General features: G+C 37.7%; 1 protein-coding gene across 1 annotated transcript; it reads right to left on the reverse strand.

Annotated features, from left to right (window-relative positions):
* Positions 1 to 32,580: 32,580 nt before the first annotated feature.
* On the reverse strand, positions 32,581 to 40,584 carry CDX4 (caudal type homeobox 4). The gene is made up of 3 exons (XM_060088082.1): positions 40,086 to 40,584; positions 33,948 to 34,093; positions 32,581 to 32,787 (listed from the first exon to the last, which is right to left on the reverse strand). The coding sequence occupies exons 1-3, from the start codon at positions 40,582 to 40,584 to the stop codon at positions 32,581 to 32,583; spliced, it is 852 nt and encodes a 283-aa protein (XP_059944065.1).
* Between the last annotated feature and the right edge of the window lie 31,505 nt (positions 40,585 to 72,089).

The raw sequence follows: 72,089 nt of genomic DNA on the forward strand, positions 1-72,089 counted from the left end.
AATTTTAATGTCTCCATCAAATCTGAATGAGATCCTTGCTGGGTAGAGGAATCTTGGTTGTAGGTTTTTCTCCTTCATCACTTTAATTATGTCCTGCCACTCCCTTCTGGCTTGCAGAATTTCTGCTGAAAGGTCAGCTGTTAACTTATGGAGATTCCCTTTTGTCACTGCTTACTTTTACATTGTGAAGGTTGGCTCTAGCCTTGAACCGATGAAACCAGCCATGGCTGGCATTAAAAGGTGAGCCCTCTGATTCTTCACCGTGTTTCTTCTTCAAGTCTTCATAATGGCTTTTAGCTTTCTCTTGAATCAGTATTAAGCTGAGGGGGACTCGATGCTGATGCTGATCCTGCATCCACACACTGAGACGTTTCTTCATCTCCTCCATCACTTTTCCATGCTTCTTCAATATTATTGTCGACATCATCGGCACAACAGACTTCACATGTTCCATGATCTTGTCCTTCTTGTTTAGAATCATGCTGGTGGTTGAGTGATTCATGTTATATGAGTGAGCGATATCTACCATCTTTTCACCTTGCTTCACTCTATCAATTATTTTCACTTTTGTTTCCATCATTATCACTTGGCACTTCTTAGCAGTATCAGTTATGTCACTGCTGCTTTTACGCTTGCTTCCAGATATCCTGGCCTTAAGATAAAGATACTGTACTACTGTACTCTATACAGTACTGTACAGTAAAGTACACAAAAGCACAACCACTTGTAGAGGATGCATGCACGTGACAGTGTACACCAGACACACAAACTAACTTACCGTGATTAGACATGCAAGCACATGTTTGCATCTTTGAAAGTTCGCAACTGGAAGGTTCATATGTAGGGGAATTACTGTAGATTCATTTGTATTATTTTTTAGATTACACATGTAAGTTATATCATATAGTGTTTGTCTTTCCCTGTCTGACTTACTTCACTAAGTATATTTTCTAGCTTTATCCATGTTGCTGCCAATGGCAATATTTTATTTTTTTTAAGTATAGTTGATTTTCAATACTGTGTTTCAGGTTCACAGCAAAATGATTTGGATATATCTATAGATCGATAGATCAATAGATTGATAGATAGATAGACAGATTTGTCTTTCTCTGTCTGACTTACTTCACTAAGTATAATATCCTCTAGGTCCATCCATGTTGCTGCAAATGGAAATATTTCAACCTTTTTTATGATTAAGTAATATTCCATTGTATACATATACAATATCTTCTTAAGCCCATAATCTATTGATGGGCACGAGGGTTGTTTCCATGTCTTGCTTTTTGTAAATAGTGCTGCTATGAACATTGCGGTGCATGTATTTTTTCAAATTACAGTTTTCATCTTTTCCAGATATATGCCCAGGAGTGGAATTGCAAGATCATATGGTAGCTCTATTTTTAGTTTTTAAGGAAACTCCATAGTGCTTTCCAAAGTGGCTGCACCAATTTACATTCCCATCAACAGTGTCAGTGGTTTCCTTTTTCTCCACACCCTCTCCAGCATTTATTAATTGTATATTTTTTGATGATAGCCATTCTGACTGTTGTGAGATGATACTTCATTGTAGTTTTGATTTGCATTTCTCTAATAATTAGTGATATTTAGCATCTTTTCATGTGCCTGTAGGCCATCTGTATGTCTTCTTTGGAGAAATGTCTATTTCGGTCTTCTGCCCATTCTTTGATCAGATTGTTTTTTGATATTGTGTTGTATGAGATTTTTTATATTTTGGATAATAACCCCTTGTCATTTGCATTGTTTGTGAATATTTTCTCCCATTTCATAGGTTTTTTGTTTTGTTGATGGTTTACTTTGCTGTGCAAAAACTTTTAAGTTTGATTATGTCTGAATTGTTTATTTTTGCTTTTATTTCTTTCACTTTTGGAGACCGATCTAAGAAAATATTGCTACTGTTTATGTCAAAGAATGTTTTGCCTACGTTCTCTTCTAGGAGTTTTATGGTTCATGTCTTATATTTAGGTCTTTACCATTTTGAGGTAATTCTTGTATATGATGTGAGGGAGTATTCTAATTTTATTGATTTACATGCAGTTGTCCAGCTTTCCCAGCACCACTTGTTGAAGAGACTGTCTTTTCTCCATTGTATATTCTTGCTGCCTTTGTCATAGATAAATTGACTGTAGGTGTGTGGGTTTATTTCTGGGCTCTTTATTCTGTTACATTGATCTATATGTCTATTTTTTGCCAATACCACATTGTTTAGATTACTACAGCTTTGTAGAATAGGCTGAAGAGTGGAAGGGTTATACCTCCAACTTTGTTTTTTTTCCTCAGCATTGCTTGGTGTATTGAGGGACTTGTTGTACCATATAAATTTTAGGATTATTTTTTCCAATTCTGTGAAAAATGTCCTGGGTATTTTGATAGGGTTTGCATTAAATCTATTGATTGCTTTGGGTAGTATGGCCATTTTAACAATATTAATTCTTCCAATAGAAGAGCACAGGGTATATTTCCATCTCTTTGAATCATCTTCAATTTCCTTTATTAATATTTTATAGTTTTCAGCACATATGTCTTTCACATCCTTGTTTAAGTTTATTCCTATGTATTTTTTTTTGATGATTTTAGACAGGATAGTTTTTTTTTTTTACTTTCCCTTTCTGATATTTCATTATTAGTGTGAAGAAATGCAATAGATTTCTGTATATTAATTTTGTATCCTGCTACCTTTCTCGGTTCATTTATTAGCTCTAAGAACTTTTTGGGTGGGGATTTTAGGGTCTGTATATAAATTATCATGTCATCTGCAAATAGTGACAATTTTACCTCTTTTTTTCCAACTTGAATACATTTTATTTGTTTTTCTTGTCTGACTGCTGTGGCTAGGATTTCCAATACTATGTTGAATAAAGGTGGTGAAGAGTGGGCATCCTTATCTTGTTCCTGAATTTAGTAAGTAGGCTTTCCATTTTTCACCATTGGGTATGCTTTTGGCTGTGGGTTTGAAGTAAATGGCATTATGTTGTGATATGCTCCCTCTAGACCCACTTTGATGAGAATTTTGATCATGAATGGATGTTAAATTTTCTTTGAATGCTTTTTCTGTGTCTATTGAGATGATCATGTGTTTTTGTTGCTGTTGTTGTTAATGTGGTATATCACATTGATTGAAATGCTTATGGTGAACCATCCTTGTGACCCTGGAGTGAATCCCACTTGATCATGGTGCATGATTCTTTTTTTATAAATATTTATTTATTTATTTGGCTGTGCCAGGTCTTAGTTGTGTCACAAGGGATCTTCATTGTGGCATGTGAGATCTTTAGTTGCAGCATGTGGGATCTTTAGCTGCAGCATGTGAACTCTTAGTTGCAGCATGTGGGATCTGGTTCCCTGACCAGGGATCAAATCTGGGCCCCCTGCATTGGGAGAGTGGAGTCCCAGCTACTGGACCACCAGGGAAGTCCCATGATTCTTTTTATGTATTGTTGGATTTGGTTTGCTAATATTTTATTGAGGATTTTTGCATCTATATTCATCAAATATACTGGCCTGTCATTTTTTTTATAGTGTCTTTGTCTGGTTTAGGTATCAGGATGCTGGTGGCTTCATAGCATGGCTTTGGGAATATTTCCTCCTCTTCAATCTTTTGTGATGGTTTCAGAAGGATAGGTATAAATTATTCTTTGTGTATTTGCTTGAATTCCCCAGTGAAGCCATCAGGTCCTGAACTTTTGTTTGCAGGGAGTTTTTTGTTTGTTTGTTTTTTTTACAGATTCTATTTCACTTCTAGTGATTGATCTTTTCAAATTGTCTGTTTCTTCTTGGCTCAGTTTTGACAGTCTATGTTTCTAGAAACTTCTAGGTTTTTCAGTTTGTTGGCACATAATTTCATATTATTGTCTTATGATTTTTCTTTGTACTTGGGTGGTATCAGTTATTTCTCCTCTTTCATTTCTTATTTTTTTGGGGTCCTCACTCTGTTTTACTTGGTGAGCCTGGCTAGAGGTTTGTTGACTTGTTTTTCTTTTAAAAAAAACAGCTCTTGGTTTTATTGATCTTTTCCACGTTTTAAAAATCTCTATTTTCTTTATTTCCTCTCTGATCTTTATTATTTATTTCCTTCTGTTGCCTTTGGGTTTTGTTTGTTCTTCTTTTTCTAATTCTTTTAGGTAGTAGGCCTTTGTTTTATACTAAGTTTTGTCTGATATGAGTTTTTGTTACTCCTGCTTTCTGGTTGTTTCCATCTGCATGAAATATTTTTTGTCATTCCCTCACCTTCAATCTGTTTGTGTCTTTTACCCTGAAGTGGGTCTCTTGTAGGCAGCATATTGCAGGTTCTTGTTTTTTAATCCAGTCTGCTACTCTATGTCTTTTGATTGATCCATTGGCTTTTAAAGTAATTATTGTTAGCTTTGTATTTATTACATTTAATCCTTGTTTTCCAGTAGTTTTTGTAGTTCTTCTTTGTTCATTTCTTCTTTTTTTTCCTTTTGTAGTTTGATGATTTTTTTTGGTAGCTTGCTTCAGTCCTTTCCTATTTGATTTTTGTGAATCTATTGTATATTTTTGATTTGTGGTTACGATAGAGTTTATGTATGTTGACCCATAACTATATATACTTGCTTTTATCTGATAGTCATTCAAGTTCAAACGCTTTCTAAAAGATCTGCATTTTTATACTCTCCTCCCCCACATTTTGTGATTTTGATGTTTTGTTTTATGTGCTCATGCTTATTCTTCTGCTGTTAATTGTAGTTATAATAGTTTTTACAAAAAAATTTTATTGTTTTTAAATCTATGTACTGGCTTATTTAATGGTCATCAATCCTTTTATATATTTACCTTTCCTATTGTGGTTTTCCCTTTCCTATAGATTCTTGCTTTTTTCTATTTAGAGAAGACCTTTAAATATTTCTTTTAAGATACCTTTAGTACTGCTGGATTCTTTTAGTTTTTGCTTGTCTGAGAAATTCTTTATCCCTCCTTCTATTCTAAGTTATCATCTTGCTGCGTAGAGTATCATAGGTTGTAGGTTTTTCCCTTTCAGGACTTTGAATATATCATGTCACTCCCTTCTGGGAGTTCTCTGCAAAGTTTCTGCAGAGGTATCAACTGATAGCCTTATGGGCATCCCCTTGTAATTGACTGTTTTTCTCTTGCTGTTTTAGAATCCTGTAACTTTTGTCCTGTACTTGCATATCTTTTTCCTTCTTTGGTTTTAGGAAATTTTCAGCCATAATATCTTCAAATACATTTTCGATCCTCTTTCATCTCTCTTCTCCTTCTGGAATCCCTATTATGCATAGGTTGGCATGTTTTATTTCATACCATAGGTCTTGTATGTTGCTTTCATTTTTTTTTCATTTTCTTTTTGTCTGCTATTCTGATTGGGTGATTTCCATTATTCTACCTTCCAGATCACTTTTTCATTCTTCTGTGTCATCTAGTCTTCTATCATTGCTTCTAGATTGGTTTTTATCTTGGCAATTGAATTGTCTATTTTTGATTAGTTCATCTTAATAATTTTTTAGTTCCTTGTTACAGTGATCTGCATTTCTATCAATAATATTTCTTAATTTGACTAACATTTTTCTTATCATCTTTTAGAACTTAGGATCTAGTAGACTGGTGAGCTCTGTTTTATTATTTATTCTTTCAGGGGATCTGTCTTGTTCTTTTAATTGGCAGTAGTTCCTCCACCTTTCCATTTTACTTAACTTTCTCTGTCTCTATGAATGTAGGGGAAACAATTATGTACTATGGTCTTGAAGGGATGTATTTATGTGGGAGCATCCCTGTGTAGACTGTGTGTATTGAATTGTGTTTGGTGCAAGGACTGGTTTTGGCATGGATCCTAGCCATGTCTTTCCTCATAGTGTGCTGGCCGTTATCCCCTTAATAGGGGGTGTTGTTGTTGTTGCAGTACCTAGAGCCTGTGAAGGTTGTGAGGCAGAGCTTTCTCTGTACTCCATGGCTGTCACTGCCCTGTCAGGGGTGTGGTCTGCTCCCCAGTTGTTAGAGTATAAGCCTTGAGAGTTGGGTTCGATCAGCCTCCATTGCCCTTGAGTGTTTACCCTGCCCCAAAGGAGGTGATTGCTGAAGTAAGTGAAGCCTGTGTGGTCACAGAGGACCTATGTATCACTATGTATATGTTCATGGTTCTGCTCAAAAGTAGCCCAAGTTTGCATCATTTTCACTGTTGTGTTCATCTCCAATCTAGTGTGATGCTGTGGTGTGGAGTAGGCTGGGACTGGGGATTGGGGTGTTGTGGCTGTAGGAATTGAGTTGGTTGCATTGCTGACTGAGATCTGGACTGTCTCTGTGGCAGTCTTCTCCCAGTATCTGTCTGCCCCAGATGTAGTGTTAAGTTGTGGAGTGGAGTGGGCAGAGCTGGGGTGCTCTCAGTGGGAGAGGAACCACTGTGTGCTCCTGCATGCACTGACAGTGTCTGCTGCTGCCCCACCCAGACCATACCCAGGCCCTTCAGGCTGTCTCTGCATTGTTAGATGAGTCCTCTCCCAGGGACTGTCTGCCCAAGATTCAGCTCAGACCCTGCACGGTCTTGTGGCATTGCCCCATGCATTTGCTGAAAAAGGCCACCACAATGCCACCTGCCACCTTGTGCGTGCACTGACAATGGCCTCCATGGCTCCACCCAGATCATAGCCAAGGCACACTGGCCTGTTTCTGCACAGCTAGGCTGAGACTTTGTGCAGATCTTGTACCAGGCTGTGGTGTGGAGTGAGTGGGCCCAGGCTATTCATCCCTTTCGATTGGGGAGTGTGGCTAGGCTGTAGCTGCCAGCGCAAGGCTCCCTGTCCTGATTGTTGGCAAGCCAGCGCTCACTCTTCCTTGTGAGTGGAGTCTAGGATTCTCTAGCTCTTCTGTCTGTCCTAGTAGATTTCCCACCAGGACCTGGGGACTTGTCTCCTCTGTGCAGGATCCCTGGACTGGGATGCCCAGATTGTGGCTTGGCCTGCTACTTGCCAGGGCAAGGGTCTGCCCACGTGGACCTTCTCTTCCTCATATATCCTTCCCAAGGGTGCAGGTCCTGACTCAATGCCTTTTTTTCTGTCCTGCCTGGTTATGTGGAGATCTTTCTTGCAGCTTTGGTTGTATAGGAGTTCTTCTGCCAGTTTCCAGTTAGTTTTCCATGAGAATTGTTAACATGTAGATTTTTTTTTTTTTTTTTTTTTTTTTTTTTTTTGCGGTATGTGGGCCTCTCTCTGTTGTGGCCTCTCCTGTTGCGGAGCACAGGCTCCGGACGTGCAGACTCAGTGGCCATGGCTCACGGGCCCAGCCGCTCCGCGGCATGTGGGATCTTCCCAGACAGGGGCATGAACCCGTGTCCCCTGCATCGGCAGGCAGACTCTCAACCATTGCGCCACCAGGGAAGTGCCATGTAGATGTATTTTTGATGAGTTTGTAGGGAAAAGTGGGTTCCACATCCTCCTACTCTGACATTTTGATCCCAGCCTCTGCCCTATCCTGAGTTTTGACTAGAGAGATTAAGCTTTCTTTAAGGGCTTTTAAAATCTGCCCCTGTGGAATTTCCAGGTTGCTGGGCTTTTCAGCTCTAACTCTGAAATACCTGAGGAAGAGAGAAAACTTAGTGAAATTATCATCCTGTTGCTACTAATGTGCCTTTTCTCATCACATGTAAGAATCTTCTTATATTTATGTAAAATATCCAGGGTATTTTGTAGTTAATGGGAGGATTAGGGAAAAGTATGTTTACTTTTACTTCCCATAAATGAAAGTCCTCTGGCTTTCTTTTTGAAAGATATTGATAATTTTAGGTCAAAATTTTTTTTCTTCCTTTTTCTACTTTTACAAAGTTTTCTACTGTCTTCCTTGCAATATTTTTCTTTAACATATTTATTGGAATATAATTGCTTTACAATGTTGTGTTGGTTTCTGCTTGTATAACAAATTGAATCAGCTGTACATATAAATATATCCCCATATACCCTCCCTCTTGTGTCTCCCTCCCACCCTCCCTATCCCACCCCTCTAGGTGGTCACAAAGCACCAAGCTGATCTCCCAGTGCTATGTGGCTGCTTCCCACTAGCTATCTGTTTTACATTTGATAGTGTATATATGTCAATGCTACTCTCTCACATCGTCCCAGCTTACCCTTCCCCCTCCCTGTGTCCTCAAGTCCATTCTCTACATCTGTGTTTTTTTTTTTTTCAGTACACGGGCCTCTCACTGTTGTGGCCTCTCCCGTTGCAGAGCACAGGCTCTGGACACGCAGGCTCAGCGGCCATGGCTCATGGGCCCAGCCACTCTGTGGCATGTGGGATCATCCTGGACCGGGGCATGAACCCACGTCCCCTGCATTGGCAGGCAGACTCTCAACCACTGCGCCACCAGGGAAGCCCCTACATCTGTGTCTTTATTCCTGTCCTGCCCCTAGGTTCAGCAGAACCCTTTTTTTCCTTTTTTTTTTAGATTCCATATATATGTGTTAGCATACAGTATTTGTTTTTCTCTTTCTGAATTACTTCACTCTGTATGACAGACTCTAGTTCCATCCACCTCACTACAAATAACTCAATTTCATTTCTTTTTATGGCTGAGTAATATTCCATTGTATATATGTGCCACATCTTCTTTATCCATTCATCTGCCAATGGACACTTAGGTTGGTTCCATGTCCTGGCTATTGTAAATAGCTTGCAATACTTTGAACGAAAAATCTCTTGTCATCCTTTTCCTTTTGTTGTTTTTCCTCTGTACATAAATTGTGCATTATTTCTGGTTGATTTTAATGTACTCTTTTTTATTATTGATTTTGAAGAATTTGATTATTATGTGACTTGTTTGATGGTTCTTGTGTCTGAGGTTTCTTTATCATATTGGATTTACGAGTTTATATCTTTTATTATATTTGGAAAAATTTTTAGCCATAGTTTTTTTTTAAAATTGAGATATAATTAAAACACTACAAAATTCACACCTTTAATGCATACAATTCTGTGGTTGTTAGTATATGCATAACTATGTAACTGTCACCACTATCTAATTTCAAAGTATTATTATCAACCTAAAAAGACATCCCATACCAATTAGCAGTCGCTCCTTTATTTCCCTTCTTCCAGTCCCTGTCAATCATTAATCTACTTTATATCCTATTGATTTGTCTATTTGGGAATTTTATATAAATGGAATAATAAAATATGTAATGTTTTGTGACTAGGTCTTTTTTTATTTTTCAGATTTTTATTTTATGCTTATACTTTTTGATTGAAAGCATTTATAAACTAATATGGCATATATATATATATATATATATATATTAATGTGTAGTTCCTTTTAAGCAAGCAGGAAGCTGTATAAGGACCATATATATTCTTGTATCAAATCTAAAAATTCTCTATATCTCCGTAGCCCCATTCTCCCTAATCCTATCCCCAACACGCATGCATATACACACACTTCTCCTGAACAAGAAGATAGGAACTGCAGGTGTTTGTAAGTCTTTCTTGTTTGTGGGCATATTTCTAGCAGGAGGACATCAGGTTAAGAGATCTCAGTCTTCCATACCTCTTTTTTCAGACATAATCATCTCTCACTGCATTACTCTTCCCAGCAAAATCCAGCATGATAACCATGTGATGTGATGATATCAATATATGTTTACACTCCAAATAAACAGCAAAACAGGACCAGCCCAGGCATTTTCTTATCAGCAAATCTTGAATAATCTATCAAAAGCATGAGACATTATAAGATTGTGACTAGGTCTTTAACTTAGCATAATATTTCCAAGATTCAGCCATGTGTTAGCATGTATCAGTACTTCATTTTATGGCAAAATAGTATTCCATTATATAGATATGTCACATTTTGTTCATTCACTCATCAGTTGATGGATATTTGGGTTATTTCTGCCTTTTGGCTATAATGCATAATGCTGTTATGAACATATGTATACGAATCGTTTTGTGGACATATGTTTCATTTCATGTGGGTATATACATTGAAGTAGAATTTCTGGGCCAAAAGGTAACTGTAACTTTTTGAGGAACTGCAAGACTACTTTCAAAACTGCTGCACTATTTTATCTTCCCACCAATAGTGTATGAAGGTTCAGATTTCTTCACCTTTTAATCACTTGTTATTAACCATCTGTTTTGAATATAGCCATCCTGGAAAGTGTAAAGTTGCATTTCATTGTGCTTTTCATTACCTGTGTTTTAAAATTATATCCATCTAATGATATTAAGCGGTATTTTATTATAAAATCAATTTGCATTTCCCTAATTCCTGATGATTTGAGCATTTTTTTGTGAACGTATTAGCCATTTGTTTATCTTCTTTAGAGAAATATCTATTCAAATTCATGCCTAATTTTATTTTATTTTATTTTATTTTATTTTACTTTATTTATTTTATATATTTTTGTTTTCCGTATGTGGGCCTCTCACTGTTGTGGCCTCTCCCGTTGCAGAGCACAGGCTCAGCAGCCATGGCTCACGGGCCCAGCCACTCCGCAGCAACTGGGATCTTCCCAGACCGGGGCACGAACCCATGTCCCCTGCATCGGCAGGCAGATTCTCAACCACTGCACCATGAGGGAAGCCCCATGCCTAATTTTAAATTGATATATTTGTGTTTTTTATTGAGCTGTGAATATTCTATATATATTCTGGATACAGCTCACTTATGAGACATGATTGCAAATATTTTCTCTCATCCTGTGAATATTCTTTTCCTTTTCTTGATAGTATCATTTGAATTACAAAACAAATATTCCTGTGTCAAAAACCACACTCTTTGTTTACTACAGCTTTGTAGTAACATTTGAAATCAGGAATTGTATGTCCTCCAAATATGTTATTTTTAAAGATTGTTTTGCTATTCAATGTACCTTGAGATTCCATATGAATTTTAAGATGGATTTTTCTATTTGTGCAAAAGACATAATTAGAGTTTTGGCAGGAATTGCATTGAATCTGTAGATCATTTTATGTAGTATTGCCATGTTAACAACATTAAATCTTCTGATCCATGTGTTTGAGGTGCACTTACATTTTTTCCAGCTTTACTGAGATACAATTGACATATTGTATAAGTTTAAGGTGTACAAAGTGATGATTTGACACACATATATATTATGTAATGTTTACCAAAATAAGGTTACTTAACATATCCTTCACTTCATATAATTACCATTTAGTTGTTGTTGTTATGGTGAGAACCTTTAAGATATAATCTCTTATTTATCCATCCATCCGATGATGGACACTTAGGTTGTTTCCATCTCCGGGCTATTGTAAATAGGGCTGCTATGAACATTTTGGTACATGTCTCTTTTTGAATTATGGTTTTCTCAGGGTATATGCCCAGTAGTGGGATTGCTGGGTCATATGGTAGTTCTATTTGTAGTTTTTTAAGGAACCTCCATACCGTTCTCCATAGTGGCTGTACCAATTCACATTCCCACCAGCAGTGCAAGAGTGTTCCCTTTTTTCCACACCCTTTCCAGCATTTATTGTTTCTACATTTTTTGATGATGGCCATTCTGACTGGTGTGAGGTGATATCTCATTGTAGTTTTGATTTGCATTTCTCTAATGAGTAAAGATGTTGAGCATCCTTTCATGTGTTTGTTGGCAGTCTGTATATCTTCTGTGGAGAAATGTCTATTCAGGTCTTCTGCCCATTTTTGGATTGGGTTGTTTGTTTTTTCGTTATTGAGCTGCATGAGCTGCTTATAAATTTTGGAGATTAATCCTTTGTTGGTTGCTTCATTTGCAAATATTTTCTCCCATTCTGAGGGTTGTCTTTTCGTCTTGTTTATGGTTTCCTTTGCTGTGCAAAAGCTTTTAAGTTTCATTAGGTCCCATGTGTTTATTTTTGTCTTTATTTCCATTTCTCTAGGAGGTGGGTCAAAAAGGATCTTGCTGTGATTTACGTCATAGAGTGTTCTGCCTATGTTTTCCTCTAAGAGTTTGATAGTGTCTGGCCTTACATTTAGGTCTTTAATCCATTTTGAGCTTATTTTTGTGTATGGTGTTAGGGAGGGATCTAATCTCATACTTTTACATGTCCCTATCCAGTTTTCCCAGCACCACTTATTGAAGAGACTGTCCTTTCTCCACTGTACATTCCTGCCTCCTTTATCAAAGATAAGGTGACCATATGTCCGTGGGTTTAACTCTGGGCTTTCTATCCTGTTCCATTGATCTATCTTTCTGTTTTTGTGCCAGTACCATACTGTCTTGATTACTGTAGCTTTGTAGTATAGTCTGAAGTCAGGGAGCCTGATTCCTCCAGCTCCATTTTTCGTTCTCAAGATTGCTTTGGCTATTCGGGGTCTTTTGTGTTTCCATACAAATTGTGAAATTTTTTGTTCTAGTTCTGTGAAAAATGCCAGTGGTAGTTTGATAGGGATTGCATTGAATCTGTAGATTGCTTTGGGTAGTAGAGTCATTTTCACAATGTTGATTCTTCCAATCCAAGAACATGGTACATCTCTCCATCTATTTGTATCATCTTTAATTTCTTTCATCAGTGTCTTATAATTTTCTGCATACAGGTCTTTTGTCTCCTTAGGTAGGTTTATTCCTAGATATTTTATTTTTTTTGTTGCAATGGTAAATGGGAGTGTTTCCTTGATTTCACTTTCAGATTTTTCATCATTAGTATATAGGAATGCCAGAGATTTCTGTGCATTAATTTTGTATCCTGCAACTTTACCAAATTCATTGATTAACTCTAGTAGTTTTCTGGTAGCATCTTTAGGATTCTCTATGTATAGTATCATGTCATCTGCAAACAGTGACAGCTTTACTTCTTCTTTTCCGATTTGGATTCCTTTTATTTCCTTTTCTTCTCAGATTGCTGTGGCTAAAACTTCCAAAACTATGTTGACTAAGAGTGGTGAGAGTGGGCAACCTTGTCTTGTTCCTGATCTTAGTGGAAATGGTTTCAGTTTTTCACCATTGAGGACGATGCTGGCTGTGGGTTTGTCATATATGGCCTTTATTATGTTGAGGAAAGTTCCCTCTATGCCTACTTTCTGCAGGGTTTTTTTTATCATAAATGGGTGTTGAATTTTGTCAAAAGCTTTCTCTGCATCTATTGAGAAGATCATATGGTTTTTCTCCTTCAATTTGTTAATATGGTGTATCATGTTGATTGATTTGCATATATTGAATAATCCTTGCATTCCTGGAATAAACCCCACTTGATCATGGTGTATGATCCTTTTAATGTGCTGTTGGATTCTGTTTGCTAGTATTTTGTTGAGGATTTTTGCATCTATGTTCATCAGTGATATTGGCCTGTAGTTTTCTTTCTTTGTGACAGCCTTGTCTGGTTTTGGTATCAAGGTGATGGTGGCCTCGTAGAATGAGTTTGGGAGTGTTCCCCCCTCTGCTATATTTTGGAAGAGTTTGAGAAGGATAGGTATTAGCTCTTCTCTAACTGCTTGATAGAATTCACCTGTGAAGCCATCTGGTCCTGGGCTTTTGTTTGTTGGAAGATTTTTTATCACTGATTCAATTTCAGTGCTTGTGATTGGTCTGTTCATATTTTCTATTTCTTCCTGATTCACTCTTGGCAGGTTGTGCATTTCTAAGAATTGGTCAATTTCTTCCAGGTTGTCCATTTTATTGGCATAGAGTTGCTTGTAGTAATCTCTCATGATCTTTTTTATTTCTGCAGTGTCAGTTGTTACTTGTTTTTCATTTCTACTTCTATTGATTTGAGTCTTCTCCCTTTTTTTCTTGATGAGTCTGGCTAATGGTTTATCAATTTTGTTTATTTTCTCAAAGAACCAGCTTTTAATTTTATTGATCTTTGCTATCGTTTCCTTCATTTCTTTTTCATTTATTTCTGATCCGATTTTTATGATTTCTTTCCTTCTGCTAACTTTGGGGTGTTTTTGTTCTTCTTTCTCTAATTGCTTTAGGTGCAAGGTTAGGTTGTTTATTCGAGATGTTTCCTGTTTCTTAAGGTGGGATTGTATTGCTTTAAACTTCCCTCTTAGAACTGCTTTTGCTGCATCCCATAGGTTTTGGGTCATCGTGTCTCCATTGTCATTTGTTTCTAGGTATTTTTTAATTTCCTCTTTGATTTCTTCAGTTATCAGTTCATTATTAAGTAGTGTATTGTTTAGCCTCCATGTGTTTGTATTTTTTACATCTCTTTTCCTGTAATTGATATCTAGTCTCATAGCATTGTGGTCAGAAAAGATACTTGATACAATTTCAATTTTCTTAAATTTACCAAGGCTTGATTTGTGACCCAAGATATGATCTATCCTGGAGAATGTTCCATGAGCACTTGAGAAAAATGTGTATTCTGTTGGTTTTGGATGGAATGTCCTATAAATATCAATTAAGTCTATCTTTTTTAATGTATCATTTAAAGCTGTGTTTCCTTATTTATTTTCATTTTGGATGATCTGTCCATTGGTGAAAGTGGGGTGTTAAAGTCCCCTACTATGATTCTGTTGCTGTTGATTTCCCCTTTTATGGCTGTTAGTATTTGCCTTATGTATTGAGGTGCTCCTATGTTGGGTGCATAAATATTTACAATTGTTATATCTTCTTCTTGGATCCTTCCCTTGATCATTATGTAGTGTCCTTCTTTGTCTCTTCTAGTAGTCTTTATTTTAAAGTCTATTTTGTCTGATATGAGAATTGCTACTCCAGCTTTCTTTTGGTTTCCATTTGCATGGAATATCTTTTTCCATCCCCTTACTTTCAGTCTGTATGTGTCTCTAGGTCTGAAGTGGTTCTCTTGTAGACAGCATATATATGGGTCTTGTTTTTGTATCTATTCAGCCAATCTGTGTCTTTTGGTGGGAGCATTTAGTCCATTTACATTTAAGGTAATTATTGATATGTATGTTCCTATTCCCATTTTCCTAATTGTTTTGGGTTCGTTATTGTAGGTCTTTTCCTTCTGTTGTGTTTCTTGCCTAGAGAAGTTCCTTTAGCATTTGTTTTAAAGCTGGTTTGGTGGTGCTGAACTCTCTCAGCTTTTGCTTGTCTGTAAACGTTTTAATTTCTCCATCAAATCTGAATGAGATCCTTGCTGGGTAGAGTAATCTTGGTTGCAGGTTTTTCTCCTTCATCACTTTAATTATGTCCTGCCACTCCCTTCTGGCTTGTAGAGTTTCTGCTGAGAGATCAGCTCTTAACCTGATGGGGATTCCCTTGTGTGTTATTTGTTGTTTTTCCCTTGGTGCTTTTAATATGATTTCTTTGTGTTTAATTTTTGACAGTTTGATTAATATGTGTCTTGGCGTATTTCTCCTTGGATTTATTCTGTATGGGACTCTCTGTGCCTCCTGGACTTGATTAACTACTTCCTTTCCCATATTAGGGAAGTTTTCAACTATAATCTCTTCAAATATTTTCTCAGTCCCTTTCTTTTTCTCTTCTTCTTCTGGAACCCCTATAATTCGGATGTTGGTGCGTTTAATGTTGTCCCAGAGGTCTCTGAGACTGTCCTCTGTTCTTTTCATTCTTTTTTCTTTATTTTGCTCTGCAGCAGTTATTTCCACTATTTTATCTTCCACCTCACTTATCCGTTCTTCTGCCACAGTTATTCTGCTATTGATCCCATCTAGAGTATTTTTTATTTCATTTATTGTGTTTTTAATCGATGCTTGATTCATCTTTAGTTCTTCTAGGTCCTTGTTAACTGTTTCTTGCATTTTGTCTATTCTATTTCCAAGATTTTGGATCTTGGAAATAGAATCTTGGATCATCTTTACCATCATTATTCTGAATTCTTTTTCAGGTAGACTGCCTATTACCTCTTCATTTGTTAGGTCTGGTGGGTTTTTATCTTGCTCCTTCTCCTGCTGTGTGTTTTTCTGTCTTCTCATTTTGCTTATGTTACTGTGTTTGGGGTCTCCTTTTTGCAGGCTGCAGGTTCGTAGTTCCCGTTGTTTTTGGTGTCTGTCCCCAGTGGCTAAGGTTGGTTTAGTGGGTTGTGTAAGCTTCCTGGTGGAGGGGACTAGTGCCTGTGTTCTGATGGATGAGGCTGGATCTTGTCTTTCTGGTGGGCTGGTCCACGTCTGGTGGTGTGTTTTGGGGTGTCTGCGGACTTTTTATGATTTTAGGCCACCTCTCTGCTAATGGGTAGCGTTGTGTTCCTGTCTTGCTAGTTGTTTGGCATAGGGTGTCCAGCACTGTAGCTTGCTGGTCGTTGAGTGAAGCTGGGTGCTGGTGTTGAGATGGAGATCTCTGGAAGATTTTCGCCGTTTGATATTATGTGGAGCTGGGAGGTCTCTTGTGGACCAGTGTCCTGAAGTTGGCTCTCCCAACTCAGAGGCACAGCACTGACTCCTGGCTCCTCAATTTGGGATGATTCGTTGTCTATTCATGTATTCCACAGATGCAGGGTACATCAAGTTGATGGTGGAGCTTTAATCCACTGCTTCTGAGGCTGCTGGGAGAGGTTTCCCTTTCTCTTCTTTGTTCTCACAGCTCCTGGGTCTCAGCTTTGGATTTGGCCCCGCCTCTGCGTGTAGGTCGCCGGATGGCGTCTGTTCTTCGCTCTGACAGGTCAGGGCTAAAGGAGCAGCCTCTTCGGGGACTCTTGCTCACTCAGGCCGGGCGGGAGGGAGGGGCACGGAGTGCGGGGCGAGCCTGCAGCGGCAGAGGTTGGCGTGACGTTGCACCAGCCCGAGGCGCCCCGTGCTTTCTCCCAGGGAAGCCGCCCCTGGATCCCGGGACCCCGGCAGTGGCGGGCTGCACAGGCTCCCGGAAGGGCGGTGTGGACAGTGACCTGCGCTCGCACACAGGCCTCCCGGCGGTGGCAGCAGCAGCCCCAGCATCCCACGCCTGTCACTGGGCTCCGTGCTTTCAGTCGTGACTCGCGCCCATCTGTGGAGCCCCTTTAATCAGCACTCTTAATCCCCTCTCCTCGCGCACCAGGAAACCAAGAGGGAAGAAAAAGTCTCTTGCCTCTTCGGCAGCTCCAGAGTTTTCCCGGACTCCCTCCCGGCTAGCTGTGGCACACCAGCCCCCTTCAGGCTGAGTTCTCGCCGCCAGCCCCAGTCCTCTCCCTGCGCTCCAACCGAAGCCCGAGCCTCAGCTTCCAGTGCCGCCTGCCCCGGCGGGCGAGCAGACAAGCCTCTCGGGCTGGTGAATGCCACTTGGCACCGATCCTCTGTGCGGGAATCTCTCCGCTTTGCCCTACCCAGGTACGTGGGTAGTTTCTTGCCTTTTGGGAGGTCTGGGGTCTTCTGCCAGCATTCAGCAGGTGTTCTGTAGGAGTTGTTCCACGTGTAGCTGTATTTCTTGTGTATCCGTGGGGAGGAAGGTGATCTCCACGTCTTACTCTTCCGCCATCTTACCCGGAAGTCTCCTTCAGTTCTTTTGTCTATGTTTTTCTTTAGCTTTTTGGGCATGTTTTGGAAAGTTATTTTAAAGTACTTGTCTAGTAAGTCTGATGTCTCCTCAGTGATAGTTTCTTCCACTTAAATATTCTTGCTTTGTGTGGGCCATGTTTTTCTGCTTCTTTGTATGTATTGCAAAATTTTTGTTGAAATTCAGGTATTTGAAATACCCAAATACCCGAATTTCCAGCCTTGTATACTGATCTGTGCCTCAGATGCCCTTCACTAATTAAGAACATGTGTTCTGAGTCCTGGAATCAGCATGAGCAGAAAGCTGAAGGTCTTCTCAGGTCTTTTCTGAGCATGCATTTGCTCTACTCTCCCCAGTTCAGGCGAGGGAATTGGCGACTCTGATGACACCTGCTCCAGAGCAAGACCATACCATGCTGGGGATGGAGTGGGGCAAGGACAGGAAGAAACACCATGAAATTTCCTTACCTTTTCAACTCTGTCTTTTTCTTCCCTGGCTATTTTCTTGGCAGCTGCAGATTTTTGACTTTTTCAGAGTTCCCACAAGATCACTTTAGCCAGGTTTTGGTTCCTTTTCTATATCTCCATGGGGAATGGTCTTGGAGTTTTCTTGTCCACCATTTTGCTGATATTACATCTCAACAATTTAAAAATTTCTCTTGAAACTTTATATTTGAACCATGTATTATTTAGAAATGTATAGTCTCATTTCCAAGTGTTGGAGGTTTTCCTGTTATCCTTCTGTTATTGATTTGTAGCTTGACTCAATTGTGTTTGTACAACACTCACTATATGATTTCAAATAGTTTAAATATATTGAGGTTGTTTTGACCAAAAATATGGTCTACCTTGGTGCATGTTCCTTGAGCATTTGAAAAACTGTGCATTTTCTTATTGGTGGGATGTGGTGTAAATTTTAATTTGACCATGTTGAATGATGTTTACTTTCTCTGTATCATTGCTGATTTTTTGTCATTTCTCAGCTGTTGAGAGAGGGCTCTTGAAATGTCTAACTATAACTGTGCATTTGCATTTTCTACCTACAGTTCAATCAGTTTTTGTTTCAAATACTTTGCAATTTTATTATTTGGTGCGTACTTATTTAGAATAAGTATTTATTCTGGGAACCTAAGAAAAGGTTCCACATGAATGGAATACAGAAAGTATGGGGATGGAAGTTGGGACATCATGTAGAAAAGGAACAGAAAACCAGTACTGAAGTTTTTTCATACTACAATTAACATTTTGGAATTACTCATATTTGTGATATAAAATGGTGAAATGCGAAAATCACCTCTATGGTGGAACTTTCTAATGTTGCTTTGGTGGTTGATATATAGCTTAATTTCACAACATACTTAGTATGTTTTCATTTTTTAGAAATGTGTTGAGACGGATGGTATAGTCTGGCATATGGTAAATTTGGGTAAAGTTTTCAAGTGCACATTTGGCATATGGTAATTTGGGGTATATGTTCCATGTGCACATATAAAGAACACTACACCTACTAACTTCAGTTCCTACATGCTTGGAGATTGATGGATGCATTTGCATTTTGATTTCAATTGTGTTGAATTAGTAGATCAAAATGGACAAAATTAACGTCTGTTCAATATTGAGCCTGTTCAGCCATGAACATGGTTGGTTTATCCCTCCAGTATTTCAGTGTTCTTTTATTTTTCTAAATGCTGTTCTATCAATTTATGGACAGACGTATTTCAAAACTTTCATTAGATTTATTTCTAGGTATTTCATACCTAGAAATTTTATTTTTAAAGTTTAAATATTGAAGGTCCTATGACTGGTAGATAGAAATAAAAATCTGTCTATTAAACTTGAAAAAAATGATCTCTTCCAATTGTTTGGTTTTGTTATAAATTCTAACTACTGCTATTAGAGGATATGTTTTTATTCTGGAAAAAAGTTTTATAAAGGTTATTGAAGTACTTATGATAGAACATCTGTAATCTCTTTGGGATTATTCATTATTCCCAGCATTATGCATGATTCTTTCATTATGGATGCTTGTCTAGGTATCCATGCCATTAGAGAAGTTTAAAGACTTCTCTGTTCACTGGTGCAATTACAAAGAATGGCCAAATATGTATGTATGTATTTGTAGATTATTTTGCTTCCCTGAAAAGCAAAGCATGCTGCCAGCATAGCACCCACTCATTCATTCTGAAATTCTTAGGAGAATACTGTATATGCTAGACACAGTGTCATAATTTGTGAGAAACATCTGAGTCACTTCAACATTGGACCCAGAGGAGGTCACAGATGGATAAGAAAGCCTTGATATGAATCAAGCCCTCTAAATGGGTACTGTGAGGTTCTGTCATATGTAAAGTTAGGCTCAGAGTCAGCAGGAGGCTAAGGTCAGATCCCAGCACCTTGAAATTGGTTCTGAGGATCCATTTATGATATAATCAGTCTATTGCTCCCAAAGAGCTCACAACCTGCTTCACCAGGCCCAGATCCTGCTTCTTAGATGAGTTTCTTAGTGGTACAAGAGCACTTTCTGGCCAGAGAACTAGTGCCAACTTAATATCTGACTAGAGAAGAACTCAATGAAAATCAGAGTTTCTCACTGACTTCAGGGGTCTTATCTGAGTTTCTAAATGCTTTTTATTCATTCCTACTTTTCCCCTCATAGTTCTCTAGTGATGGATTGATCTTTCAACTTTACTCCCTTTAAAGCTGTGAGTCCTTTGTAAACAAAAATGAAATTTGGAAGAAGCAGCAGTGCCTTACTCTCTCAACACATCGTACAACTTCCTACTTGTTTCAGTCTTGTTGGTGGTCCTTCCCAGCCATTATGTAGTTTCTAAGGCAGAATTACCTCTTCGAAAAATATTAATTATCTGTTGTACAGAAAAAAAATATAGGTGGAGCCCATGTGGATTTGCACACTCTTTCTGTTACATTAGTAGTCAGTCAGCTATAGCTCATGGGCCAATCCAGCCCATGAGCTAGGACTGGTTTTTACAAGTGAATATTTTGATAATGAGAAACACTAATATTGAACCTAAATTAAGTAAAATGTTATCCCCACCTAAAGAAAGAATTCCATTCTTCAAACAAATTTTTGAGATATAATTGACATACAGCACTGTATAAGTTTAAGATGTACAGCATAATAATTTGACTTACATATATTGTGAAATGATTGCCACAATAAATTTAGTTAAAACTCCTAGAAGACAACATAGGAGAAAACCTAGATGATCATGGGTCAATGACATTTTAGCCAGAACATCAAAGGCACGATCCATGAAAGAAAATAATTAATAAACTGGACTTCATTATAATTAAAAACTTTGGCTCTATGAATGACAATGTCCAGAGAGTTAGAAGGCAAGCCACAGACTTAGAGAAAATATTTGCAGAAGACACATCTGATAAAAAACTGTTATTCAAAATATACAAAGAATTCTTGAAACCCAACAGTAAGAAAAAAAAAAAACAACCTTGATTTAAAAATGGCTTAAGACCTGAACAGACACCTCATCAAAGAAGATATACAAATGGTAGACAATCATATGAAAATATGCTCCAATCATATGGATCCCCTGCATATCAGGGAAATGCAAATTAAAACAACAAGATACCACTGCACACCTATGAGAATAGCCAAAATTCAAAACATTGATGACACCTAATGCTGACAAAAATGTGGAACAACAGGAACTCTCATTCAGTGTTGGTGGGAATACAAAATGATGCAGCCACATTGAAAGACAGTTTGGGAGTTTTTTACAAAAGTAAACGTACTCTTGCCATAAGGTCTAGCAAATTTATGTCCACACAAAAACCTTCACATGCATGTTTAATGTGAACTTTATTCATAATTACCAAAACTTGGAAGCAATTAAGATGTCCTTCAGCAGGTGAAATGTATATAACTGTGTTACAACCAGACAGTGGAAAATCCAGACAGTGCTCAAATAAAATGAGCTACCCAGCCATGAAAAGACATGGAGCATCCTTAAATGCACATTACTAAGTGAAAGAAGGAAATATAAAAAGGCTACACACTGTGTGATTCCAACTTTATGACATTCAGGAAAAGGCAAAACTATGGGGACAATAAAAATATCATGGAAGTCCAGTCTTCAGAACTGTGAGAGATAAATTTCTGTTATTTATAAGCCACCCAGTCTGTGGTATTTTTTTTTATAGCAGGCCAAACCAACTACGATATGTTAGAAATCTCCCTCTACCTGTATCTTGTAAAGAAACATCTGGTTGCATTTAGGGTCTACCCAGATAATTCAGGGTAAGATTTTCCTCTGAAGTTCACTAACCTAATTTTTTGTCATATAAGAAAATATTCACTCTTTTGCTCTATAAGGTATTATTATTCAGAAGTTTTTAGGATTAAGAAGTGGATATATCTTTTGAGGGGCCACCATTCAACCTATTCTGGGCTCCATTTTTCTTCTACTTTTCTTTCTTCAGGTTGGCCAAGAGCCAGGAGAGGCTATGCTAGGAGCAGAGAGGGGAGATTTTTTTTTCTTTTCCCCAGAAGGCATTTGACTTGCTACTTCCCTTACCCATAGGGGAAAATGAGAAATGTGTGCACAAGTACAACTGAAGGCAAACTAATAAAGTCCAAGTAATTTGTGTTTATTATTCTGTGGTATACTTCTCCTGTTTTAGGGGATTCATTCCTGTTTTAGGGAGTCATTTCCATGTGCTTCATTTTTAGCTGTCCTTTCTAAGTCTTTTCTGCTTGGAAAGAGTTTAGAGAAATGAATAATAGCACGTTAAGTGCCTTCCTATTCCAGTGATATTTGCATTTTAATTAGAGATTCGCAGACCTAGAATTTTAGAGATTGGCAAGATTAAGCTCTAAATCCACATTTTATACATGGAGACATGGAGACTCTGAAAGAGGAAGTCCCATGGTAAACACTGGAAGACAGAAAAGTCTTTGAGTCCAAAGGATTGAATCTAGCATCAGTAGAACTTTAGTCCCTGAGAACAAAGAGAAGGGGTGTGTGTGTGTGTGTGTGTGTGTGTGTACGCACATGCTCACATGAATATTTTATTTTGTGTGAGTAGTGGGGAAGGGTGAAAGCATATGGGGTCTTCCCAGGATGTCATATAGAAACTAGAGCTGGAATAAACTCATAACGCCAAGTCAAAACCCTAGACTATAGAAATGAAATGACTGACCCTTATTAGTGAAGTGACTTGACCAAAAATTACACAGCTATTTAGTTGCAGAGTTAGGTAAAATTAGAACTTCAGGTCTCATTTTCCAATTTGGTGCTTCCTTTTTAAAGTTTTTATTTATTTGTTTGTTTGTTTGTTTGTTATAATGACATATAGTTGCCTCACAATATTGGTTTCAGTTGTGCAACATAGTGATTTGATATTTTTATGGATTATACTCTGTGTAAAGTTATTATAAAATGTTGGCTATAGTCCCAATGCTGTACATTACAACCTTGTATCTTATTTATTTTATACCTAGTAGTTTGTGTCTTTTAATCCCCTTCCACTAACTTTCCCCTCCCCCTACCACTCTCCCCACTGGTAACCACTAGTTTGTCCTCTGTATCTGTGAGTCTGTTTCTGTTTTGTTATAATTGTTCCTTTGTTTTATTTATTATATTTCACATATAAGTGAGAACACAGTATTTGTCCTTCTCTGTCTGACTTACTTCATTAAGCATAATACCCTCCATGTTGTTGCAAATGGAAAATTTCATTCTTTTTATGGCTGAGTAATATTCCATTATATATATATATATATATATATCCATCTTCTTCATCCATTCATCTGTTGAACGCTTAGGTTGCTTCCATACCTTGGCTATTATAAATAATGATGCTATAAATATTGATGTGCATATATCTTTTTTTTTTTTTTTTTTTTTTTTTTGCTGTACGCGGGCCTCTCACTGCTGTGGCCTCTCCCGTTGCGGAGCACAGGCTCTGGACACACAGGCTCCGCGGCCATGGCTCGCGGGCCCAGCCGCTCCGCGGCATGTGGGATCTTCCGGGATCGGGGCACGAACCCGTGTCCCCTGCATCGGCAGGCGGACTCTCAACCACTGCGCCACCAGGGAAGCCCCTTGATGTGCATATATCTTTTTGACTTAATGTTTTTGTGTTTTTCAAATATACATCCAGGAGTGGAATTGCTGGATCATATAGTAGCTCTATTTTTAATTTTCTGAGGAACAGCCATACTGTTTTCCATAGTGGCTGTACCAATTTACATTCTCACTGACAGTATACTAGGGTTCCCTTTTATTCTAATTTTTGCCAACACTTGTTATTACTTGCCTTTTTGATGATAGCCATTCTGACAGGTGTGAGGTGATACCTCATTGTGATTTTGATTTGTGTTTCCCTGATGATTAGTGATGTCGAGCATCTTTTGATGTACCTGTATCTTTTCCTGTCACTAGTATGTCTTCTTTGGAAAAATGTATATTCAGGTCCTCTGCCCATTTTTAAACTGGGTTGTTTGTTTTTTGGATATTGCGTTGTATGAGCTCTCTATATTTTGGATATTTACCATTTATTGGTTATATCATTTGCAAATATCTTCTCCCAGTTAGTACAGTAGGTTGCCATTTCATTTTGTTGATGGTTTTCTTCACTGTGCAAAGGTTTTAAAGTTTGATTAGGTCCTATTTGCTTATTTTTGCTTTTGTTTCCCTTGCCTGAAGATATAGATCCAAAAAAATATTGCTAAGGCCTATGTCAAAGAATGTACTACCTATGTTGTCTTCTAGGTAGGAGTTATGGTTTCTGGTCTTACATTTAGGTCTTTAATCCATTTGGTGTTTATTTTTGTATTGATATATGGTGTGAGAAAATTCTCTAATTTCATGCTTTTATCTGTCCAGTTTTCCCAAACAACTTATTGAAAGACTGTTTTTTCCCCATTATATATTATTGCCTCATTTGTTATAGATTAATTGACCATATGTGCGTGGGTTTATTTCTGGGCTCTCTGTTCTGTTACATTGATCTATTTGTTCAGTTTTTTGCCAGTACCACATTGTTTTGATTACTGTAACTTTGTAATATCAATATATTCTGAAGTCAAGGAGTGTGATACCTCTAGCTTTGTTCTTTTTTCTCAAGATTGCTTTGGCAGTTTGGGGTCACTTGTGTTTCTATATAAATATTAGGATTATTTGTTTTAGTTCTGTGAAAAATGTCATGGGTATTTTGATAAGGATTGCATTAAATTGGTAGATTGCTTTGAGTAGTATGGATATTTTAATACTATTAATTTTTCCAATTCATGAAAATGGGATATCTTTCCATTTATTTATATTTTCTTCAATTTCCTTCATCAAATTCTTTTGGTTTTCAGAATATAGGTCTTTCACTTCCTTGGTTGAATATATCCCTCATTATTTTATTATTTTCTTTATACTATTGTAAATGAGATTGTTTTCTTGCTTTCTCTTCCTGATAATTATTATTAATGTATAGAAAAACAACATATTTCTGTATATTAGTCTTGTATCCTGCAAATGTACTTAATTCATGTATTAGTTCTGATAGTTTTTGGGTGGAATATTTAGGATTTTCTATATATAGTATTATGTCATCTGCAAACAGTGACAGTTTTACATCTTCCTTTCTAATTTTGATGCCTTTTATTTCCTTTTCTTGTTTGTTTGCTGTGGCTAGGTCTTCTAGTACTATCTTAAATAGAAATGGTGATAGAGGGCATTCTTATCTTGTTCTTGATCTTAGAGGAATATCTTTAAGTTTTTCCCAGTTAAGTATGATGTTAGCTGTGGGTTTGCCATTCATGGTTTTATTATGTTGAGATATATTCCCTTGATACCCACTTTGTTGAGAGTTTTTATTGTAAATAGATGTTGAATTTTGTCAGAAGCTCTTTCTGGATTTATTGAGATGATCATGTGATTTTTATCTTTTGTTTTTTTTAATGTGGTGTACCACATTATTCATTTGTGAATGTGGAACCGTCCTTGCATCCCTGGAATAAATCCCACTTGATCTTTGTATATTATCCTTTTAATGTATTTTTTATTTGGCTTACTCATGTTTTGTTGAGGATTTTTGCATCTATATCGGCCTGTAATTTTCTTTTTGTGGGGGGGTGTATCTTTTTCTGGTTTTAGTATCAGGGCAAAGCAGGCCTAATAGAATGAGTTTGGGAGTATTCCCTCATCTTCAGTTTTTGGTAATCGTTTCAGAAGAATTGAATTTACTCTTCTTTATGCTTGATAGATTTCCCTGTGAAGCTGTCTGGTCCTGGACTTTTGTGTGTTAGGAGTTTTTTGACTACTGATTCAACTTCAGTATTAGTAATTGGTCTCTTCTTTCTTCCTGATTCAGTCTTGGAAGATTGTATGTTTCTAGGAATGTTTCCAGTTTTTTCTAGGTTGTCCAATTTTTTTGGAGTATAACTGTTTGTAGTATTGTCTTATGATTGTTTGTATTTCTGTAACTTCTCCTCTTTCATTTCTAATTTTGTTTATTTGGGCCCTCTCACTTTTTTCTTAATGATCCTAGCTAAAAGTTTATCAATTTTGTTTACCTTTTCAAAAAACAGCTCTTGGTTTCTTTGATCTTTTCTATTTTTTTGTCTCTATTCTATTTATTTTTGCTCTGATCTTTATTATTTCCCTCCTTCTGCTGACTTTGGACTTTGTTTGTTCTTGTTTTTCTAAATCCTTTAGATGGTAGGTTAGATGTTTATTTGAGATATTTCTTGTTTCTTGACATAGGACTGTATCACTATAAACTTCCCTCTTAATACTGCTTTTGCTGCATCCCATAAATTTTGGAAAGTTATGTTTTTATTTTCATTTGTCTCAAGGTATTTTCTGATTTCCTCTTTGACTTCTTAATTGACTCATTGTTTTTTTCAGCGGCATATTGTTTAATCTGCACATGATTGTGTATTCCCATATTTCTTCCTGTAATTTTTTTGTAGTCTCATACCATTGTGGTTGGAAACGATGCTTGACATAATTTCTATCCTCTTGAATTTGTTGAAACTTGTTTTGTGGCCTAGTATGTGATCTGTCTTGGAGAAGGAGAACATTCTATGTGCACTTAAAATGAATGTGTATTCTGCTGTTTTGGGTGGAATGCTCTGTAGATATTTTTTAAGTGTAGGTGGTCTAATGTGTCATTTAAGGTTACTGTTTACTTATTGATTTTCTGTCTAGATGATCTGTCCATTGATGTGAATTGGGTGTTAAAGTCCCCTACTATTATTGCATTATTGTCCATTTCTCCACTTATGTCTGTTAACATTTGCTTTCTTTATTTGGGTGCTCCTTTATTAGGTACATATATGTTTATGATTATTATATCCCCTTCTTGTATTAACCCTGCTATCATTATATAATGCCCTTCTTTGTCTATTATTATAGACTTTATTTTAAAGTCTACTTTGTCTGATATGAGTTTTGCTACCCCAGCTTTCTTTTCATTGCCATTTGCACAGAATATCTTTTTCCATCCCCTCACTTTCAGTCACCCTATGTTTTTGATTGGAGAATTTAGTACATTGACATTTAAAGTGATTATTGATAGGTATGTACTTATTGCAATTTTGTTACTTGTATTCTGGTTGTTTTGCCCATCCCCTCTATTTTTTTCTTTTTCATTTAATTTCTTCCTTTGCAGTTTGATGATTTTCTTTCTTCTTCTTTTTTAAAAAATATTTATTTATTTGTTTGTTTATTTATTTATCTGGCTACACCAGGATTTAGTTGTGGCATGTGGCATTTTTAGTTGTGGCATGCGGGATCTAGTTACCTGACCAGGGATTGAACCCAGGCCTCCTGCATTGACAGTATGGAGTCTTAACCACTGGACCACCGGGGAAGTCCTGATCATTTTCTATTTTTTTCTTTTCTTTTTTAACATCTTTATTGTAGCATAATTGCTTTACAATGTTGTGTTAGTTTCTGCTGTATAGCAAAGTGAATCAGCTATATGTATACATATATCCCCATATCCCCTCCCTCTTGTATCTCCCTCCCACCCTCCCTATCCCACCCCTCTAGGTGGTCACAAAGCACAGAGCTGATCTCCCTGTGCTCCAATCATTTTCTTTATTGTTATGTTTGAGTTCCTTTCTTGCTAATTTTGGTGTATCTAATGTAGGTTTTTGATTTGTGGTTATCATGGAGTTCATATAGTTGACTTGTAAGTATATCTACTTGTTTTAAACTTATAGTCATTTAAGTTCAAATGCATTCTAAAAGATCTACATGTTTTACTCCCTTCCCCCATGTTTTGTGTTTTTGATGTCATATTTTACAAATTCATGTCTATCCACTGTTTACTGTAGTTACATTTGATTTTATAATTTTTGTCCTTTAACCTTTGTGCTAGCTTATTTAAGTGCTTGATCCACAGTACTTACTACATATTTACTTTTACCTGTGGGATTTTTCCTTTCCTATAACTTCTTATTTTTTGTTGTAGCCTTCTCTTTTTCACTTAAAGAAGACCCTTTAACACTTCTTGTAAGGTTGGTTTAGTATTGATGAACACTTTTAGTTTTTGCTTATCTGAAAAGCTCTTTATCTTTCATTCAATTCCAAATGATAACTCTGCTAGATAGAGTATCCCAGTTTATAGGTTTTTCCCTTTCAGCACTTTAAATATATCATGGCACTCCCTTCTTGCCTGCAAATTTCCTGGAGAAAAATCAGCTGATAACCTTATGAAGGTTCCCTTGTATATGACTATATTCTCTTCATGCTTTTAAAATTCCTTCTTTAACTTTTGCCTTTTTAATTTTTATATATATTGTGTGGGTCTCTTTGGGTTCATTTTGTTTGGGACTTTCTGTACTTCCTGTACCCGGATTTCTGTTTCCTTCTTCAGGTTCAGGAAGTTTTCAGCCATAATTTCATCAAATACATTTTCTGCCCCTTTCACTCTCTCTTCTCCTTCTGGTACCCTTATTATATGAGTGTTAATATGCTTGATGTTGTCCCAGAGATCCCTTAAAATATCCTTATTTTTTAAAAATTGTTTTTCTTTTTTGCTGTTCTGATTGGGTGATTTCCACTTTTCTATCTTTTGGATCACTTATGTGTTCTTCTGTATTACCTAATCTGCTTTTAATTCCTTCTAGTGTATTTTTCTTTTTAGTTATTGTATTCTTCTGCTTTCACTGCTTCTTTTTTGTATTTTCTAGTTCTTTGTTAAAGTTCTCTTTGTGTTCATCTATTATTTGCCTGAGTTCACTTAGCCTTTTTATGACTATTGCTTTGAAGTATTTTTCAGGTAAATTATTTTCCTCTGTTACATTAGGGTATTTTCCTGAGCTTTTATCTTGTTCTTTCATTTGAAACCCATTTCTCTGTTTTCTCATTTTATTTAAGTTTCTCTGTTTGTTGCTATGAAATTAGGTGAAATAGTTACCTATTCTGGTCTTAAAGGCATATCTTTGTGTGGAGGCATCCCTGTGCAGTCTACAAGTGCCTAATGGCTTATTGGGAGAGCTGGATTTTAGGTGAGCATGGGCTACATCTTCTCCCTGGGTACACTGGCCTTAGTGGGAGATAGGGCTGGAATCAGAGGGGCCAGAGACAGAGCCAAGTGTGAATTGGGGATTCCTCTAGGCTCAGTGGTGGTCACTGCCATATTGGAGTTGTGGCTGGGGCCTGAAGGCTTAGGTTTCACTTTTTCCCTGGTGTGTGTCTTTGTTAGAGGCAGTGTTGGGGCCAGAGGGGTTGGAGCCACACTACTGAGCAGTCTCTGCTCCTTCCCTAGTGTATGTGCACACTGGCAATGGCAGTCTCCACCCTAGCTAGGGGCAAGGCTGTGGCCCAAGCTGGCTCTGCTCCTTCCCCAGTGAGTGCATGTGCATTGGCAATAGTGGCCTCCATCTTAGCAGGGAGAAGTGCTAAAGCAGGAGGGGCTGGAGTGGTAGCCTGGTACAGGCTGTGAGGCATGCTGAGGCAGTTCTGGCAGGCTTGCAAGAGCACCAGGCAGCTTTTCAATCTATGATATTCATGGTGAGACTGGGAGCCAGCAAATCTGTGTGTGTTCTTCAAGAGTGGAGTCCTGGTTTCTTACATCTTTCCATTATGCCCCACTGGTTTTCAAACCAGATAATGGAGCTTGATTTCCCAGTGTTGGACCCTAGGGCTGGGATGCCTAATATGTGACTTAAACCCCTTGCTCCCCAGGGAGGATCCTGAGCCTTCTGGGTCACCCACTAGTGATGTAGGTCCCGACTAACACACTTCTCCTCCCTTCCTACCAGACTCTGTGTGGATCTTTCATTACAGCCTTGGTTGTAGAAGAGCCGCTCTTCTAGTCTTCAGGTTATTCTCCGTGAGAGTTGCTGTTTGTGTAGTTGTAGTTTTAATGTGTTTGTGGGGGGAGGTGAGCTCAGGGTCTTTCTACTCTGCTATCTTGATCCCACCTCTGATCAGTGCTTCTTTTTCTATAAGATATGAATAGCTACTTTTACTACCAACTCACAATATTGGTCCTGAAAGAACACAATATGGGACTTATTTGCCTTGAGTTGACACTCATACTTCAAGATTCAATGTCCACATATCTTGACCTCTCCCTACCCTCCAAACCCATCCTTGTTTTATGAGAGGCTCACTGACGATCAATTATTGGTGTCCCTCCTCAATAGCACACTCAGACGTGAGTATACAAGAAAGTGATCCCCACCTGGGGGCTGAATCTAAGTTATCTAAGGTGACTATCTCCATAGACTATCTATCTCCTCTAGTGAGTTCCTCCCTTCTGTATTGTTATTACAGTTGCAACCACTCTGTTGTACTCGTTTGCAGCTTTCTTAAGGCATAGCTGACATATGAGAAACTGCATATATTTGAAGTATAAAAGTTGATTTTTGACATATGTGTACACTCATGAAACCATCACCAGAATTAAGATAATAAACATGTCTACCACCCCCCACACACACATCAATATTCCTCATACCCTGTTATAATATATCCCTCCCTCCCACCACCCAACTCCCTTGCTATCTCCTCTTGCCCTTCTTGACTTGGTTTGGTAATGTTAAAGTGTTCCAACCCAGGAAAGCAGCTAGATTCTCTGCATCTGAGCCAAGAGTAGAAGACATCCCTTGAGCCTTGCTTCCTTCCTCCTTTGAAAAGAAGTCAGACCCTCCCAAAGACTTATCTTTGCAGCTGTACACAAACAACTCTAAGACTAGATCAAAGGCCTTAAGTAAGGAACTAGGAGATTGAAGCACTTATATAAGTTGCAAGTAGGATCTAAAGTTGCAAATTACTTGAAGATAAACTAAAGAAAGATTTGAGGTGAAAGCATGTTTCTTAAGGAAACTTCTATTATAAAATAGCATACATGAAATTAGCATACATACTTTTCATAGCATGAAAAGTAATGAAAAGAAGAAAATCTGCATAATCCCACTACCCTAGCTGAACCCTGTCAGTCATTTGGCATGTTTTCATTCCTGACTCTTCCCCCAACCAGAAAAAAAAAATTTTTATTGAAACCTACTTTGAATGCAACTTTTGAGTTTTTGTGTTTAACTTTTTCTCTATACACCTCCAGCACACACCATCATAATAAAACCATAAAAGCATGGGGTATATATTTTTCTCAGGTCTCAGAGAAAGAATCAACATGTCTTCTTAGAGGACGTAGCTGCAATATGAGGCTAAGAACAAAAGCTCTATATTGTGGTTCTGCTAGCAGGTTCTAGAGAATTAGAATCTATAAAAATAGAGAAATGTTTCTTTTCTGTGGCACAAAAGTTTACAGCAGGAAAGAACAACCCCCAGGGAAATCCAACTGCTATAGCCAAAAGTATACATTTTTTGGGGGGTATTATGGATGAGAAGCTAACTTCTGAGTGTACTTTGAGTGTACGTAGACAAGTACACTCAGAAGTTAGCTTCCTCATCCTTATAATTCCCACTTTCCCTTTACTAGTTTGGAAGGGCTCATTTAATGCTGATTTTCTATGTTCAGCAATCCAGATGGCCTGTTGACCAGTTAACATGTAGTCCACCCCATATTTATTGGAAGCAGTGAAATGGAATAGACACCCTCTTTCTGAGATATTCATAAGGAGAGGGAGGATAAATTTCTTACCCCCAACCCAAGGACAGGTAGTTATGCTCAAGATTCTATTTTCTTAAGAACTTCAAAGATGTGTTTTGAAAAGGAAAGGAAAGTTGTGCTCTGATCCTTTGCCTACTTTAATCAAAATTTCTTTTAAACCATCTTAATTTTAAATGATTCAGAGTTCATCCTCTGGCCACTTTAATATGCAAACAGTGAACTGGACCAACACCACAAACTCCAGGCAACTCCATTCACTGCAGCCTAAGTTGTGTGTTTGTAACCTGTAAACTGCAGTTTCTTGGGCCGCACTGCACTGACATAATATAATGTAGGTAAAATTGAACAGATTGAAGATGATGGCAATTAGAGAAGCTATAGAACATACATTGTCCTTGTGCTCATGTTCAATCTGACTACTGTTTCACACTCTAACAGTAAATGGAGTGGAGAGACAGAAGAGGGGAAGGGTTTATTCTGTGTGTTGGAAATCTGCCCTTTCTAATGATTCAACCAAGCTGGCCTGTATTATTCTAGTCTGATTTCATTGCTTTGGCAAGATTTGAAACTGACACTGCAGTTTGGAAGTTCTGAGATAATTGATGCCAGACAAGTATCACCAAGGGACGAAAACTTTTAAAAAATTTATTATTTTTATTAACAAGTGACTATGGATTCAGAATCACCTCCTGATGTTTTTAAAAACATTTGTCTTGTTATGAAAACGCTGTTAGCTTTTGAATTAAACGCATGAAAGTTTAGCTAGAGATAGATAAATTTCTGCTTAACCTTTTCCCCACCCCCAAAAGATAGCGTCAAAAGACACACCCAAGCATCAAATGACAAACACAAGTATACATACACAAATGTGCATCCTGGCAGAACTGTTTTTTACAGCCTGTTCACAAGCAAATTTCTGAAGTTGTGAACAGAGTTCAAGGGCTCACAATTGTAGCTTTTAATTATACAGCTTATCACCAAGTTCCCTGAGTGACTGACATAGCATAGCACACAACAGTTTTCTGGGGATAGTTCCTAACAGTAAGTGACCCTTGAATTATCTTCAACTCATGGCGCATCCACTTGTTCTGAATACTGCCTTACAAGGAATTACATAATGTTGCAACTCCCCTGCTGATATCTTAGAGACCAAAAAGACAATGCTAAAGGAAAGGCACTTTCCATTTCTCTTTGCCTTTCTTTCATTCAGAGACTATGACCTGAGGTATCTCAATAGGCTGAAATCCACGGACAGCAGATGGGGTGGTGAAAAAAGTGTTAGGTAGTTCCCCAGGGCTGATGGAGCCAGAGTCACTTTGCACTGAGCCTCCACTGTTCTCAAACTGGGATATTTTCTTTTTGATCATCTTTCTCTCCTTGGCTCTGCGATTCTGAAACCAGATTTTCACCTGAAACACAAAATGCTTTGGATTTAATGGGGCAACATACTGAATGCACTTTTCAGTCATTGCTGATATTGTTCAGGGACTCTAGTATTTACAAAGTCCTTTCACATGCATCGCTTAACTGAGCCTCACAATGACCTTGTGAAGTATGCCCATTTAACAACAGGTTTAAAAAAGGCTGAGACTCAGAGAGGGAAAGTATCTTGCATGAGATGAAACTGAAATCAAGTCCAGGGCCTCAGACTCTGAATGCAGTGCTCTTTATATTATACCTCACCCACCATCTCTGTTGCGCAGGTAGAAATAAATAATGATAGAATGGCAGATGCTGAGCCATGATGATAAAAAGGGAGGGATTTAAATAGCAAAGGTGATTATGATCTGTCATTAAATGAAGTAAGGTTGTTAGAACAGAACTGGGTGAACAAGGGTGATGAAATACTATATCTCTTGCTGTCATACCAATGTGCCTTCATAAATGGTTGAAATGCAGGCTTCTTGGGATACAGCAATACATAAATGGACTTTACAGTTCTAGAATCTTATAATTTCCAGGTTTACTCCTAGATCTAATTAAAAAAAAATTCAGGTAGTTATGTAATGTCAAAATCTGGGCGAGTGGAAACCACTGATTCTTGCCATGATTTAATCTTTACTAAGTATCCACAGTAAGATAAATTTGAGGCAGGAATCATAGGATTACATAGACCACAGAAAATTAAATTCCTACCCTGAGTAATAGAAAAACTTGCTTCAGGTAGCAGCATTGGTGTTCATTTACTGTTACAGTTTGACTGATATGAACCAGATAATTGCCATGATTGACAGGTTTCCACTTCACACATTGATTATGACTACTTGGGGAACCATATCAAGGTTTTGCTCTGACTGATCAATTGTATGGGAGTTTTAATCCTTCTCTTCCCCCTACGTCCCCACCCCTTGCTTTCACACCTACACAGTGCCCACCACGTTCAATTATTAATAAACCCATCAACCAACAGTACTAAACTAGGTGGTCCAGTAGGATGAATGTGGACTTTAGGAGAGCTCTGAGAATGGCTTGGTCTTTGTTTTGCTTCCACTCTTACTTACAGACTTCCCTAAAACCTCAGCCTATTGAAATGCTTATATGAAACGTGTTAGATGTACTTCTGGTGTACCTGTCTCTCAGAAAGGCCCAAGTTGACTGCCAGCTCTGATTTTCTCCGAATGGTGATGTATCTATTGCAGTGGAATTCCTTCTCCAGCTCCAACCTTTGATGATCTGTGTAAACCACACGATACTTTTCTTTTGTCCTGGTTTTCCCTGTTAGGAGAGAAAGCAGTGCATTTAATCATATTTTGCTTCTTTGGAGATTGTTTTGGTTGGAGGAATCATAAACATTGTTCCTACCCTTAGCTATTACTTTCAAATATAAAACAAGTACATTTTTTAAACCAAATATGTCATAAGTCCATTTCTCCATTAATTACTTTGTCATCTGTGGCTATTATATATATATATATATATATATATATATATATATATATGTATATATTCAACACACCTATCACACCACCATTGACATACTGTTACACCAAAGCATTTTAAAGCAAACAGTTAAGCCATGATTTTCATTCCCTTCACACTAACATATGGGAACAGCATTGTCATTTTCAGTAGTAGCAACATTCATTATACATGCACTTCATTTTATACTGATATTTTATGCAGTTCATTTATATTGTTTCCTATTGAACCTCTCACTTACTCTTTCAAATTACGCAGAATGTGTCTTATCCCCATTTTGCAGATAAGGAACCTGAGGCTCAGTGTAGGTAAGTAAGTGACTTTGTGCTAGTGGGCTGAGGAGTGGGAACCCAAACACATACCCTTGGCTCCCAGTCCGGTGTGCCAAATGTTATTCCTGATTTAAACATGCTGGACAGCATAAGAATGGCCCAAGTGAGGCAAGCTGTTTTGTGACCTGACATTCTAATTACATATACATTCTAGAATTTCATTTGGATAGTAATTTAAAAAGAAAACATCTATTGTCACTTAGATTCTGTTCTAAGATCGCCCCTATTGCTTATCAGAAAAAATAGTTTAGTTTTCTGGGGAGAGTCTTAAACAAATTTTTATTCCCAAGTGGATAATGAATGGGGGAAATAGGGGGTGTTGACTTTAGCAGAATAAAATGGGTATTCTAGTATTCTTTGAAAGGATATACAAACATTTGCTTTGTGTTAAAATGTTTAATTTCTCATGCCCTCCTTCAAATAGAGTTTTATTCCTCCTTTCAAATTTTCCAAAGGTGATTAGGAAGTTTCTCTTTCTTTTCCATTTTTCTAACCCCCTCCAGGATCTTCCTCCTTTTCTCTATGGCTTTTGGCAAACTCCTTCTGATCTTCCCTGGTTGTTTTTGATGTGAAGTTTTGGGGAGCGATCTGTAAGACAAAGGTTTCTTTAAAGTGTTTCCCTAAACTCCATTGAGGTGTTAAGATGCAGCACAAGCTTAACAAAGGAGCTACATAGCATCAGATCCCATCCTGAACCCTCTTTACATTCAGGAACACCAGCAAATTGGTTTGGAATTTACAAGCCCTAAACAAATGTCAGACACCCTTTCATCTCCAGGAAAGAAAAAAAAAAAAAAAAAGGGACATGGATGTAGAAACAAATTCTAGATGAGAGATATGTTTTAGGATTAACTCATGGACTAAAGAACTAAACAAAACTTTCCCTCTTAAAAATGGAAAGCGATGAATCCCAGTCGATCTGTCTCAAAGGCTCAAATTTTAAGCTGGTTTTCTTTTTTGTTTGTTTGTTTGTTTTTGTTGTCAATTTTTTAATTGAAGTATAGTTGATTTACAATATTGTGTTAGTTTCATTTGCAGCAACGTGGAAAGACCAAGGGAATATTATGCTTAGTGAAATAAGTCAGACAGAGAAAGACAAATACTGTATGACATCACTTACATGTGGACTCTAAAATATAATACAAATGAATGTATATGCAAAACAGAAACAGATTCACAGATACAGAAAACAAACTTGAGTTGATTTTCTGAATTTAGGAAACCAAAGGTCTGGCATTTGGTATGTTACAAAGGCAGAATGTATATTTGAAGTCACAGTGAAAACATTGAGGTTTAATTTATTTTCAGAACCTCAAATCTTAGAATCAAAATATATCTTTGAAGAGATGTTCCCTAAAACCCTTTCTAATCCCAAAGTGACTAAGTGTTTAAATTCTAACTTGAGGCAGAAGTTAAAATTCAACTTGTGTGTGTCTGTTTTCCGCTCTTTGATAATCAGTAAATATAACCAGACTTCAAGAACTCTGGAAGGTTGCAGTCCTTCCCCACCCCCATTGGTCATAAATTCCCCTCTTGCAGTTTCTTCTGAGGACAATAAAGTCAAGACCAGGCCTCTTTATTTGCCATGAAAATCCTCACCCTTTCCGGCAATATAACCCCTGAAGAAAGGAGGAATGAGGAAGAGCCAAGCTGCATATCAAAGCTATGCAAAGTGTTAAAAAGAGTCTGTTGCCCCAATCTGACAGATAAGACCTCAAACCTCAAGAAGACATAGATCAGGGGGAAATATTGACTGCACATTTAACAAAGAGAAATGAATTCCTGTTTCCTGGTGCTCCTCTTGTGTCCCTGCTCCCAAACTGTCTTCTTTCCACCCCTTTCATTACCTCTTCCCTTAAATGATGAAATCTGATTGAATGGGTTTTGGACATTTTTCTAGTAGAGCATAATGCCATATTTCCATACTAAAACATCAACAAAGCACTAAGAGCACTAGCTTTTATTGTTCAAGCTATTCTCTTCTCCCAGAGACTACAACATTTCTGAGGGTGAGGGATCCCCTTCTCTGGCACTATTGTGGGTTAATTTAGGAAAGTAACAAACCATAAGTTGTATAACAGGGCTGCTTCATAGCCCTGTGGTGGGGATTTCACTGCCTCCCCCTGCCTAAAGCCTTGGACAAACCTCTGTAGTTCCCACTACCTAGAAGACAGTATCCCTACAGAGTTTGCAAACACATGTCATTATATATGATGACTTATCATCACCCTAAATGTGCTCATTTGAGAGACTGGCTGTGAAAGCACTGTTAGGCAGAAAAGCACTCTCCAAACCTAGGGGTTATGATGATGATGACAGTGAGGGTAAAGAGGATGGAAACCAATCTCTTTCTTTAGGGAGTAGAGTGTAATTGACACCATCATAATGACTTTCCATCTGATGGTAGTCTTTTGCTGCTTTTAGTTAAAAATTGCATCCAAATTCATTCATAAAAATTGTCCAATTAAATGATCAAAACAAAGAAAGATAATGATAAGCTTCAGGAATTATTAAGTAACTCATTTTCTGAAGGATCCTACCTGAATAAAATCTTTTAAGTATAACTTCCTCAGTGTTTTGTATTTTGTCCAGTGGGTTAATCATAATTATTCAAAGTCACTTCCTTCTCTCCTCTTCTTTCCCACACCTAAAAAGAAAGCCCCTCTCCAGCCCTGCTTAGGTTACCACCTTGCCAATACTCATACAAGGTTACAACTCTGGGTAAAAATAAAGCAAAAAATGAAAAAAATTCCTAGCTGTAATGCACTGACAATATTTAAAATATGAAAATACTGAACTTTCCCCAGAATCTTTCTATCAGCTTCCTTTCCATATAATTTTTAAAACCAGAAGTGTATTGGAACAGAATACTTAGGGAACAAACTTGAAATAAAAAGATTTCATTTTTAAATGAAATCACTTAGTGGACATTCATTTATTCTGTATGTCAGTCCCCTTTCTCTCATTTGAAAATCAAGTGTGACAATAATCACTATGAAATGTTTTCCAATTGTCCCCTAATATGTGTATTTTTGTTTCTTTAACTTAAGGTTATTTTAAAAAACATTCGTCAGTGATGGAAAGAGCTTTCATTTGATTACCATAATCAGGGAGGGGTTACTTCAATTTTGTAGTTCATCTATTTTCTTCTCAGCCATAAGTCAAATGTCCTACAATACTACAGAGTGAAGTAGAAAATTTAGGAGAATCTGACTTATTCATTCATTTAACAAATATTTGTTTAACACTCACTATGTACTAAGCATACAAATGGGTGTCTTTTTGTTTGGAGTGATACAAAGAGGTGATCAACTTAATTTTTTTGTGGGGTTCATAACCTGAGATCCGTGGAAGGGCTTCAGTGGATCCATGAATCTCCCAACATTATTCAAAAAATGACGTGTGTGTGCATGCGCATTTGTGCCTTTGTGCATTTTTCTAGGGAGAGGGTCCATACTTTTCATCCCATTCTTAAGTTGTTGCTATATGCACCTTAGGCTACAAGAATATAATAAAGGGGTACTTTTATAAGACATTAAAATGAAATGGAGATTGAATTTAATAAAGCCCCATCTATAGGATAGGCTGCCAGAAGTCAATGGGGTACCAAAATCATTCAATTTAGAATTTCTCATAGAAGTTGGAGAGAAAATCTTGTGAAGGTGGCATTGTACACCCAGGTTTCAAGAGTTAGCTGATGATGAAGACACCACAGAGCAATTTAGAGCCCCTTTCTAAACTTACCCAAAAGAGAGAATCTGACAAATGCAAATGAAAGACTTCTAAGCAGAGAAACCCATCATATTTTCTCTAATAAACAGAAAATTCATGACTCAAGATAATTTATTTTATCTTGTCCTTTTCTTCCCATTGTCCTCTCTTCCAAACAACATACTAGTGACTTTCCTCTTCTAAAGTATTTCAAAACATAATCCTGAACTGGGAGCAGCTACTTTTCTGGCTTTTGTGTCTTTTGCTGATGGTTAGGGCTTAGTGAATAGATGTTAATTACAACCCTAAGATTAGATATAATAACAGCCCTGGGAATACAACACCCTAACCTCATTTTCTATTCTCTTTAGCCAGCCAACTCACTCTTACTTCAAAAAGCAATATGCAGACTTACTTCCAAACATTCTAAAGCTAAGTATTTAAGCTCAACTCTTAATTTGGGATTGCTACCCCAGTAATGTCCTAATCAATTGGAACTATCTCCTCTGGGCTGAGTCCTCTTAACGGTGAAAGTTGGTCCCATCCCACCCTCCTGCTTTTGCTTTCTTTAGGGAGAGAAAAAGGGCAGAACTGTGAGCAGAAGCATAATCATTGTGGACAAATGCTATTGAAATGTCATTTCTTCCCCAGAGGGATGAAAGTGATAGAGCTGAATTTTACTAATTTTCTCTAATGACAGGGAGCGATAGGTTGGAATAATAAGAATGTGATAAAAGAACAACTATAGCTGAAAACAAACATCTCCCCGCCTCCCTCCTCCACCCCCTGTCCAAGATTAAAGCAGAGTACCCACTTCCCCCGCCCCTGGCTCCCAGTAGCCGCCCACTGGCTTGCTGGCAGGAGCGTGGGTAGGCATTAGGCTGGGATCTCTGGGCTTTCTTATGTGTGGTGACAAGCCTGCATCCAGCCCCTGCACCTCGAAACGCCTGCCTGACTGTTAGGAGGGCTTTAATCACTTTAATCTTATTGATATTGGGGCTGATATTCGTGCACGCCCAGGGGATGTTAGGGTTGAGTAGCTTATTATGTCCCAGTGGTGTGCTGTAGCTTTCTCACAGCCTCTATGCTTCTATTGGTGGAAGGGAAGTTGTAAGAAGGCATTGGGTTTGAATCCAGCTTGCCTCTGTCAGCTTGGGCGAAAGAAGCTGGAGCTTCCTTGAGAGTCCAGGGTGACCAGGTTGTTTTGCCACTGGGGCCTTCGTGGCTAAACTGGAGGGTCTGTTGCCAACCAAGCATCATGAACCTAAGTTGAGAACCACCAGCTTTGAGGGGGAAGCCGACCTGCCCAGATGGGGAAGGGTTTGAAATGGAACGGGCAAGCAGCAGTGATTGAGCACAGGGGAACGTGGCTGTCCTCTCCTCATTCACCCACTGATCTTCCCCGTGCATCTGTTTTCCCATCTGGGCAACTGCAGGGTTGGATCTTGACCCTTGTGGATCAACATGCCCATTGTCTGCGCGGTTGCTCCCTTGACTGATCAGAAAATGGTGAAAAAGTCCCCTACGGTCGGCTTAGTTTCAAGCACCATGCTCTGCTTTTGAACAGAGGCACAAGCGAAGGAGGTCACTAATGGGCTGGGGCCCTGGGCAGTAAGACACTCAATGGTCTCCTTAGCTAAGCTGTCCGGGGAGAAGCCTGAGGAGTAGGAGGGCCAGAAGGCCAAGAGAAGTAGATGAGAAGCAAAGGAAGGAAAAGTGTGAGAGCATTGGAATCGATTACTCACCAGTCACCTGCACGGTCTTGCGCATCCACGCATAGGGGCTGTGGCGGCTTCTGTTAGAACTGGCGTCGGCGGTGCAGGCGTCGATGGGGAACAGTGATCCGCCGGCTGGTGTAGGCAGGCTGCTACCGCTGTTTCCACCCGCTGCGGGTTCCAGGTTGCTGTATTCCGGCGAGCCGAAAGCAGCGGGGCTCGAGGTCATGTCGTTCATGGGCACCGTGCCCATTGTACTGGACGGCCCGGGGTACACGCTCCAGTCTTCCCGAGGGGGACTATAGGGTGATCCCCAGGTCCCCAGCGATGGCCCGTGAGGATCCATACCGGGCATATGGGGATACCCCATATAGTGCGCGTAAGGCGGAGCCGCTGCGAAGTTGGAGGCTGGCATCGGACTCCCACCGTCCCCAGTGGCGCCAGTCCCGGCTGTGCCACCTCCTGCAGGGCTCCTGAGAGTGCCCGAGTACATGCCCGTTTCTTTTTCCAAAAGGCAGCTTCTGTACATAGTGGCTTGGGTGTGAGAAAGGAGCTCCCTAAGCCATCCTGAAGTCCCTGTAAGGCCCCAACCCGACTTTGAGAAGCAGTTAGGGAACGAGTAGGTTAGGCCGTAGCTGTGCTGCAAGCTCCTCCGCGCCCCTCAGACAACTCCATCAGCGTTTCCTACCCTGACGGTTTCCAGGTGACTGGTAGCCCGGTATAGATGGGCCCCCAATGGCTGGGCTGACGTCAAGGGGCTTTAGGCTTTTACATAGCATTTGCATTCAAATGAACGGCCATTTCACTTTCACAGCGACTTGTTCACTCTACACTCCCGCTCCCAGAGCTCCTGGGCCTTTCTATCTCATCTTTCTCGTTTTTGTCCATCTGGTCCCATAGCACTAATTTTGCGCTTTTGGGGGCAGAAGGGCGCTCCTCTAGAGGTTTCTGAGCAGCTCCCTCCAAAGTGAGATGGAGACGTGTAGAATCAGGGCCAAATCCTGCTTTTTGGTCCTTACCCCGCGGTTTCTTTATGCTGATCTTCCCGCATCCAGTCTGCATCCTTGGTATCCCCTCTGCCCACATTCCCTGGCACGGGTACTCCACATGGCACTGGCCCATGATACCCTTCTCCTCATCGCCCCCTCCACCAGGAGGAGAGCTTTGTTTCTAAGGACAGAGATTCATTTCACAGAGATTCATTTGTAAAACATCCAATTAATCCGGCCTGCCATCTACTGGAATGTAACCTTAGGAAGGCAGAGAGGGATGTTTGTCTCTTGTTCACTGCTCTATCCCCCGTGTCTACAACAGTCCGGCACACATTAGGCACACAATAAATTGGATGTTTTACAAATATGCACAAATTAAAGAAAGATGAAGAGAGGAGGTTATGAAAAAAGGAAGGAAAGAAGAAGACCCATGTGGGTAGTGGGCTTTTTTATTTCCCTTTCAGTTCACTAGTCTTGCTTGGGTGTCTCTTTCTGCCAGTACCCCAAGGAGTCAAATTCCTGCAGTCTCAAGTCCAGGGCAGCTGAAGCTCCCAACTTTCTTTCACACTTGACGAGACTTCCTTTGTAAAGCTCCAACTGTTGAAAAAGACATGGACTTGCCAGTAGATGCCAGTGAACTCAAGATTTTGCTTCAAGAAGCCAGATCACCTCCTGAGGACAAAACCAATTTGTATTCCAGGATTCCTTCTCACCCCTTCCCCCTTCCAAAGCCTACCACAACCTTTAGTTCAGGCTGTGCTCCTATCCAGAGAATGTGCTCCTCTATGAAGTCCAACACAACCTGGCACCTCCATTAACTAATCCCTCTTTGGCTTTGGGAATATCACTTCACTTCTGGGAGTTTCAGGGTTTTCCCCTGTGTAATAGGGATCCTAACATTGTCTGCATTTACAAGGCAGGATTTCCTGAGATGATGTATGCAAACTGCTTAACTTAACACTTGGCACACAGCACAGGACCACTGTATTCATTAATTTACTCAACAAATATTTATTGAGTGCTAGGTGCTATTCTATGCATGGAGACATCAATAGTGAACAAAGCCTTTAACCTTATTAAACTTATATTCTCAAGGGGAGAAATACTAATAAGTAATTAAATTTTGTGTTATGTCAGATGATAATAATCAATGTTGTGAAGAAAAAGAAAGCAAGAAGGAGAATAGGGAATGCTGGAGGATGTTGCAACTTAACAAGTGGTGGTCTGGAGGACCTTACTTAGAAATGATATTTAAATAAAATATAGAAGTGATGGAGTGAGCTATGAGGAGAGGATCCAAACAGAGGGAACAACAGGTAAAAAGTCTGTCTTCTATTGAAGAAGTAGCAAGAAGGAAAGTGTGGCTAACAGGTAGATGAGGTCCAAAAGCTAATGGGGAAGCTCATTTTTAATTTCTAGGTTTTTACTCTAAGTGAGGTAGGGGGACATTGTAGGGTTTTGCGCAGATGAGTCACATGATTTGACTTAAGTTTTGAAAGGATTGCTCTGGCTATTGGATTAAGAATAGACTGTAAGTAGGCAAAATAAAATCAGGCTGATTAATTAAAAGGCTATTGCAATAATCCAGGTGAATGGCATTGGGGATGGAGAGAAGTGGTTGAATTCTGGATATATTTTGAAGCCTGCTTTGGAGAAGGAGAAGGAAAAGAAGGAATAGAAGTAATTGGTCAGCAAAGACTAATTAAAACCAAGCACTGGGGAGAAGGGACTAAGGAACAGGAAAGTCACATACCTATAGGCACTTTTTGCTCATGATCTCATTTAACATTCACAACAGCCCCATGAGTTACTTATTTTCACTCCCATTTTAGAGATGAAGAAACTGAGGCTCAGAGAGGTGGCATGAGTATTTAAATGAACTACTGGTGTATAGTAGAGCTAGGTTCCCATCCTAGGAAGCTCTGATTGCAAAGTTCATGTTCTTAAATTGGAACGAGGCAAAATGTACAAACTCAGGGTTGAGGCCTGGGGCCTGGCTTCTATTTTCTTTGCCTGCTCAGGATCCCAGGCCCAGCATTCAATCCTTTTCATAACATAGACCCAATACCCTTGCATTATTGGCTTTCAGCTATTCTATCCTGAGGCAAACTGGTCTACCTGACATTTGAAAAGCTATATCATGATGAAAGCATATGCAGGAACTTTAAAAGTAAGCTAATGCAATATTATCATCTTACCTATGAGGAAACTGAGGGCATGAGCAGGGAAGGTATTCTTTAAGACAGTGAATGACAGAACTGAGATTCAAACTCAGGACTGTTGACTCCCAGATCGACACTCTTTCCACTAAAAAATGTATGTTTGCTTATGCAAGTCCCTTTGTCTAGACTGTTTTTATCCATAAAAAATGTTCAAATTCTCCCGCTTCTTCAAGGCTCAGTTCAAATGTCCCCTCCTCCCTAAAGCCCTATGTTAGGATACTCTCAGAAAGCACTCTTCCTCATGTCTGAATCCCATTGTCAACTCCCCTCCCCCACTGACTAATACTATTCTTGTCCACCTTGGAGTTACTTAGGGTCTTATCTGAATTTTTTTTGGAATTTGAGCACATTGAAAGGGTGTGAGGAGGTGTGTTTGAGCCTTGCAGAGTGGAGTGTCATGCACGTGATAGGGTCTCAAGAAATATTTGTGTGCTGAATCAATAAATGACCTTGGAATAACAGATTGGAAATCACCATTTTGACTCAACTTTAGGGATGTCTGTAAGAGAAGCCAGTAAGTACATTGTCCAGTGCTTGGCAGAACTTGGCTTCAGGATTAATTCAGTTTTGTGTTTTTGTTTGTTTGTTTCTGGGGATGGGAGTGGAATGTGGGGGTAGGAAGGTGGGAGAGAGAGGTGGACTGGCACGGAGGTTCAGTCTAGTTTGACTGGAAATCTTTATTTCTTTTTTTTAACCTGGAGATTAATCAGAGAGGCAACCTCACTGCAGAAAGCAGAGTGGGCTGCAGAAAAGTCAAACCCCACAGGCTGAAGATCATGGCTCAGGCTATACAAGGGTCATTTAACATCACTAGGGAGTGATTGATTAGTTTTTCTGAGACTTAGAGGGGCATGGGTCAAATGGGGCTTCAGTTGGACACCCCTCCACTGCCAGGTCTGAGCTGACCCACACAAACCATGTTATTGTAAGGCTTGCAGGAGATAATGAATGTGAGATTGCTTTATAAAGAGTACAGTCCACCCGTGATGGGCTATAGGGAACTGGGTAAGCCTTTTCTTTAACAGGCTTAATGCTTGGGAGGCTCTCACTGCCTGGTAAATATTTTCTAAGCCTGGTCTGTCCTCTCGGGGTTGCCAGAATAGCCCAGGGCTACTCTCTACTACCGTCAAACCTCTCCTACTTCCCTGGCCCAGATTTCAGCTTGGTTCAGCCTCTGCAGAGGGACAGGGAGAGGGGAAGGAGTGTATTTGTGTTATGGAGCTTGGCTTCAGTCGTCAGTCATTGGACCCTCGCTACTACTAGGAAGGATATGAAGAATGCAGATTAAGTCTTTCTTACTGACATGGTAACTGAGGCTGAGCATAGGGACGAGACTTACCTGAGTCTCACACTAGTAATTTATCTGTGGAACTTGAATTTAAACCCAAGCATAATCGACTGAGGAACTCTACAAGGCACTCTACCTATCTCGGCCTCAGTTTCCAACAGTAAAAAAGGGACGGACAATAGAAATCACTCTAGATGGATGTTGGGAGGATTCAGTGCACCATTGGTATACTCAACAAATGGCCATTATTATTGTCATCCACAGAGTGGTTGAGACTTCCACAGGGCATGGACCTACCATGCTTCCCTTAGTCCACACCTAAGCATGGACAGCATTGAGAGATTGGGGAGAAGGCTCAGAGCAGTTTGGACTTTACTGCCTATTGGCTCTCAATTCAAGCTTCGCATTCTGGGCTCTGAAAACAGCATCCTTCCACCAACCCATCCTTACCTACCTCCCTGAACTCCTTGGAGCCTTAGTGATGCCAGCACTTGTGTCTTGGACAAGAAAGGAGCCCTGTGTCTTTTCCATCCGTCTTCATCATTGTGATGGGCTTTTGTAATTGCAAGGCCAGACACCCTGGAGAATGAGCACTACTAGGCTCTGGGCCTACCCCAAAGTATCGTAGTGGTGTCAGGACCAAGGAGTGTTTTGGAGAAAGGTTAAGGTTCTTTCATGGGAATGTTAATAGGGCAAATACTTGTTGGAGTGGTGGAGGGCCAGGGCTCTGTACTCACCCTGCCTCCAGGGTAAGCTGCCCATTTCTGGGTTAGGAGAACAATAGGAATGAGGAAAGTCTAGGGCTTTGAGATGGAGGCAAAAATACAATATAGTGGAGAAACAGGCTTCTTGGGCATTCAAAGGCATCCTCAACTCTGGGAGAGAGAAGGTATGCATATGGAAGCAAGCAAGGGCTAGTGCTTAATGCCAAGATCCCAAACTTAAGAAGGATAGGTCAGGGAGGGGTTTTACAGAAGAGAGAGGAGGAAGGCAGAGAGGCCAATCAAAAATGAGGAGACTACACACCCAACACTTGTATTAAAGGAGCCTCAGACTGAATCTGAAAGGATTAGGGTAGGCTGATTCTCTGAAAGAAAAAGGGAAATGCAAGTCCTGGCTATCTTCTTAGGGAAAGAAAATCAGAAACCAGTTCACAAAACATGTACTCTAGGCCAGAACCAGTGCTGGTTCCTTTCCAGTGTGAACTCCCATTAAGGTCATTACAATCAAAAGGAGTAGATGGTATCAGCCCTGTTTTACAGTGGGTGGGGGGATGGAGGTGAGAATGGAGACTCAATGAGGTTTAGTGACATGCCCAAGGTCAAAGATCCAGTAAGAAGCAGCCAATAAATCACTAGTATGGCCATAATGTTCATGCAGGGTCTAGGGATCAGGACTTGGAGAATTCCTGACAATTCTATAACAACAAGCCCAGTCGTTATGCCCATATTCACTGAACACAGGATAAAAAGGGAAATTGGCACAAACTATAATGGGAGAGATTTAGATTAGTTCCAAAGAGGAACATGTGCACTATGAGGGCCAGGAAGCACTGTGGTGGGTGAACTAGTTGATGAAAGAAACATGGAGTGTGGCCTTTTTTATAACTCTAGGTGGCATTCTGTGAGGGATTGTGTCAGAACAGGTTGGCTTTGAAGCCAATATAGAGTCACATTAGTGACTGACGTTTGATTTTGTAATGAGCATTTTCACTCTAAAAGGTTTGCTTTTACTGTGACCTGCCTTCAGTCCCGTTTCATTATTCTCTCCCATTTGAAAATACCTCTAACATCATCTCACCTTAGTATTTTTTGCTTGTTCTCTCACTGGATAATTTCTTCACTGCATTTTCATTCTCTCCTAAACACCTAAACTTCATTATCCTTCATCTAACCAAACTGAGGCCTGTGAGCTAATAATGGTGTATACATATTTGGTATATATATATATATATATACATATATATATGAATTAAATAATTGTATAACTTTATGAATTATATATGATTTATAAAATAATTAATAAAATTTATTTTTAAATCAGTTTTAGGTTCACAGCAAAATTGAAAGTACAGAGAGTATACCCCTTGTCCCCTCCTACCCACAAACTTCCCCACTACACAGTGGTACATTTGTTATAATCAATGAACCTACTTTGATGCATCATTATCACTTAAGTCCATAATTTTCATTAGGGTTCACTCTTGGTATTGTACATTTTATGGGCTTTGACATGTATCCACTATTGTAGTATCCTACAGAATACTTTCACTGCCCTAAATATCCTCTGTGCTCTGCTCATTCATCCCTCCTTGCCCCTAACCCCTGGCAACCACTGATATTTTTACTGTCTCCATACTTTTGCCTTTTCCAGAACATCATAGGGTTGGAATCATACAGTATGTAGCCTTTTTAGATTTTCTTCTTTCACTTTAATATACATTCAAGTTTCCTCCATGTCTTTCATGGCAGGGTAGCTCTTTTTTTTAAAATCACTGAATAATATTCCATTCTCTGGGTGTACCAAGGTTTATTTATCCATTCACCTACTGAAAGACATCTTATTTGCTTCCAAGTTTTGGCGATTATGAATAAAGCTGCTATAAATACCTGTGTGCAGGTTTTGTGTAGATAAAAGTTTTCAATTAATTTGGGTAAATACCAAGAAGCACGACTGTTGGATCACATGATAAGAACATGATTAGTTTCAAAAGAAACTGCCAAGCTGTCTTCCAAAGTGGCTGTACAATTTTGCATTCCTACCAGCAGTGAATGAGACTTTCAGCTGCTACACATCCTTGCCAGCATTTGGTGTCAGTGTTTTGGATTTTGGCCATTATAATAAGTATGTTGTGGTGACTCACTTTTGTTTTAATTTGCAATTCCTTAATGTCAAATGATGTTGAACATCTTTCATACGCTTACTTGGCATCTTTGTTGAGGAATCTGTTCAGATCTTTTGCCCATTTAAAAAATCAGATTGTTCATTTGCTTATTGTTGAGTTTTTCTTATATTTTGGATAAAAGTCCTTTATAAGATGTGTCTTTTGTAAATATTTTCTCCAAGTCTGTGGATTGTCTCCTCATTCTCTTGACCTAGACTTCTGCAAGTTTTTCTTTCATAGATCATACCTTTGGTGTTGCATCTAAAAAGTCATTGCCATAATAAAGGTCATATAAGTATTCTCTTATGTTATCTTCTACATGTTTTATAAAGTATTCAATTTTACATTTAGGTCTATTATTCACTTTGAGTCAATTTCTGTGAAGGGTGTAAGGTCTATTTCAATTTTTTTGCGTGTGAATGTCCAAGTTGTTCCAGTACCATTTGTTCAAAAGCTAATCTTTGCACCACTGTATTGCTTTTGCTTCTTTTTCAACCATCAGTTGACTATATTTATGTGGTTCTATTTCTAGGCTCTGTATTCTGTTCCATTGATCTACTTGTCTATTCTTTCACCAAAACCATACTATCCTGATTTCTGTAGCTTTATAATAAGTTTTTAAGTGGAGTAGTGTCAGTCCTCCAACTTTGTTCTTCTTCAGTATTTTCTTGGGTATTCAGGCTCTTTTTTTCTCAGCATGTAAACTTTAGAATCAGTTTGCTGCTATCTACAAAATAACTTACTGGGATTTTGATTGGCTTTGTTTTGAATCTATAGATCAAGTTGAGAAGTGACATGTTGTCAATATTGAGTGTTTCTATATGTAAATATAGAATACATCTCTATTTATTTAGTTTTTCTTTGACATATTTAATGAGAGTTCTGTAGTTGTCCTCATAGAGATCTTGTACATACTATGTTAGATTTATACCTGATAATTTAATTTTTTGGATGATAATGTAAATGGTAATGCATTTTAATTTTATTAAAATTTTTTTTCTCAATTTCAGGTACTTTCCTTATTTAAACCTTTTTTTAATCATCTTTACTGGAGTATAATTGCTTTACAACATTGTGTTAGTTTCTGCTGTACAACAAAGTGAATCAGCTCTATGTATACATATATCCCCATAACCCCTCCCTCTTGAGCCTCCTGCCCACCCTCCCTATCCCACCACTCTAGGTAGTCACAAAACACCGAGATGATCTCCCTGTGCTATGCAGCAGCTTTCCACTAAATATCTATTTTACATTTGGTAGTGTATATATGTCAATGCTACTCTCTCACTTTCTCCCAGCTTCCCCTTCCCCCAGTGTCCACAAGTACGTTCTCTACTTTTGCATCTTTATCCCTGCCATGGCACTAGGTTCATCAGTACCATTTTTTAAATTTATTTATTTATTTATTTATTTATTTATTTATTTTTGGCTGTGTTGGGTCTTTGTTTCTGTGCAAGGGCTTTCTCTAATTGTGGCAAGCGGGGGCCACTCTTCATCACAGTGCACGGGCCTCTCACTGTCGTGGCCTCTCTTGTTGTGGAGCACAGGCTCCGGATGCGCAGGCTCAGTAGTTGTGGCTCACGGGCCTAGTTGCTCCGCAGCATGTGGGATCTTCCCAGACCAGGGCCTGAACCCGTGTCCCCTGCATTAGCAGGCAGATTCTGAACCACTGAGCCACCAGGGAAGCCCCAGTACCATTTTTTTAGATTCCATATATATGCATTAGCATACAGTATTTGTTTTTCTCTTTCTGACTGACTTCACATGGTATGACAGACCACCACCTCACTACAAATAACTCAATTTCGTTTCTTTTTATGGCTGAGTAATATTCCATTGTATATATGTGGCACATCTTCTTTATCCTTTCATCTGTTGATGGACATTTAGGTTGCTTCCATGTCCTGGCTACTGTAAATAGTGCTGTAATGAACATTGTGGTACATGTCTCTTTTTGAATTATGGTTTTCTCAGAGTATACGTCCAGTAGTGGGATTGCTGGGTCTTATGGTAGTTCCATTTTTGTTTTTTAAGGAACCTCCATACTGTTCTCCATAGTGGCTGTATCAATTTACATTCCCACCAACAGTGCAAGAGCATTCCCTTTTCTCCACACTCCCTCCAGCATTTACTGTTTCTAGATTTTTTGATGATGGCCATTCTGAGTGGTATGAGGTGATACCTCATTGTAGTTTTGATTTGCATTCTCTAATGATTAGTGACATTGAGCATTCTTCCATGTGTTTGGTGGCAATCTGTATATCTTCTTTGGAGAAATGTCTATTTAGCTCTTCTGCCCATTTTTGGATTGAGATGCTTGTTTCTTTGATATTGAGCTGCATGAGCTGCTTGTATATTTTGGAGATTAATCCTTTGTGCGTTGATTCATTTGCAAATATTTTCTCCCATTCTGAGGGTTATCTTTTCATCGTTTATGGTTTCCTTTGCTGTGCAAAAGCTTTGAAGTTTCATTAGGTCCTACTTGTTTATTTTTGTTTTTATTTCCATTATTCTAGGAGGTGAGTCAAAAAGGATCTTGCTGTGATTTATGTCATAGAGTGTTCTGCCTATGTTTTCCTCTAAGAGTTTTACAGTGTCTGACCTTACATTTAGATCTTTAATCCATTTTGAATTTATTTTTGTGTATGGTGTTAGGAAGTGTTCTAATTTCATTCTTTTACATGTAGCTGTCCAGTTTTCCCAGCACCGCTTATTGAAGAGGCTGTCTTTTCTCCATTGTATATGCTTGCCTCCTTTGTTAAAGGTAAGGTGATTGTAGGTGTGTGGGTTTATCTCTGGGCTTTCTATCATGTTCCTCTGATCTATGTTTCTGTTTTTCTGCCAGTACCATACTGTCTTGATTACTGTAGCTTTGTAATATAGTCTGAAGTCAGGGAGCCTGATTCCTCCAGCTCCGTTTTGCTTTTTCAAGATTGCTTTTGCTAGTCGGGGTCTTTTGTGTTTCCATACAAATTGTTAAATTTTTTGTTCTAGTTCTGTGAAAAATGCCATTGGTAGTTTGATAGGAATTTCACTGAATCTCTAGATTGCTTTTTGTAGTATAGTCATTTTCACAATGTTGATTCTTCCAATCCAAGAACATGGTACATCTCTCCATCTGTTTACATCATTTTGATTTCTTTCATCAGTGTCTTTTACTTTTCTGCATACAGGTCTTTCGCCTCCTTAGGTAGGTCTATTCCTAGGTATTTTATTGTTTTTGTTGCAATGGTAAATGGGAGTGTTCCTTCATATCTCTTTCAGATTTTTCATCATTAGTGTATAGGAATGTTAGAAATTTATGTGCATTAATTTTGTATCCTGCTACTTTACCAAATTCAGGTAATACATTTGTAAATTTCAAATTCCACTTGTTTACTGCTGGTGTATACAGCAGCGGTTGAGTTTTGTATATTAATCTTGTATCCTGCAATCTTGCTAAAATCACTCATTAGTTGCAGGAGTTATTATTTCAGTTTTTCTACATAGACAATAATTTCATCTGCAAAACTTTTTATTTCTTTGTTCCCAGTTTGTATAACTTTTCCACTTTATAGGTCTTCCTGCATTAGCTAGAACTTACAGTACGATGTTGAAAAACAGTGGTGGAAGGGTACATTGGTGCCTATTCTTGATCTTAGTGGGAATGCTTCTAGTATCTCACAATTAAGTATGATTTTTTAACATCTTTATTGGAGTATATTTGCTTTACAATGATGTGTTAGCTTTGCTTTATAACAAAGTGAATCAGTTATACATATACATATATCCCCATATCTCCTCCCTCTTGTGTCTCCCTCCCACCCTCCCTATCCCACCCCTCTAGATGGTCACAAAGCACCGAGCTGATCACCCTGTGCTATGCGGCTGCTTCCCACTAGCTATCTATTTTACATTTGGTAGTGTATATAAGTCCATGCCACTCTCTCACTTCGTCCCAGCTTACCCTTCCCCCTCCCCATGTCCTCAAGACCATTCTCTACCATTGCGTCTTTATTCCTGTCCTGCCCCTAGGTTCTTCAGAACCTTTTTTTTTTTTTTTAGATTCCATATGTATGTGTTAGTATATGGTATTTGTTTTTCTCTTTCTGACTTACTTCAGTCTGTATGGACTCTAGGTCCCTCCACCTCAGTACAAATAACTCAATTTCATTTCTTTTTTGGCTGAGTAAAATTCCATTGTATACATGTGCCACATCTTCTTTATCCATTCATCTGTTGATGGACACTTAGGTTGCTTCCATGTTCTTGTTATTGTAAATACACCTGCAATGAACATTGTGGTACATGACTCTTTTTGAAATATGGTTTTCTCAGTGTATATGCCCAGTAGTGGTATTGCTGGGTCGTAAAGTAGTTCTATTTTTAGTTTTTTAAGGAACCTCCATACAATTCTCCATAGTGGCTGTATCAATTTACATTTCCACCAACAGTACAAGAGGGTTCCCTTTTCTCGACACCCTCTCCAGCATTTATTGTTTGTAGATATTTTCATGATGGCCATTCTGACTGGTGTGAGGTGATACCTCATTGTAGTTTTGATTTGCATTTCTCTAATGATTAGTGTTGTTGAGCATCCTTTCATGTGTTTGTTGGCAATTTGTATATCTTCTTTGGAGAAATGTCTATTTAGGTCTTCTGCCAATTTTTGGATTGGGATTTTTGTTTTTTTGACATTGAGCTCCATGAGTTGCTTGTAAATTTTGGAGATTAACCTTTTGTCAGTTGCTTCACTTGCAAATATTTTCTCCCATTATAAACGTTGTCTTTTTTCTAAGTATGATGTTAACTGTAGTGTTTTGTATATATTTTTTATCAATTTGATGGTGTTCCCCTCTATTTGTAGTTTGCTGGAATTTTTTTTTTTCATGAATGTGTGTTGAATTTTTTCAAATGCTTTTTCTGTACCTATTTATATGATCATGTGATTTTCCTCCTTTAGTCTGTTGATGTAATGAATTACAGTAATAGATTTTCCAATACTGAACCAGCCTTGCATACCTGCAGTAAATCTCACTTGGTAATGGTTTATTAGAATTCTTATATACATTGCTGGCTTCAAATTTGCTAATATTTTGTTGAAGGTTTTTGCATCTATCTTCATGAGAGATATTGGTGTGTAGTTTTCTTTTCTTGTTATGTATTTGTTTGGTGTTGGTTTTGAGGTAATATTAGTCACATAGAATGAGTTAGGAAGTGTTGCCTTTGCATTTGTCTTATGGAAGGGATTATAGAGAATTGGTGTAATTTCTTCCTTAAATGTTTGGTAGATTTCATCAGTGAGCTAATCTGGGCCTGGTGTCTTCTTTTTTGGAAGGTTATTAATTATTAATTCAATTTCTTTAATAGATATATGCCTATTCAGATTATCTATTTCTTCTTGTGTGAGTTTTGGCAGATTGTGTCTTTCAAGAAATTGGTCCATTTATTCTAGGTTATCAAATTTGTCGGCATAGAGTTATTCATAATATTCCTTTACTATTGTTTAACATACATGTGATCTATACTTATGTCCCCTCATTCATTTTTGATATTAGTAATTTGTGTTCTCTCTCTTTTTATCTTTGTTAGCCTAGTTGGAGGCTTATTGATTTTATTGATCTTTTCAAAGAACCAGCTTTTTGTTTCATTGATTTTCTTTGTTGTTTTCCTCTTTTCAATTTCCTTGATTTCTGCTCTAACATTTATCATTTCTTTTCTTCTGCTTACTTTGTCTTTATTAACTTTATTGAGGAATAATTGAAAAATATAATTGCATATATTTAAAGTGTACAATATATACGTATAACTGAATCACTTTTCTCTACACCTGAAACTAACACAATATTGTTAGTCAACCATAGTCCAATATAAAATTTAAAAAATGTACAACATGATGATTTGATATACATATACATTGTAGAGTGATTACCAAGATCAAGATAATTACAGATCTATCACTGCACACAGTTAACATAGTTAACTTTAGTGTGTGTGTGTATGGTGAGAATGCTTAAGATCATCAGCTTTCAAGTATACATTACTGTATTATTAACTTTAGTCACATGCTGTACATTAGCTCCCCAGAACTTATTCTTATTCCAACTGATAATTTTTACCCTTTGACCTACAATATTCCATTTTCCACTCACCCCAAGCCCTGGCAACCACCATTCTTTTATGTGTTTCTGTGAAACTGGTGTATTTTTCTTTTAGATTCCACACCTAAGTGGTACCATATACTATTAGTCTTTCTCTGTTTGGCTTATTTCAGTTAGCATAAAAACCACAAGATTCATCTATGTTGTGACAAATAGCAGAATTTCCTTCATTTATATGGCTGAATATTACTCCACTGTGTATGAATACCACATAATTCTTTATCCATTTTCCATCAGTGGACAATTAGGATGTATCCATGTCTTGGCTATTGTGAATAATGCTGCAATGAACATGGTGTACAGATATCTCTTTGAGATCGTGATTTTATTTTCTTTGGGTATAAACCCAGAAGTGGAATTGCTGAATCATATGGTAGTTCTATTTTTAATTTTTTGAGGACCTGCCATACTGTTTCCCATAATGGCTGTACCACCAACAGTACACAAGAATTCCTTCTTCTCCCTGTCCACACCAACACTTATCTCTTGCCATTTTGATAACAGCCACCCTAACAGGTATGAGGTGTTATCTCATTGTGGTTTTTATTTGCATTTACTTGATGATTAGTGATGTTGAATACCTTTTCATGTATCATGTATGGCCATTTGTATGTCTTCTTTGGAAAAATATTTCTTTAATTCTTCTGCCCATTTTTATATCAGATAGTTTGTATTATTTTCCTATTGAGTTGTATGAGTTCTTTATATATTTTGAACATAATCCCCTAACCAATATATGGTCTGGAAACATTTTTTCACATTCTGTAGGTTTCCTTTTCATTTTGTTGATTGTTTCTTTCCCTGTACAGAAGCTTTTTAGTTTGATGTGTTATTTCCACATGATTTTTGCTTTGGTTGTCAGTGCTTTTGTTGTCATATCTAATAAGTAATTGTCAAATTTAATGTCAAGGAGATTTTTCCAGGAGTTTTATGGTTTCAGCTCTTACATTTAAGTATTTAATCCATTTTGAATTAATTTTTGTGAGTGGTGTGAAATAGGGGCCAATTTCACTCTTTTGCATGTAAATATCCAGTTTTCCCATCACTATTTATTGAAGAAACTATTCTTTCTTCATGAGTATTATTCGCTCCTTTGCCAAGTATGTTTTTTTAAATTAAATTAAATGTTTATTTTATATTAGAGTATACTTGATTTACAATGTTGTGTAGTTTCAGGTGTACAATGAAGTGACTCACTTGTACATATACATATATCCATTTTTTTCAGATTCTTTTCCCATATACAGAATATTACAGAATATTGAGTAGACTTCCCTGTACTATACAGTGGGTCCTTGTTGATTATCTATTTTATATATAGTAGTGTGTATGTGTTAATCCCAACCTCCTGACTTATCCCTTCCCCCCAAATATGTTGACTCTATATTCATGGCTTTATATCTGGGATCTCAGTTCTTTTCCAATGGTCTCTATAGCTATTTTTGTGCCAGTATTATGCAGTTTTGATTAATGTAGCTTTATATCATAGTTTGAAATCAGGAAGTGTGATGCCTCCAGTTTTGTTCTTCTTTCTCAGCATCGCTTTGGCTGTTTGAGGTCTTCTGTGATTAAATACATATTTTATCTTTGTTTTTTCTATTTCTGGGAAAAATGCCATTGGAATTTTCATAGGGATTGTGTTGAAAATGTAGATGGCTGTGGATAGTGTGGACATTATAAGAATATTAATTTTCATTCTATGAACACAGATCATCTTTCCATTTATTTGTGTCTTCTTCAATTTCTTTCATCAATGTCATAGTTTTTATTGTACAGATTTTTCACTGCCTTGAATAAATTTATTCCTGAACATTTTATTGTTTTTAATGCTATTGAAAATGGGATTTTTTTCTTTACTTCTCTTTCAGGTAGTTTGTTTTTAGTGTATAGAAGTATACCTATGTTTTGTGTGTCAATTTTGTATCCTGCAACTTTACTGAATTCAGTCATTAGTTCTAACAGTTTTTTTGGTGGCTTCTTTATTATTGCCTATAAGTAAGGTACATTTTACGTATGCAAGATTATGTCTTCTGTAAACAGAAACAATTTTACTTCCTCCTTTTCTATTTGGATGCCTTTTAATTCTCTTTCTTGCTTTATTGTTCTGGCTCTGAATTCTAGTACTTTCCTGCATAGGTGTGGTGAGAGTGGGTACCATCTGATCTTAAAGAAAAAGCTTTTGATCTTTCACCTTTGAGTATGATGTCAACTGTGGGCTTGTTATAGATGGCCCTTATTATGTTGAGGTAGATTCATTCCATGCCCAATATGTTGAGAGTTTTTAATAATGGAAGATGTATTTTGTCAAATGCTTTTTCTGCATCTATTGAGATGATTATATGGTTTTTATCCTTCATTTTGTCAATGTGATGTATTGCATTTATTGATTTGTGTATGTTGAACCACCCTTGCATCCCAGGGATAAATCCCACTTGATCATATGCATGATTTTTTAGTGTAATGTTGAACTCTATTTGTTATTATTTTGTTGAGAATTTTTGCATCTATATTCATCAGGGATTATAGCCTATAATTTTCTTTTAGTGTCCTTATCTGGCTTTGGTATCAGGTGATACTGGCCTTATAAAATGAGTTAGGAAGTGTTCCCTCCTCTTCGTTTTCTTTGCAACAGCTTGAAAAGGGTTAATATAATTCTTCTTTAAATGTTGGGAAGAATTCAGCAATGAAACCATCTGGTTCTAGGCTTTTCTTTGTTGGGATGTTTTTGTTTACTGATTCAATCTTGTTACTCATTACTAGTTTGTTTAGATTTTGTGTTCTTCATGATTTAGTCTTGGTAACTATAACTTTCTAGGAATTTATCAATTTCTTCTAGGTTGTTCAATCTTCTAGTATATAATTGTTTATAATATTCTCTTTTATCCTTTGTATTTCTGTGGTTTCAGTTGCAATGTCTCCTCTTTTTTAAAATTAATTAATTTATTTTTGGCTGTGTTGGGTCTTCATTTCTGTGCGAGGACTTTCTCTAGTTGTGGCAAGCGGGGGCCACTCTTCATCGTGGTGCACAGGCCTTTCACTGTCGCAGCCTCTCTTGTTGTGGGGCACAGGCTCCAGACATGCAGACTCAGTAGTTGTGGCTCACGGGCCTAGTTGCTCTGCGGCATGTGGGATCTTCCCAAACGAGGGCTTGAACCCACGTCCCCTGCATTGGCAGGCAGATTCTTCCCTGTGCCACCAGGGAAGCCCGCAATGTCTCCTCTTTAATTATAATTTTATTTGAGTCCACTCCCTTTTTTCTTCATTAGTTTAGCTATCAGTTTGTCAATTTTGTTTTCTTTTTTAAAGAACCAACTCTTAGTTTTGTTAATCTTGTTATTGTTTTCCTATTATTAATTTTAATTATATCTGCTCCAATATTTATTATTTCCTTCTTTCTGCTAATTTTGGACTTAATTTTTTCTTCCTTTCCTGGTTTTTTGAGATGTAAAGTTAAGTTGTTTATTTGTGGTCTTGCTTTTTTCTTAATGTAGGCATTTTTCACTATTAACTTCCTTATTAGAACTGCTTTTGGTTTGTCCCATATTTTCAGTATATTGTTATTCCATTTTTGTTTGTTTTAAGAATATTTTTTGATTGATAAAATGTAAGTTTATTTAAAAGAATCACTGAACCTCCTAGAAACTTTTTGTCATTATATATTCTCGAAAAATATGAATAACAAAATCAACTGCATAGCTGCATCTGTAAGATATTTTGCATTCATACAGTCCCCCTATTCCAAAAAGTTAGGAACCCTTAATTTAGTCTGACTCTTATCTTATTAATGAAAAAATTGAAGCTAAGAAAGAAATGGCTCACAAGAGGTGAATGATTTCTAAGACAGGTCCAAGTTCAACTTTCTAAGCCTGGAAGTAGGCAACACAGGATCCCACATCTATATGCATGGACCTCCAGGACACAAAATGGACCTTTAAATATCATTTTAAAAACAATAATCAAGATATTTTTTTAGTTGCCTTTTTATTTCTTCCTTAAAACATTGGTTGTTCAATACTGTGTTTGGGGGGATAATTGAAGAAGATGGCGGAAGAGTAAGATGAGGAGATCAACTTCCTCCCCACAGATACAACAGAAATACAACTACACGTGGAACAACTCCTACAGAACACCAACTGAACACTGGCAGAAGACCTCAGACCTCCCAAAAGACAAGAAACTCCCCACGTACCTGGAGGGGATTAAGAGCTCTGATTAAAGGAGCTCCAGAGATGGACGCAAGCTGCGTCTGAGAGCGTGGACCCCAGAGACGGGCATGAGATGCTGAGGCTGCTGATGCCACCAACAAGAAGCCTGTGTGTGAGCACAGGTCACTATCCACACATCCCTTCCAGGGAGCCTGTGCAGCCCGCAGCTGCCAGTGTCCCGGGATCCAGGGACAACTTCCCCGGGAGAACGCACGGCGCGCCTAAGGCTGGTGCAAGGTCACGCTGGCTTCTGCCGCTGCAGGCTCGCCCACATCCGCACCCCTCCCTACCACCAGCCTGAGTGAGCCAGACACCCTGAAGCAGCTGCTTCTTTAACCCCGTCCTGTCTGAGTGAAGGATAGACACCCTCCAGGGACATACACGCAGAAGCAGGGCCAAATCCAAAGCTGCACACCAGGAGCTGTGTGAACAAAGGAAAGAGAAATCTCTCCCAGAAGCCTCAGAAGCAGTGGATTAAAGCTCCACAATCAATTTGATGTACCCTGCATCTGTGGAATACATGAATAGACAACGAATCATCCCAAATTGAGGAGGTGGACTTTGAGAGCAAGATTTATTATTTTTTCCCCTTTTCCTCTTTTTGTGAGTGTGTATGTGTATGCTTCTGTGTGAGATTTTGTCTGTACAGCTTTGCTTTCCCCATTTGTCCCAGGGTTCTATCCATCCGTTTTTTTCCTTCTTAAAAATGTTTTCTTAATAATTATTTTTTATTTTAATAATTTTATTTTATTTTATCTTTTATTTTATTTTATCTGCTTTCTTTCTTTCTTTCTTTCTTTCTTCCTTTCTACTTTTTCTCCCTTTTATTCTGAGCCATGTGGATGAAAGGCTCTTGGTGCTCCAGCCAGGAGTCAGTGCTGTGCCTCTGAGGTGGGACAGCCAACTTCAGGACACTGGTCTACAAGAGACCTCCCAGCTCCATGTAATATCAAACGTCAAAAATCTCCTGGAGATCTCCATCTCAACACCAGCACCCAGCTTCACTCAACGACCAGCAAGCTAAAGTGCTGGACACCCTATGCCAAACAACTAGGAAGACAGGAACACAACCGCACCCATTAAGAGAGAGGCTGCCTAAAATCATAATAAGGCCACAGACACCCCAAAACACACCACCAGAAATGGACCTGCCCACCAGAAAGACAAGATCCAGCCTCATCCACAAGAACACAGGCACTAGTCCCCTCCATCAGGAAGCCTAAACAACACACTGAACCAACTTTAGCCACTGGGGACAGTCACCAAAAACAACTGGAACAACGAACCTGCAGCCTGCAAAAAGGAGACCCCAAACACAGTAAGATAAGCAAAATGAGAAGACAGAAAAACACATAGCACATGAAGGAGCAAGATAAAACCCCACCAGACCTAACAAATGAAGAGGAAATAGGCAGTCTACCTGAAAAAGAATTCAGAATAATGATACTAAAAATGATCCAAAATCTTATAAATAGAAGAGAGAAAGTACAAGACACATTTAACAAGGACCTAGAAGAACTAAAGATGAAACAAGCAATGATGAAAAACAAAATAAATGAAATTAAAAATATTCTAGACGGGATCAATAGCAGAATAACTGAGGCAGAAGAACGGATAAGTGACCTGGAAGATAAAATAGTGGAAATAACTACTGCAGAGCAGAATAAAGAAAAAAGAATGAAAAGAACAGAGGACAGTCTCAGAGACCTCTGGGACAACAATAAACACACAAACATTCGAATTATAGGGGTTCCAGAAGAAGAAGAGAAAAAGAAAGGGACTGAGAAACTATTTGAACGGATTATAGTTGAAAACGTCCCTAATATGGGAAAGGAAATAGTTAATGAAGTCCAGGAAGCACAGAGAGTTCCATACAGGATAAATCTAAGGAGAAACATACCAAGACATATATTAATCAAACTGTCAAAAATTAAATACAAAGAAAACATATTAAAAGCAGCAAGGGAAAAACAACAAATAGCACACAAGGGAATGCCCATAATGTTAACCACTGATCATTCAGCAGAAACTCTGCAAGCCAGAAGGGACTGGCAGGACATATTTAAAGTGATAAAGGAGAGAAACCTACAACAAAGATTACTCTACCCAGCAAGGATCTCATTCAGATTTGATGGAGAAATTAAAAACTTTACAGACAAGCAAAAGCTGAGAGAGTTCAGCACCACCAAACCAGCTTTACAACAAATGCTAAAGGAACTTCTCTAGGCAAGAAACAAAAGAGAAGGAAAAGACCTACAATAAGAAACACGAGCAATTAAGAAAATGTGAATAGGAACATACATATCAATAATTACCTTAAATGTAAATGGATTAAATGCTCCCATCAAAAGACACAAACTGGCTGAATGGATACAAAAAACAAGACCCATATATATGCTGTCTACAAGAGACCCACTTCAGACTTAGAGACACATACAGACTGAAAGTTAAGGGATGGAAAAAGATATTCCATGCAAATGGAAACCAAAAGAAACCTGGAGTAGCAGTACTCATATCAGACAAAATAGACTTTAAAATAAACACTATTACAAGAGACAAAGAAGGACACTACATAATGATCAAGGGAAGGATCCAAGAAGAAGATATAACAATTGTAAATATTTATGCACCCAACATAGGAGCACCACAATACATAAGGCAAATACTAACAGCAATAAAAGGGGAAATCGACAGTAACACATTCATAATAGGGGACTTTAACACCCCAATTTCACCAATGGACAGATCATCCAAAATAAAAATAAATAAGGAAACACAAGCTTTAAATGATACATTAAACAAGATGGACTTAATTGATATTTATAGGACATTCCATCCAAAAACAACAGAATACATATTTTTCACAAGTGTTCATGGAACATTCTCCAGGATACATCATATCTTGGTCACAAATCAAGCCTCGGTAAATTTAAGAAAACTGAAATTGTATCAAGTATCTTTTCCGACCACAATGCTATAAGACTAGATATCAATTACAGGAACAGATCTGTAAAAAATACAAACACATGGAAGCTAAACAATACACTACTTAATAACGAAGTGATCACTGAAGATATCAAAGATGAAATCAAAAAATACCTAGAAACAAAAGACAATGGAGACACGATGAACCAAAACCTATGGGATGTAACAAAAGCAGTTTTAAGAAGCAAGTTTATAGCAATACAGTCCTACCTTAAGAAACAGGAAACATCTTGAATAAACAACGTAACCTTGCACCTAAAGCAATTAGAGAAAAAAGAAAAAAATACCCCAAAGATAGCAGAAGGAAAGAAATCATAAAGATCAGATGGGAAATAAATGAAAAAACAATGAAGGAGGGCTTCCTTGGTGGTGCAGCGGTTGGGAATCCACCTGCCAATGCAGGGGACATGGGTTCAAGCCCTGGCCCAGGAAGATCCCACATACCGCAGAGCAACTAAGCTCCTGTGCCACAACTACTGAGCCTGCACTCTAGAGCCCGTGAGCCACAACTACTGAGGCCACGTGCCACAACTACTGAAGTCCGTGTGCCTAGAGACTGTGCTCCGCAACAAGAGAAGCCACAGCAATGAGAAGCCCATGCACTGCAACAAAGAGTAGCCCTCACTCGCCACAACTAGAGAAAGCCCACACACAGCGATGAAGACCCAACGCAGCCAAAAATAAATAAATAAATTAAATATCATTAAAAAAGAATAAACATAGTTATATTTTAAAAAGTAATGAAGGAAATGATAGCAAAGAACAATAAAATTAAAAGCTGATTTTTTCAGGAGATAAACAAAATTGATAAACCATTAGCCAGACTCATCAAGAAAAAAAGGGAGAAGACTCAAATCAATAGAATTAGAAATGAAAAAGGAGAAGTAACAACTGACACAGCAGAAATACAAAAGATCATGACAGATTACTACAAGCAACTCTATGCCAATTAAATGGACAACCTGGAAGAAATGGACATATTCTTAGAAATGCACAACCTGCCAAGAGTGAATCAGGAAGAAATAGAAAATATGAACAGACCAATCACAAGCACTGAAATTGAAACTGTGATTAAAAATCTTCCAACAAACAAAAGCCCAGGACCAGATGGCTTCACAGGTGAATTCTATCAAGCATTTAGAGAAGAGCTAACACCTATCCTTCTCAAACTCTTCCAAAGTATAGCAGAGGGAGGAACACTCTGAAAATCATTCTACGACACCACCATCACCCTGATACCAAAACCAGACAAGGATGTCACAAAGATAGAAAACTACAGGTCAATATCACTGATGAACATACATCCAAAAATTCTCAACAAAATACCAGCAAACAGAATACAACAACACATTAAAAGGATCATTTGCCATGATAAAGTGGGGTTTATGCCAGGAATGCAAGGATCCTTCAATATATGCAAATCAGTCAATGTGATACACCATATTAAAAAATTGAAGAGAAAAACCATATGATCATCTCAATAGATGCAGAGAAAACTTTCGACACAATTCAACACCCATTTATTATAAAAACCCTGCAGAAAGTAGGCATAGAGGGAACTTTCCTCAACATAATAAAGGCCATATATGACAAACCCACAGCCAACATTTTCCTCAATGGTGAAAAACTGGAAGCATTTCCACTAAGATCAGGAACAAGACAAGGTTGACCACTCTCACCACTCTTTTTCAACATAGCTTTGGAAATTTTAGCTGCAGCAATCAGAGAAGAAAAATAAATAAAAGGAATCCAAATGGGAAAAGAAGAAGTAAAGCTGTCACTGTTTGCAGATGACATGATACTATACGTAGAAAACCCTAAAGATGCTACCAGAAAACTACTAGAGCTAATCAATGAATTTGGTAAAGTAGCAGGATACAAAATTAATACACAGAAATCTCTGGCATTCCTATAGACTAATGATGAAAAATCTGAAAGTGAAATCAAGAAAACACTCACATTTGCCATTGCAACAAAAAGAATAAACTATCTAGGAATAAACCTACCTAAGGAGACAAAAGACCTGTATGCAGAAAATTATAAGACACTGATGAAAGAAGTTAAAGATGATACAAATAGATGGAGAGATATACCATGTTCTTGCATTAGAAGAATCAACATTGTGAAAATGACTCTACTACCCAAAGCAATCTACAGATTCAATGCAATCCCTATCAAACTACCACTGGCATTTTGTTTTTTACAGAACTAGAACCAAAAAATTCACAATTTGTATGTAAACACAAAAGACCCCAAATAGCGAAAGCAATCTTGAGAATGAAAAATGGAGCTGGAGGAATCAGGCTCCCTGACTTTAGACTATACTACAGAGCTACAGTAACCAAGACAGTATGGTACTGGCACAAAAACAGAAAGATAAATCAATGGAACAGGATAGAAACCCCAGAGATAAACCCACGCTCATATGGTCACCTTATCTTTGATAAGGGAGGCAGGAATATACAGTGGAGAAAGAACAGCCTCTACAGTAAGTGGTGCTGGGAAAACTGGACAGGTACATGGAGAAGTATGAGATTAGATCACACCCTAACACCATACACAAAAATAAGCTCAGAATGGATTAAAGACCTAAATGTAAGGCCAGAAACTATCAAACTCTTAGAGGAAAACATAGGCAGTCCACTCTATGACATAAATCACAGCAAGATCTTTTTTGACCCACCTCCTAGAGAAATGGAAATAAAAACATAAATAAACAAATGGGACCTAATGAAACTTCAAAGCTTTTGCACAGCAAAGGAAACTATAAACAAAACCAAAAGACAACCCTGAGAATTGGAGAAAATATTTGCAAATGAAGCAACTGACAAAGGACTAATCTCCAAACTTTACAAGCAGCTCATGCAGCTCAATAACAAAAGAAGAAACAACCCAATCCAAAAATGGGCAGACCTAAACTGACATTTCTCCGAAGAAGATATACAGACTGCCAACAAACACATGAAAGAATGATCAACATCATTAATCATTAGAGAAATGCAAATCAAAACTACAATGGGATATCATCTCACACCATTCAGAATGGCCATCATCAAAAAATCTAGGAACGGTAAATGCTGGAGAGGGTGTGGAGAAAAGGGAACACTCTTGCACTGCTGGTGGGAATGTGAATTGGTACAGCCACTATGGAAAACAGTATGGAGGTTCCTTAAAAAACTACAAATAGAACTACCATATGACCCAGCAATCCCACTACTGGGCATATACCCTGAGAAAACCATGATTCAAAAAGAGTCATGTACCAAAATATTCGTTGCGGCTCTATTTACAATAGCCAGGACTTGGAAGCAACCTAAGTGTCCATCATTGGATGAAGGGTTAAAGAAGATGTGGCCCATATATACAATGGATTATTACTCAGTCATAAAAAGAAATGAAATTGAGCTATTTTTAATGAGGTGGATGGACCTAGAGTCTGTCATACAGAGTGAAGTAAGTCAGAAAGAGAAAGACAAGTACCGTATACTAACACATATATATGGAATTTAAGAAAAAAAATGTCATGAATACCCTGGGGGTAAGACAGGAATAAAGACACAGACCTACTAGAGAATGGACTTGAAGATATTGGGAGGGGGACGGATAAGCTGTGACAAAGTGAGAGAGTGGCATGTACATATATACACTAACAAACGTAAAATAGATAGCTAGTAGGAAGCATAGCACAGGGAGATCAGCTCGGTGCTTTGTGACCACCTAGAGGGGTTTCATATGGAGGGAGATGGAAGAGGGAAGACATATGGGAACACATGTATATGTATAACTGATTCACTTGGATATAAAGCAGAAAGTAACACACCATTGTAAAGCAATTATAGTCCAATAAAGATGTGTAAAAATAAAATACTGTTTTTAGTTTCCATGTATTTGTGAATTTCCAATCTTCCTCCTGTTATTGATTTCTAGTTTTATACCATTGTGGTGAGAAAAGATATTGGCATAATTTCTATTATTTTGAAATTGTTTAGACTTTCTTTGTCACGTAACATATGATCTAACCTGGAGAGTGCTCTGTGTACACTTGAGAAGGATGTGCATTCTCCTGCTGTTGGATGGAATTATCTGTATATTCATAATTTCAATAGATGTAGAAAGAGCATTTTCTATCTAAACATAATAAAAGCCATATATGAAAAGCCACCAGTGAACATCATACTCAATGGTGAAAGACTGAAGCATGTCCTCCACAATCAGGAACAAGGCATAGTTGCTCACTTTCACCACTTGTATTTGACATAATACTAAAAGTTTTAGCCTGAGCAATTTGGCAAGAAAAAAAATAAAAGGCTTCCAAATTGGAAAGGAGGAGGTGAAACTCTTTGTTTTTGAAGATTACATGGTTTTATATAGAAAACCCTAAAGATTATACAAGAATCTATTAGAACTATAAATGAATTCAGCAAAATATCAGTATACAAAATCAATGCACAAAATATCAGTCACATTTCTACACACAAACAAGGAACAATCTTCACCAAAGGAAATTACAAACAATTCCATTTACAATTGCATCAAAAAGAATAAAATATTTAGGAATTAACTTAACCAAGGAAGTGAAAGTCTTGTACAATTAAAACTACAAAACATTGCTGAGATAAAATAAAGATCTAAAAGATGGAGACATTCCATGTTTGCGGATTAGGAGACTTAATACTATTAAAATACCAATACTACATAAAGTGGTGTACAGATTCAATGCAATACCTATCAAAATCTTAATGACATTTTTTTTGCAGAAATAGAAAAATCCATTCAAAAATTCATATGAAATCTCAAGGGACCCAGAATAGCCAAAACATCTTGAAAAAGAAGAACAAAACTGGACTACTTCAAAACTTACTATAAAGCCACAGTAATCATAACAGTGTAGTACTGGTATAAAGACAAACATACAGACCAAAGGAATGTAACATAGAACCCAGAAGTAAACCCTTCCATATATGGTCAAATGATTTGTGTCAAGGGTTTCAATGAGAAAAGAACAGTCTTTTCAACAAATGGTTTTAAGAAAATTGGATATCCATAAACAAAAGAATTCAGTTGGACTCTTACCTAACACCTTATGCAAAAAATAACTCAAGATGAATCAAGGATATAAATGTAAGACCTAAAACAGTAAAATTTTAGAAGAAAACATAAGACAAAAGTGTCATGACATTGGATTTGGCAATTATTTCTTGGATATGACACCAATGGCAGAAGTAAAAAAAGAAAAATAGACAATTTGGATGTCATGAACTTTTAAAAAAGTTGTGTATCAAAAGACACTATCAATAGAGTAAAAATAATGGGAGAAATATTTGCAAATCATATATATAATAAAGGATTAGTATCCTGAATATATAGAGAATTCCTAAAACTCAACAAACAAAACCCAAACAAACCGAATCAAAAATGGGCACAGGACTTGAATTGACATTTCTCCAGAGAAGAGGTACAAATAGCCAACAAGCCTATGAAAAGATGCTCAACATCATTGAAAATTAGAGAAATGAAACTCAAAAGCAAAATGAGATATCACCTCAAATTCATTAGGTTGACTATTATTTTTTTAATAATTAAAGGAAAATAGATGTTGGCGAGGATGTGGAGAAATTGGAACCTTGTGCACTGTTGTTGTGTGAAATGGTACAGCCACTGTGGAAAACAGTATGGCAGTTCCTCAAAAAATTAAAAATTGAATTAACATATTTTCCATCAATCCCACTTCTGGGTATAGACTCAGAAGAACTGAAAGCAAAATCTCAAAGAAATATTTACACACCCATGTTTATTGCAGCATTATTCACAATAGCCAAAAAGGTGGAAGCAGTCCAGATGTTCATCAATGGATAATGGATAAAGAAAATGTGGTATATACATGCAATGCAACATTATTCTACCTTTACAAAGAAGAAAATCCTGTCATATGCTTTAACATGAATGAACTTGAGGACATTATGCTAAGTGAGATAAGCCAGTCAGAAAAAGCAAATACTATATGATTCTACTTAAAGTGTCTAAAGTAGGCAAATTCATGAAAATAGAAAGAACAATAGTACTTACCAAGGGTTTGGAGGAGGAAGGAATGGGGATTTTTTGTTCAGTTGGATGTTGAGTTTCAGTTTTGCAAGATGAAAATGTTCTGATCTGTTGAACAATAATGTGAATATATTTAATACTACTGAACTATTCACTTAAAAATGGTTAAGAAGGTAAAGTTTATGTTTTTTCCCCACAATTTAAAAATTAAATAAAGAAGAAATACTCTCTGAAAAACTTTCCACTTTTCCTTTTTTTTGGTTCAGAGTTGAGCTCAAGTTATCAACCCTACTACAAAGACCTCTTTTTAGTAGCCCCTCTTTAACGAAGTCTGTCTCACCATTCTTTAAAAAATTTTTGACCATATATATGTGTAAATTTATTTTTGAGCTCTCTATTTTGTTTATTAGTCTATATGTCTTTCTTAATGTCAGTACCATGATTACTATAGTTTTGTAATAAAGTTTAACTCAAGATGTTTTGATTGATCCTTCTGGCTTTGTTCTTTTTTCTCAAAATTGCTTTAGCTATTCAGGGTCTTTTGTAGATTCACATGCATTTTAGCATTCTTTTTTCTATTTCTGTAAGAAATGCCATTGAAATTCTGATGGAGATAAGAATGAATCTGTACATCACTTTAGGTAGTGTGTAAGTTTAAACAATATTAATTCTTCCAATCTGGGAACATGGGATGTAATTCCATTTACTCATGTCTTCAAAATTCTCATTTTTTGGTAGTTTTGTGCATACAAGTCTTTTTCCTCTTTAAGTTTATTCCTAAGTATTCTATTTATCCTCATGCTATTGTAAATAGGATTGTTTTCCAAATTTCCTTTTCAGACAGTTGGTTGTTAGTGTATAGACATGCAACGGATTTAATTTTTTTATTTTGATAAAATAAACTTAACATAAAAGCTACCATCTTAAACGTTTTTAAGTGCACAATTCAGTGGTATTAAATACATCATTCACATTGTTGATCATCCATCACCACCATCCATCCTCATAACCCTTGTTATCTTGTAAAACTGAAACTCTATACCCATTAAACAATAACTCCCCATTTGCCATTCCCCCATCCCATGATAACCACCATTATACATTCTGTCTTTATGAATTTGACTACTATAAGTACCTCATATAAGTAGAATCATACAGTATTTGTCCTTTTGTGACTGGCTTATTTCACTTAAGTAATGCCCTCAATGTTCATCCATATTGTAAGATATTGCAGAATTGCCCTCATTTTAAGGTTGAATGATACTCCATTGTATGTACAATCACATTTTGCTTATCCATACATTCTGCAGGGAACTTGGATTTCTTTCATGTTTCACCTATTTTGGATAATGCTACTAGAGGTATAAAATATCTCTTCAAGACCTTGCTTTTAATTCCTTTGGGTATATACCCAGAAGTGGAATTCCTTGATCATATGGTAATTTGATTTTTAATTTTTGAGGAACTGCCATACTGTTTTCCACAATGACTGTACCATTTACATTCACATCAACAGTGCATAAGGTTTCAAATTTCTCCACATCCACGCCAACATTTGTAGCTTTTTGATAGTAGCCATCCAAGTGGGTGTGAGGTGATATCTCATTGCATTTTTTATTTTAATGCCCTCAAAGATTAGTGAAGTTGTGCATCTTTTCTTGTGATTTACAACGTAATATTAGCTTCAGATGTACAACATAGTGATTAGATATTTATATGGATTATAGTCCATTCAAATTTATTAAAAAATATTGGCTATATTCTCTGTGCTATACATTACATTCTTGTATCTTATTTATCTTACACCTAGTAGTTTATACCTCTTAAGCCCCTCCCCTTATCTTGCCCCTTCTTCTTCCAACTGATAGCCACATGTTTGTTCTCTATACCTATGAGTGTGTCTTTCTTTTGCTATAATCATTCGTTTTATTTTTAAAATCCCACATATAAATGAAAATAGACAGTATTTGTTTTTCTTTTTCTGACTTACTTCACTAAGCATAATACTCTCCAAGTCCATCCATGTTGTTGCAAATGGCAAAATTTCATTCTTTTTTAAAGCTAAGTAATATTCCATTGCATGTGTGTGTATACATATATATATATATATATATGCACACACACAGATATATATATATATATATATATATATATATATACTGCATCTTTTTAATCCATTCACCTGTTCTTTTTAAATTGAAGTATAGTTGATTTACAATGTCCCATGTGTACAGCAAAGTGATTCAGTTATATATATATATATATATATATATATACACACACACACACACACGTATGTATACATATATATTTTCTTTTTCAGATTATTTTCCATTATAGGTTTTTACAAGATATTGAATATAGCTCCCTGTGATATACAGTAGGTCCTTGTTGTTTATATATTTTATATATAATAGTATGTGTCTGTTAATCCCAACTTCTCAATTTATCCCTCCTCCTCTTTCCCCTTTTTTTTTTTTTTTTTTTTTTTTTTTTTTTTTTTGCGGTATGTGGGACTCTCACTGTTGTGGCCTCCCCCGTTGCGGAGCACAGGCTCCGGACGTGCAGGCTCCGGACGCGCAGGCTCAGCGGCCATGGCTCACGGGCCCAGCCGCTCCGCGGCATATGGGATCCTCCCAGACCGGGGCACGAACCCGTATCCCCTGCATCGGCAGGCAGACTCTCAACCACTTGCGCCACCAGGGAGGCCCCTCTTTCCCCTTTGAAAACCATAAGTTTGTTTTCTATGTCTGTGAGTCTATTTGTTTGGTAAATAAGTTCATTTGTATCGTTCTTTAGATTCCACATATAAGTTATGCCATACATTTGTCTTTCTCTGTCTGACTTACTTCACTTGGTGTGAATCTCTACGTCCATTCATCTCACTGCAAATGGCATTATTTCATTCTTTTTTATGGTTGAGTAATATTCCATTATATAAATGTACGTGTACATATATATATTCACACACATACATACCACATCTTGTTTATCCATTCATCTGTCAAAGGACATTTAGGTGCTTCCATGTCTTGGTTATTGTAAATAGTGCTGCTATGAACACTAGGGTACATTGTCTTTTTGAATTAGAGTTTTCATCTTTCCCAGATATATGCCCAGGAGTGGGTTTGCTGGATCTATGGCAACTCTGTTTTTAGATTTTTAAGGAACCTCCATATTGTTCTCCATATTGCCTGCACCAATTTACATTCCCACCAACAGTTTATGAGGGTCCAGTTTTATCCACACACTCTCTACCCATTCATTTGTTGATAGACCCTTAGCTTGCTTCCATAACTTGGCTATTGTGAATAATGCTGCTATGAACATAGGGGTGCATATAACTTTTCTAATTAGTGGTGTTTTTTTTAATATATAACTAGGAGTGAAATTGCTGCTTCATATGCTTATTCTACTTCTACTTTTAAACATATTTATTGGAGTATAATTGCTTTATAATGTTATGTTAGTTTCTGCTGTATAACAAAGTGAATCATATATATGTATACATATATCCCCATATACCCTCCTTCTTGAGACTCCCTCGCACCCTCCCTATTCCACCCCTCTATGTGGTCACAAAGCACTGAACTGATCACCCTGTGCTATGCAGCTGCTTCCCACTAGGTATCTATTTTACATTTGTTAGTGTATATATGTCAGTGTTACTCTCTCACTTCGACCCAGCTTCCCCTTCAGCACCACCCGTGACCTGAAGTACATTCTCCACCTCTGTGTCATTATTCCTGTCCTGCCACTAGTACACCAAAATATATGTGTTAGCATACAGTATTGGGTTTTCTCTTTCTGACTTACTTCACTCTGTATGACAGATTCTTGGTCCATCCACCTTACTACAAATAACACAATTTCGTTTCTTATATGGCTGAGTAGTATTCTATTGTGTATATGTGCCACAGCTTCTTTATCCATTCATCTGTTGATGAACACTTAGGTTGTTCCCATGTCTGGGCTATTGTAAATAGTGCTGCAACGAACATTGTGGTACATGTCTCTTTTTGAATTATGGTTTTCTCAGGGTGTATGCTGGGTAGTGGGACAGCTGGGTCATATGGCAGTTATATTTTTAGTTTTTAAGGAACCTCCATACTGTTCTCCATAGTGGCTGTATCTATTTACATTCTCACCAACAGGGCAAGAGGGTTCCATTTTCTCCACACCCTCTCCAGCATTTATCGTTAGTAGATTTTTTGATGATGGCCATTCTGACCGGTGTGAGATGATATCTCATTGTAGTTTTGATTTGCATTTCTCTAATAATTAATGATGTTGAGCATTCCTTCATGTGTTTGTTGGCAATCTGTATATTTTCTTTGGAGAAATGTCTATTTAGGTCTTCTGCCCATTTTTGGATTGGGTTGTTTTTTTCTTTCATATTGAACTGCATGAGCTGCTTGTAAAGTTTGGAGATTAGTCCTTTGTCAGTTGCTTCATTTGCAAATATTTTCTCCTAATCCAAACATGGTCTTCTCATCTTGTTTATGGTTTCCTTTGCTGTGCAAAAGCTTTGAAGTTTCATTAGGTCCCATTTGTTTATTTTTGTTTTTATTTCCATTACTCTAAGAGCTGGTCAAAAAGGATCTTGCTGTGATTTATGTCATAGAGTGTTCTGCCTATGTTTTCCTCTAAGAGTTTGATACTTTCTGGCCTTACATTTAGGTCTTTAATCCATTTTGAGTTTATTTTTGTGTATGGTGTTAGGAAGTGTTCTAATTTCATTCTTTTAAATGTAGCTGTCCAGTTTTCCCAGCACAAATTATTTAAGATGCTTTCTTTTCTCCATTGTATGTTCTTGCCTCCTTTATCGAAGATAAGGTGACCATATGTGCGTGGGTTTATCTCTGGGTTTTGTAACCTGTTCCACTGGTTTCTGTTTTTCTTCGAGTACCATATGGTCTTGATTACTGTAGCTTAGTAGTATCATCTGAAGACTGGGATCCTGATTCTTACAGCTCCGTTTTCCTTTCTCAAGATCGCTTTTGCTATTCAGGGTCTTTTGTGTTTCCATACAAATTGTGAAATTTTTTGTTCTAGTTCTGTGAAAAATGCCAGTGGTAGTTTGATAGGGATTTCATTGAATCTGTAGATTGCTTTGTGTATTATAGTCATTTTCACAGCATTCATTCTTCCAATCCAAGAACATGGTATAGCTCTCCATCTGTTTATATTGTCTTTGATTTCTTTCATCCATGTCTTTTAGTTTCCTGCATACAGGTCTTTTGCCTCCTTAGGTAGGTTTATTCCCAGGTATTTTA

Source organism: Mesoplodon densirostris, chromosome X (assembly GCF_025265405.1).
Source record: "Mesoplodon densirostris isolate mMesDen1 chromosome X, mMesDen1 primary haplotype, whole genome shotgun sequence".
Classification (NCBI taxonomy): Eukaryota; Metazoa; Chordata; class Mammalia; order Artiodactyla; family Ziphiidae; genus Mesoplodon; species Mesoplodon densirostris.

Bases quoted from the DNA above. Each gene is read 5' to 3' on its own strand.
- CDX4 (XM_060088082.1), bottom strand. From the start codon at position 40,584: ATGTACAGAAGCTGCCTTTTGGAAAAAGAAACGGGCATGTACTCGGGC. The intron at 34,094-40,085 runs GTGAGTAATCGA...CTCTCCTAACAG, and splicing joins CAAGACCGTGCAGGTGACTG to GGAAAACCAGGACAAAAGAA. The intron at 32,788-33,947 runs GTACACCAGAAG...TTTGTGTTTCAG, and splicing joins TGGGCCTTTCTGAGAGACAG to GTGAAAATCTGGTTTCAGAA.